At 47.2% G+C, this 60,948-nt stretch overlaps 1 protein-coding gene and 1 long non-coding RNA gene across 2 annotated transcripts; both read left to right on the top strand.

Moving 5' to 3' along the window:
* The first annotated feature begins 5,266 nt into the window (after positions 1-5,266).
* Positions 5,267-6,606, top strand: LOC139837503 (uncharacterized). Its single transcript, XR_011753988.1, has 4 exons — positions 5,267-5,690; positions 5,924-6,069; positions 6,171-6,311; positions 6,425-6,606. It is a non-coding gene; the product is annotated as an uncharacterized lncRNA (long non-coding RNA).
* A 738-nt stretch (positions 6,607-7,344) lies between these two features.
* On the top strand, positions 7,345-9,015 carry LOC139837842 (uncharacterized). Its single transcript, XM_071827142.1, has 7 exons — positions 7,345-7,375; positions 7,662-7,804; positions 7,901-8,041; positions 8,164-8,361; positions 8,472-8,620; positions 8,707-8,841; positions 8,958-9,015. The coding sequence occupies exons 1-7, from the start codon at positions 7,345-7,347 to the stop codon at positions 9,013-9,015; spliced, it is 855 nt and encodes a 284-aa protein (XP_071683243.1).
* Positions 9,016-60,948: the final 51,933 nt, after the last annotated feature.

Raw genomic sequence — 60,948 nt, 5'->3', positions numbered from 1 at the left:
ACGGCGGTGAGGAAGGTGGCTGCCAGGAAGACCCTGAAGCGCAAAGCTCCTGCCCAAGAAAGCTTGCACGTAAGTTGATTCGTGTCTTGACCGAACACATTTGCCTTCCCAACCTTTGTAACATGGTTGTACCTCTTCTTTCAGACTTCTACTGAAGAGAACTCCAGTGAGGGAGCACAGTCCAGTCCAAGGGACTCCTCCCCGGGCGATACCGAGAGATCCACCACACAGAGCCAGACGGACTCGCCAACGTCGGCTTCTAGGAAAAGGTCGACTCCCGAGCCTGCTGACCTTCAAGCTCCGATCAAAACGGGGTCACGCCTGAAGCGTCGATGCGTCAAAAGGGCTCGCAAAGGCCCACAAGTTTCCTCGCCGAGCCAGGAAGTTTCAAATGTAATTACCTCAACAGCTCGTATTCCACACCATCCCGTTACTAATTGGATTGCCTCACCATTTCCTTTGCAGACTAATGGGACCTCTAGCGGGGACGTTGAAGAGGTACCGATGCCATCTGCTACACTCGGCCTATCCAACTCGCCGAGCGTGGCTGACCAAGTGGCTACCCTGGCCCAGACTATCGCAAAGCCGATTGTCACAACATCGGCTGCCCTTCCTTTCTTGGGAGAGGTAAGTTCCACTCTCTCGGGCCTACCCTTTCCTCTTGCCCTGTGCTCATGTAGCTCTTGTTCGTCTGTCAGGGCTGTGATCCTTCAAGCTTGCTGACGTTCGATCCCGACTCCATCGAGCCAGCTACTTCCAAAGCAGGTGAAGAACCAAACCCTAGCGCGGTCCAAGGCCCGCTCCAGTGTCTCCAGGTTTTGCTCTCCTCCCCGGTCGAAACCCTGGTCGAGAACCCCGAGGCAATCAAAGGCATCCTCGAAGACGTTCAGCCACGTCTCCCAGTGGCGCTGCAGGTTAAGCTTTGGCCGGCTGTGACTTTGTCGGCTTTCAGGTCAAGGGTGCAGTCGGCTCGTCAAAGAATGACTCTCCGCCGCGCCCAGCTCCCGTTGAGATCCGATATTGCAGATAAATGTCAACGGCTCAACGAGAAGAAAGCAGCTTTAGACGCCAAGACCGCCACTTCTACCCATAGCGTCGAACTCGAGACCTTGCGCAAGGAACTAGAGGACCTTGAAAAGAGGGTCAAGGAGACCAAACAACTTATCCAAGACAAGGAAACCCTCATTGCTCGCTCTCAAGAGGAAGCAAAAGGTCTCACAGCCGATCTGAAGACCGATCTGGCTGAAATTCGTGCCCTGGGCAGTCAGCTGGTGATGGGGAGGGACGAGGACGACGAGGCCGAGATCGCCGAAGTGGATCGGATCCGTGTCGATGCTCTTCACGCCCTCAACGCTTTTCTTCAGTAGGGCCGTTGTGTAAACTGATGTATGCTTCACTGCACTTGTCTAAAGTTGATGGACGTGCATCGGCTTTCTTAACATTCGGAAGCCAATGCCTGAGCATCGGCTCTGGTTGCATGCTTTTTGTTTTTTTTTATTTTTATTTTTTACCGGCCGATTTCCCTATCGGCCACCAATATTTCTCCGCACATGGATCGATTGTCTCGCATGTTCATCTGACTAGGTGCCCCCCGAGCCGATTCTGCCAGGTAACTGCTGATATCGGCTCCATGGTTAGCCAAGGTACTACGATGTGAACGTCGGCTTTGTTAGGAACAATGTGGATTTCTTCCAGTGCATCAGTCGACGCAACCCATTGCCCATTAGATCGACGTTGAACCCAGGCCGAGTGCCTGGTGAGGATGATTTTGGCCGATTTCTGGAATCGGCCTCCGTGTTAGTTGGTCCATGAAGGTCTGGCGATGTTTCTTCATAGATCTTTGGGGCCAATCTCACGGATCGGCATTGCCGCGTTTGCCCATACATAGTGTCGGAGCCGGTCGCGTGGAACGGCTTCTTCCTTGTCTTTGCTGTGAGAGCAGCTGCCCTCGTCTTTGTCCTTACCAGGGTGGTGCTTGAGCCCTATCATGTTGATGTCGAACGAGGATCTTGGCTGGCACCCCCCAGGGTAAGTGCGTTCCACCATGTTAACGGCGGATGCCTGTGAAATCGGCACTCCTGGTGCCGCCAACGCGAACGGCAGCGGCGGACGGGACTGGAGTGGCATCTCTCCTTGGTAAGTCCCCAGAGCTGGTCCTGACGGAGAATACCGATGGCTCATGATTTCCTGGATCACGTGAAGAGCGACACGCTCCAAAGTGTTCACCAGGCTCTCAGAGTGGCGGTGCAGCGAATGAGCCACCATGAAGTTGATCTCCTAACGCAGCGACCTGGTGCGTTCTTCTGACGGGGAGGACAGGTCCACTCCATCGAGCGCGCCTTCAGGTGAGAACCCCTTCCACCTGATGCCATGGGAGCGGGTTCTGTGAAAAGATCCGATGAGGTCGGCTTCGAGGACTACTTTGATCTCGTCATGCTTCTTCTTGAGCTCGTCAGTCAGATCCTCGTACTTGACCGGAGTGCCTTCCGCCATCTCAGATGTAGATGGCGATGCGGTGGATGTCGAAGATGGTCCCACCGGGCGTGCCAGAATGTGTTGCGGTCAGAAATCCACCGGCGGGCAGCGACGGGCAACACCGTAGAGCCGGGAATCTCCCAGGACTGCGGCTGGCCCTGGTCCCTCCGAGCGACGGCCCGCAAACCCTTCTGCACGCACGCGTCCGATGCTGTCGCAAGGGCGTGCCACCTGACCTATACCTGGTCAGGAAGGTGTTGGATGATGCCTCGCTTAGTTTCCTGCATGGCATACACGTAAACGTTAAATACGAGCCTCGATCGGCTCTCAGGTTGTCCTGTGAATCGGCTCAAAGAGCCGATCCACCCATGATACGTACGAGGTGTACGATCGGATGGTGGTCCTGCTTGATCAAGATAAAGCTAAAGCGACCTACTACGACTTGGGGTTTTCACCGCACAATCGGAACATCCTACTCGTGATTGGGCCTCGCGCTCGCGCACGGTGATCGTAAGCCGATCCTAGACAGGGCCTAAAAACCAACACGAGGTTGATCCCCGGAACATCCTGTCTAGGACTAGCAAACGCCACCCTACACGCCGCTGGATCCTCCAACCCTTTGTAAGGCCTAACAATGCAGATATTAAACTAATCCTTGAAGAACAAGGAGCAATCATAACGGATCGGATCTACTAAATAATGATCAAGCGGGGTGCCGCCCTTACACCCGTGACAGGCGTAAGGGCGGCTAGATGCCTAAGGGTTGCACGACGATAGCATATGATATGAAGAACAATGCTAACCCTAAAACACCTATGATAACTACGTTGCTTGCCATCAAAAAGGCTTCAGTACGAGCAACGCATGGGGGACGAATAAACGCGTGTGCTGCCTAGATCGCAAGGCAGCATGGTGCTTACCCGGAAGAAACCCTCGAGACGGGGGAGTTGGCGATGCGCCGAGATTGGTTTGTGTTGAACGTTGGTTGTTGTTTATTTCATAAACCCTAGATACATATTTATAGTCCGGGGGACTTTCTAATTCAGGCGTGCACCTAACCGTGCACGGGTAAAACTCTAACTTCTAACCAATACGTATCCTACTATGGTACAGATACACGGGCAATTAGCCTAAACTTGGTACACAAGGCCGATTCATGTATTTCTTCTATGTATATTCTTCAAGCCCATCTTGATCGCGGCCCACCTCTGATCCGGTCAAATTCTGGTGATAACAATATCCCAGTGGTTACACCTTTGCTTGAATATGGGAAAGACATGAGTTCAAAGCACTATCTCCGCACAATCTGCATTTTTTTTAAACTGAAAACTTTAAATTGAAACAAATTTTGAATCTGAGCAAAAATTCAAGTTCCGTATCTGAGCGAGCAATTATTTTGATCAAATTTCGTATCTAAGCAAAATTTGATTTAAAAATTCGAATCTGAGCAAAATACAATTTGAGCAAATTTCGAATCTAAGCGAAAATAATTTTGAACAAATATCAAAAGTGAGCCAAAATTGCTCGAAATTGAAATTTGCTCGAATTTGAAATTTGCTAGTGTTTAAAATTTGCTCGAATTCAAGATTAAAAAAACAAAAAGAAAAGAAGGGGAAACGGAAAAAGGTAGAAAAACGAAAAACAGATAGAACCAGTGAATACCGAACGAAAAAAACTGACGAAATATTCTAGAAAGATAATAAAACCGGAAAAAGCCAGAACACATGTACATGGGCCGCATTGCAACTTGACCGCCATGCGTGCGCGCGTTAATAGGCTTCGCTGTTGGGCGATATATAGAATAGCCGAGGTAGGCATACCCGAAAACTGAAAGCTCGCAATGGGTGCACCTATACCACGCCCAGCAGCGTGCGGGAATAACTATCGCCTAAAGATGATCTTGAGTGGGCCGGCCCATTAGCTTGTTCGCTAGCTACACATAAGTAGTACCATATTGTTTTATAGATGCACATGATGTGAACTGTAGTCGGTTCATGTTTAATTCGTTAGAGATCAGAGTTCGAGCCATCACTTGTAAGAATTGTGAAACCATTTATCGTATTTTTTTGAATCTAAGTAAAATTTGAATTTGAACAAAATCCGAATGTGAGCAAAAATTTATTTTGAACAAATTTCGAATCTCAGTAAAATTTATAATTTATAATCTGAGCAGAATTTTATTTTAAAGAAATTTCAATCTTAGCCAATTTTGATTTCGAAAATATTTCGAATCTGAGCTAAAAATTAATTTTGAAAAAAAAATCGAATCAGAGCAAAAAATATTCCTAAACAAATTCCGAATCTAACCAAAATTTAATTTGAACAGTTTTTCAAAAATGAGCAATTTTTAAAACCGTCTGAAAACCGAACAGACCTCCAAAAACCGAACAGATTCGTCCTAGTTTTTTGAACCTTCTAGATTATTTATAAAACCCGAAATAATACACTACTTCTGTTTATAACGGGCCGCGGCCCAAATACTTTTGCTCCCAGGCAATGCCTATTAACCCGCGCCAACAGGCGATTAATACGTTTTCCCGCTCGCAATACTCTGCACCCTGCGCGTGCGCATGCGGCCCGCTCCAATCGCGGCCAAATTAATGCAGATTGAAGCAGCGTCCTTACCTATTATAAACCCTAGACTCTCTACACGTCCTACCGCCGCCTCCCGCACCTCAAACCACGTCGCATCTCCACCTGTTTGTTTGGAGGGATTAGAACATAGGGAATGGGAGTTTAAGGAGGGGAGACTTAACATCCATTGTTTGATTGGGGGACGTAGGAGTTCACGTGGGATGGGGAAAGGGAGTTAGCATATCAAATTCCCACACTTCTCTTCCCAGCGACCCCCCTGGTAGTGGTTGGTGGTAGTTGCCGGTGTTAGTGGGAATTGACATTGAAACTCCTATGCCCAAACCCACGATCCTAACTTGGGAAAACAACTTCCTGTCAAAATCTCACCGGTAATTCTCACCTTGTACCAGGGATTGGGAATAATAATCATCTTCCCAACCTAATCCCCTAATCAATTCCCTGCTCTAAACACCCATTCCGTTTCCCTAATTTTACCAAACACGCTGTTCCCAAGATGAATACGGAGACCTTCTCGATGTACAATCGTCAAATTATGACAACGTATCTTGAGAACATGAAAGCCCAAACGGAATTCGAACATGTCAAGGGGGTTCCGCCATTGGATATCATCCTCTATAGAGGTACGATTAATTTAGGCCATCTAATTTTGTTGTTAGGACTGAGGTTTTCAATCTATTCTTCGAATTTTGTACTCGATTTACGTTCCATCTCATGGTGGAAACATTCATCCCTGTAGAATTTGATAGTTGGCTTGCTCTGATCTGTGTGCATCCTATCATCGAATTATTTTCTTCTCCATGCTTACTATTTTTATTTGATTTGATCTGACTAGTCGTCTTTCTTCCGTATTAAGATATGATGGAAGCCGCATGGAGTTCGGATAGGCTGTTGCCCTGGACACCTGGCTATGTTATTTTCGAATTCTACTCGTGTTATCTCAACGAGTATTTCTACCGAAATACCCCTTCAATTTTCAGCATGCATGCTGCAGCCCGTAGTGTAAGTGCCCTCCTGCCTCTACCAAGCTCAACTATTATTTGATTGATTGCTTCGCTTTGCTCATTAACTTCTTTGCACCGTTGCAACATTATTTTTCCAAGTGTCTGGAGATGGAGGAAAAACTGAGTTGTGCAAGAGCTCTGACTGATGACTTGGATGCACTGAGCAAAAGGATCAAGGAGCAAGCTAATCTTATGATCAATTCAGAGTTTGAATCTCATGTTGCAGCTGCTGGCTTTATGGTGGCTCTTCTTGATACATATTAGATCAACTTGTGGCATTCCTACATAATTTAGTAATTTTTATTCTGCATTGTTATTAACATATTTGCACCATTTTGATTGATCATTTCTAGTGTATTGCGGAAGAAGCTGAGTTGATGTCTGAGTTATTGTCATGTGAAAGGAGGAACAGTGTGGAGAACGATGTGTTCATTACTGAGGTGCTGGATGATGACTCCTTTAACTTCAGCAATAAGGTCCGAAAGGCTGCGTTTGAAATTCTGACTACGTACAAAGGGCCTTGTTCTGACTCTGTTGCTGCTGCCTTGTTGGTATGTTCATGTCCTTTACAATAAATTTGTGTTCACCAAATTTGAAGTTTTTTATGCCTTAATGCATGCAAGCTTAATGCCACTGGTTTTAAATGATGTTTGAAGGGCATGATAAAGGAGGCTAATCTTGTACGTGAGTTGCTGAAGCTGAATCAGGACCACATGGACCGCTTCGCGAGGCTTAACATTTGCGAATGTCTACGGGGGCGTTTACTAAAATTTCTTATCAGCATTCATGATCGGAAGTTTGTTTCCTAAAATTTCTTATCAACATTCATGATTGCAAGTACGTTCTGAATTCCTTGTTGCATTTATAGTCTGATATGAAGTTCAAATTTATTTTGTGCTGTCAACAGATTGCTGTATGATACCGCTCCTGGTACTGCCATTTCAAGGTATGATCTCTATAATAAACATGATCTTGTTTTCTTGTTGCTTGTTTATACAGAATGATGGAGCTCCTGTTATTAATTAAACCCTAGCCTCTACCCATCTCCTCGCCAGATGTGTCCTGCCCCATCCATTTGTCCTTGTCTTCTATGTGTTGACCCCCACAGCATTTAATCTAGAAAAAAAATCCTAGATCGAAAAGATGAAAGCGGCTTATGCACTAATATCATGAGTTTTTGCGCAGGAAAAAATATCCGAGCAGCAGCCATCAAGATGTGGTGACTTGCCTTGAGATAATGAAAACCAGAACGGAATTTGAACATGTTAAGGAAATGCCGCCATTGAGTATCATCCTCTACAGAGGTATGGTGAATTTGCAGGATCTTCTATTGGTGTTAGGACTGATATTTACAATCTACTCTAGGAATTCTATACTTGATTTCTGGTGCATTTCATGGTTGAGACATTCTATCCTTCAAGAAGTTGATTTGTGAATTGCTCTGTTGTCTGTGCATCATTTGTTTGCATGCGTTGTTCAGTGTGCCGATGGTGCACTTCCCTCTGATCTATCACATCGCATTATTTTCCTTTTCTCTATGCTTAATATTACAGTTTGATTTGATCTGACTAGTGTTTCTTCCGTATTAAGATCTTATGGAAACCACATGGAGTTGTGACAGGCTATTGCCCTGGAAGTTTGGTGATGTTCCTTTTGAATTCTATTTGGTTTATCTCAATGAGTACTTCTACCGAAATACTCCTGCAATCAACGTGCGTGCTGCAGCCCGTACTGTAAGTCCCCTCCTTCCTCTACCGAGCTAAACTGTTATTTAATTGATTGTTTTGCTCATTAGCTTCTTTACACTGTTGCAACATTATGTTATCAAGTGTCTGGAGATGGAGGACAAGCTGAGTTGCGCAGGAGTTTTGACTGCTGATGTTGATGCACTGAGCAAAATTATCAAGGAACGAGCACTCCTTATGAGCGAATCAGAGGATGAATCTCCTGTTGCAGCTGCTGGCTTTATGGTACTTGTCTGCTCCACACAAAGTTGATCAAAATGTGGCACTGCCTTTATATTTTTCTAGTTCATATAGTGCTGCATTATTATTAACATAATTTTACCATTTTTGTGATCAATCGATTCCAGTGTATTGCGGAAGAGGCTGAGCTAATGTCTGAGTTATTGGCATGTGAAACTAAGAACAGCCTGGAGGAGGATGTGTTCATTACTGAGGTGCTGGACGATGACTCCTACAACTTCAGCAATACGATCCGAAACATTGTGTTTGATATTCTGATCACTTACGAAGGGCCTTGTTCTGACTCCATTGCTGCTTCGTTTTTGGTATGTCGTCTGTTACAAAAAAAAAATGGTTTACCTAATTTGAAATTTTAATGTTTTGATGCTTTTATGCCTATATGCTTATTTTCACCAAATTTAAATGATGTTTGAAGGGCATGAAAAAGGAGGCCAGTATTCTACGTGAGTTGCTGGAGCTGAATCAGAATCACATGGACCGCTTTGCCAGGCTTAACATTTGTGAAAGCCAACGGCAGCTATTACGGAAATTTCTTACCGGCATCCATACATTCAAATTTCCAATGTATGATCTGAATAACAAGTATTATTTTGCATTCTTACATTTATATTTAAGGCCTGGCTTTTAATTCTATTTTGTGCTGTCTACAGATTGAAGACATCTGTGCGAGCCAAGGAAAGTGGTCAAGCAGATGAGATGCTGTGTCCCTTGACCGATGATGGCATTGCTGTTGCTAGCACTCCCATTACAAGCAATGATACCACTCCTGATACTGCCATATCTTGGTATGGTCTCCATAATATGCCATATAACTGTATGAAATTAATTATTCTTGTGTTTTTATTGCATTATATTGTTGGGCAGAATTGTAACGTACTGTTACATGTGAAATAAATGCTAGGGCTCCCAATGATGGTGAATCTGGCCAGGAGAACAAGATCAGTCGTACAACTGAATGAAGAATGCTTTGATCATGTATTAGTTAATTATTTATGTTACTTTTGTGCAAATCCTCAGTAACAAGCGAGACACCTTACTCAAGTACACTAACTAATATCTTATGTTTCTTTGTCCTTTGTCTTGTGTTGAATTATATCATATCTACTTCTCACTCCGATTCATATTACTTGTTGCTAATACACACTAATATTGATCCAGGGAGTAGCTTTTATTTGATGCTGAGCTATTTGTATTTTTTAATGTACGTGTTCCTCAATGGATTAACACTAACCACTCACATATGATGCACAGTCGCATTATGGATCCCCTTTTTTGCAAGTGTTGATGCGTGCAGCTCTGTCATCCTTGCCGTTTCTTTTCTGTGGTACGTTGTGATTAGAGCCTCTTCAAGGCCCCGCGTCGCCCTCCTCTGGCGACACGGGGAAACCCTAGCGCCACCGGCCCTTCAGCCCTCCCTCCTCCTCCCCTGCTTCACCGCCGCCGGAGGGGGCACCGGCGAAGCCGCGCGCGCCTCAAGGACGGTGGCGGCGGGGCGGTCCCTCTCTGGCTCCTCGCGTTCCCGGCGCGTGGGACGCTGCTGACGGCAGCGAGGCTACGGGCGGCGCGCGGTGGCTCTCTTCCTGCGGTGTTTGCGTCGGGAGGCCGAGACGGAGGCGCAGGCGGTGGTCAGCGGCGCGGCGGTCGGCGCCATGGGAGGGCCCCGATCTGGGCCTGCTAGGGCCGTGCGGGCCACCGGCGCTGTGGTGGCGCGGTGCTGGCCTGGCCCTGGGCCGGGAGGGCTGCGCGGCGGCGGCCTTGGGTTGGCCACGAAGATGCTGCTAGAGGACTGCCATGGCGGCGAGGTTGCTGCGGGACGTGCGCAGCGGGTCTGCTCGGTGTTGCCACGGTGCGCCGTGGATGCAGGCCAGGGGCGATGGCGCTCGACGGTGGAGGTGTACCTGGAGGAGGAGCTGGGTGAGGGGCGCGACGGGGCGGTGGCCCTAGGTTCCTCGGCGGTGCGGCGGCTGCGGTGGCCGCGTGGGCGGCGCGGCGGCCGGATCTGGGAGCTCTTGTCTGCGGGCTTCAGAGTTCGTCATCGAGCCCCGCGTTGGTGTTGGTCGGCGTCCCCTCTATGTGGCGTTCCGGCGGCGCCCACGGTGCTCTTCGGCGGTGCTCCGTTGGTTACAGGCGCGTTGCTCCGGGGGTCGCGATCCGGCGGATGCAGGTGGTTGTCTGTGCCGGTCCTTATTAGGCGGGCGCGAGTTTTTGGGACTCTTCCTGGGCGAAAGCTTTGTCTTGGCGGCCGGCCAGGACCGACGACTGTGACGCCCGTGGGCGCCGCTTCCTTCTTGAAGGCGTCGTCGAAGTGGGTGTCTCATGATCTCCGCCCGGGCTCTCCGGGGGAAACCCTAGATCCCTCGCGGGATCGGGCGTGGGCGGCGCTCTTGTATCGCTTTGCCTCTTGGGGCCTCGCTTTGGACGTCCACCGGACAGAGGGCTTGTGCAGCGTTTAGGTGGTTCGGCGAAGGCGGGTTCGTCTTCGGCCAGGCGGGGCGCGCCCTTGGCGCCGGCGTGGTAGTTGGAGCGGTGGCTCCGGTCTTTCGCCTCCGCCTGTTGCGTTGAGGTGTGGTGTCGACCTGGTTGGTCGTCGACCCGTGTGGAACGCAGCCTCGGGGCTGGTGTGTGGTGTCGTGTTGTAATGGTTTTTCGGCCAGTTTTCCTCATAAACGGGCCAACTCTTTTCTCCTATATCAATAAAAGGCAATAAAAGGCAAAACTTTTGCCTCGTTTCAAAAAAAGAGATTGTAGATGTAAAATGACTACCGTTTCCTAGCTCTAGATGATGTAGATAGAGAAAACGGTTTACATTGTGATGGTGCCGGGCTCACCCTTGTCGGGGATGTGGAGTTGATGAGGAGTTTGGCTAATTTTAACTTTGTTAGCTGGTAAAGTAGATGTTATTAGAGGATTAGTAGATACGAGACAATACTACGCACACTAATAGTCTAATACACAACAAACAAACATCTGCTCAGATTTGCAGGTAACCAAACGAAATGGCATTTGAGTGCCTAGCGATGCAACCCATGCTATCAAACAAAGTGCGTTTTCACTCAAGCTACCAAACGCGCCCCTACTTCTTTAGACAAAGGAGACAAGAGTTGCCACACCTTGCCGTGCCATGTAGCAGCAGTGCAGCACAAATTGCGACGGAAATCGATCTGCACATATATAGGAATCATCTTTGGTAAAAGCAAGAAAAACTAAAGCAGCAATAGTTTGCTTGATGCTTTGGTAAAGAGGAAAGGAAAAGGGGCAGCGATAAGTAAAGAGCCCTGAAGCTACACTAGTGGAAAACAGGCCTTTTGATCCGGGTGGTTAGGGCCTTTTGTCGCGGGCGGCCAGCCGCGACAAGCAAGGCGCGATAAAAGGGTGGCCTTTTATCCCGGGTCACTTACGACCCGCGACATAAGGTCCACCACGTGGCAGCCGCGGGGCGCGCAGGGCACAGGCCCTTTTGTCGCGGGCGGTATTACCACCCGCGACAAAAGGCCTTCTACGTGGCGCGCGCACAACGCTTCTGCTTTAGGGTTTGAGGGGTGCAGCACCCCTCCCCCCCCCGCCACCGACCGCCTGTTATTTCATTTTTTTCGTTCGAAAATAAAAGTTGCATATATTTGTACGCTACTAGAAGTTGTACACATTCATTCATTATATATATATATAGATCGATCAAACAAATATTGGAAGCAGAAGTCGATTCCCCTTACACATATTCGTAGGTTCCCTACATATATACATGGAGCTCACGATCGACAAACGGTACTAACGACCGTCTATTTGGAGGTAGAACAACTATCTGGACTAAACAAGCCTTTGTTGTTTATTACTTCTCTAACCAAAAGTCCCGCCACTTCCTCCGCGATTCCTAGTGCGTGTTCCTTTGGTTGGAGTCTGTCCCGCATGAAGTCGACCTATATACGAAAATGAGATGAGTATGACTATATCAGTCTTGATAACGAAATATTGATGATAATAAATAAAGTTGTGAATGTTATTGCTTACGTCGAATTTATTTCTGTTCTGCTTCTCAGTGGTTAACATGCGAATGGACTCGCAAACGTAGTATCCACATAGATTCGTCCCTTGTGGCTGCTGGGGGCACGCTACAGGAGTAAATGTTAGCTTCTTTGCAAAGGTAATGTCCTTATGAACATTCTTCAAAGCTTGCCAAGCCCTGCCAGGCAAAAGAATGATTGAATGAGTGGATAATTAATTGATATCTCACGAAAGATAAAGCGCGGCGATGAAGGAAATTACACTTGGAGCAACTTCTGCAAGTCACGGAACCCGTCCAGGCCTCTACTCGATGGGTCTCTTACTTCAACTATTCCCTTATCAGGTTGAATGTCTAGTAGAATCCAGTGGAAGCTGCACATGTTATGCATATATACGTCGGTGAATTACACTTAACATCGAGTAAGAAAAATTGAATGTGCATAAAAGATCATTAAGACTCTCACTCGTAGTTGTAAGGAAACAATATTGAATCACAGAAATATTGCTGCCCCAAAAACCTTAGTAGGTTTCCCCCCGTTTCTTCGCGTTTATGCTTCACCGTTTCAACATGTATTTTATCTGGGTCAACAAACCCAACATTGATAATATTATTACTTTTGCACTCACTGATCTTCAGTCTGCAAAAGAGAACCCATAAGATATAATGAGTATATATATGCAATGAAAACGAACATGAACTGAATGAAAATGAACTTATATGTAGTTAACAACTTACAAGCAATAGCAACTCATGAGAGATTTGTCGAGGGCTTCTAGATTGAATAACTGCCAGAGTTCATTCATCTCAATATGGATCTCCTCGTTTCGGTAGTAATATTCCCATGGTATACTCGCCACGATGTACATTTTTTTCTCCTTGCATGCATCAAGGTACCACTGATGCAAATTCCGCATATGTGTTGGCAGTTTATGCAGCTGCTCTCTGCTGACCAAGTCTTCCCCGTAGACAAATGTAGGAGCTATATCAGCGATTGGGTAGTGCAGCATCTGCGGCACCAAACAATTCGTCCACGGTAACTCCACATTGAGCCGCTAGAGTTGCAGCTTCTTCCATATTGACAGCACCACCATGTTCCTCGTACACCTTGGGAACATTAAACACTTTGAGTGGTGGGATCGATTGTTTGGGCTGAGCACCGAGGAGGGGAACTTCCTTTCTCTTTTTGCCTTTTGTCGTTTGCTTGGCCTTGAGGGGTGCACTTGTTGAACTTGACCTTTTCTCATCTGCACTTCTAGCTGATGATTTGCTCGTGCCAGCAATGTCCTTCTCCTTAGCCTTTTCATCCTTCTTTTGGTCAATAACCTTCGCAAGAGTGCGTGTATAGTCATCCTTCTTCTCGTGTAACTCATACTGCGATGGTGTGTTCAGAAAACTAGTAGCATATTCTATTTGCTTCTCTGTGTATGGCTCTGCGCTGGAGGTTTTGGCTTATGGAAATGATCATAGTTGTGTTTCGCAACAGCGGCCGCATTTTCCTCGACAGTAAGATCCCAAGGACGGGGGGGAGGAACCTTTGGTACTTTTGGGAGGGGCGACCTCTTGGGGACATGACTCTTGAAACGCTTCCGGCTGGGTGCATTCCGAGTCTTAGTGGGCGGAGGCGGCGGCGCTGGAGATGGAGATGGAGTACCGATGTCGTGGTCGACGTCGTACCCACGGGGTGATGGTGTCGACATGTGATCAGTAGGAGGAGGTGATGGTGGCCTGCGATCACCTGGAGGAGGTGATGGTGACCTCTTTGGGACGACCGGTACTAGGTGCTACCCAGCCTGGCAGCCTGATGTTCTTCTTTTCCCGAGAGAATGATTTCTCCCAGCACCTCTCGAGTGTAAGCCCCCCATCACCTCCAGGGATATGGAGCTCCAATGTCTCCCAGCTGCGGGACAAGCTGAATCCACCCCGACACGAGCATAGCCAGCTGGAATCGGATTGCCATGCCATGTTGCCGGCTCACCTTCGGGTCCAAATGCCGGTAAGACATAGCCGACCGCCACCTTAACAGAAACCTTCCTGAACACCTCATGGAGATCACAAGGTGTTGTCTCCTTGATTCCATCCAAGGGGTCGCCAGGACCGGCATCTATCATCATCCGTGTAGGAGGGGCCTCCGAGTCGGCCACGCTGCTGTCTCGTCGCTGAGATATTTCAGCGGTATTATCTGGCGGGCGCTGTCCTTTTAGTTCATTTATCTCCCGCTGCTGCTGCTGAAGCTCCCGCTGCTGCTGGTCAAGTCGGCGTTGGAACTCGGCCATCCGGTCATTCTGCACCTCCAGCTGGCGTTGTTTAGCTCTCGCTCGGCTTCTATAAGTCTCCGCGTCGGCCGGAAACCCAAGCGACCACGGAACACTAGGGCCGAAGCCTCTTGTTCGTCCTCCTTCTCGGGATTACCGAGGACAAGCGTCGACAAGTCTTTCTCTCTATCGGGAGCAAACTTTAGTTTTCCCGCCTTTATATCTGTCGTCACTTCAATCCATTTTTGCCTGGGTACCCTAACCCTGGTGTCACTTTCAACAATGTTCCCTGTCTTCATGTCATACTCACAGCCATGCGCGAGGAACCAATTTCGAGCCCTTATGTCCCATCCTTCTCGCGTGGGTTCTGAGTGATCCCGTTCAGCTCCATCTCAGCCTCTTGTGCATCCCACTTAGGCATGGCTCTTCCGTAGCCCCCTCGCCCCGTATGATGGTGATATTTCTTCTCGCTTGCATTCTTCTTGTTTTTCGCTGACAGGTTCACAGCCTCCTCTGATTCTTTGTACCTCACAAATTCTTCCCAGTTATGCTCCTGCTTCGCTAGGTAGTTCTCGAATACTGGAGGCTTCTTGTCTTTCTTATAATTTTTCCATAACCGGTTCTTATACGCCCGGAAAAGTTCGCCCATCTTCTTAAGAGCCCATTTCTTCACTAGCTCTCGCTGCTTAGCATTCTCAGACTCCGATCCCAAATCTGGCAAAGTGAAATGTGCCATGAGGTCTCTGAAAAGTGTGTCCTTGTACCTATCGGCAACCTGATTTTCGGACACATTCTTCGTCTTGTTCCATTCTCTGACAGTGATCGGGACACGATCTCTAACCACAACTCCGCACTGATTTTTGAACTTCACTCCGACATTCTCGGGTGCCACCGGTTGGCCTTCCGGTGATATAACTTCAATTGTGAAGTGGTCTTTCTTGGTCAACTTCTTTGCCGGGCCTCGTTTCTCTATCTTATCTTCGGAGGCCTAAGAGAATACATATAGAATTGCATTAATGCCTCTATACTAATGCCTCAATACATATGTACATATAGAATTCCATTAATACCTCGTCACCGGAGCCGTCGTCGGCTTCTCCGTCACCGGAGCCGTCGGCTTCTCCGTCACCGGAGCCGTCGGCTTCTCCATGACCGGAGCCGTCGGGTTCTCCATGACCGGAGCCGTCGGCTTCTCCATCACCGGAGCCGGCTCGGTCGGCTTCTGTACCATCGCGGATCATGTCCTCGAATATGTCTTCCTGTTCCAAGTCCCGTTCGAATTGATCCATTGTTTCTGCAAAAGAATTAAATCGATAAGTAAATGTTCAAACACAAACCAAACCCTAACCCTAATCAAACACAAACCAAACCCTAACCCTAATCGGCGACACGTGTTTGCGAGAGGGAGAGGGTGTCGGCGACGCGTGTTTGCGAGTGGGAGAGGTGTGTCGCCGACGCGAGTTTTCGAGAGGGAGAGTGTCTCGTCGGCGCGTGTTTGCGAGATGGAGAGTGCGCGTGCTTGCGAGAGGGAGAGGGGTGTCGGCGCGTGTTTGCGAGCGGGAGAGGGCGCGTGTTTGCGAGAGGGAGGGTGTCGGCGACGGGTTTTTGCGAGGGGAGGGAGTCGACGTCGATTGTTTGCGAGAGGGGTCTCGGCGGGTGTTTGCGAGAGGGTGTGTTTGCGAGAGGGGTGTGTCGGCGGGTGTTTGCGAGAGGGGTGTGTCGGCGGCCGATCCGAATTTGAACTAACTAATCAAATTTAAACTACAAATTTGAACTAACTAATTACATTTAACAAAAATAAACTAACTAATTACAACAAAATACTTACAAAATTTAAACTACAAATTTGAACTAACTAATTACAACAAAAATAAACTAACTAATTACAACAAAATACTTACAAAAATGAACTAACTAATTACATACTAAAATGTCTATATACAAAAATGAACTAACTAATTACATACTAATTATCTAACTAATAACTAATTACTAAAATGTCTATATACAAAAATGAACTAACTAATTACATACTAATTATCTAACTAATAACTAATTACTAAAATGTCTATATACAAAAATAAACTAACTAATAACTAATTACAAAAATGAACTAACTAATTATACAAATTATCTAACTAAGAAAAAAAAAAATTTAAAAAAAAAAAGAGGGCCGTAGGCGCCAGCGCCGCTGCGCACATGGCCGGCGGCTTGTACCTGCGGAGGGGCGCGGCGGCGCGCGGCGGGGCCGGCACGGGCATTGTGGCGCGGCGGCGGGCGCGCGCGGCACGGCGGCAATCGACGGCGGCGCGGGCGGCGGCAATCGACGGCAGCGCAGAGGGCGCGGGCGGCGAGAGGGCACGCGCGGCAGAGGAGCTCGAGGAGGCCTACGGCGGCGACGGCGCGCGAGAGGAGATCGACGGCGGCGACGGCGCGGCAGATCGACGGCGGCACGGCAAAATCCGGCGACTGGCGGCGTGAATTTCGCTAAGTGTTGGCCTCCGTGTGTCGCGGGTGGGGGCTCCGCCCGCGGGGTTAGGTATTTATACCTAACCCCTTTTATCGCGGGTGGTGGCACGACCCGTGATAAAGGCCCCCTTTTATCACGGGTCGTGCCACCACCCGCGACAAAGGGGTCCTTTTATCGCGGGCCGTGGCTCGACCCGCGACAAAAGGGGGTGGGAGGGGAGGCGGCCGATCCGCGTGAAGCGCATCCAACGGCTCCGGGCCGTTGGATTCAAACGGCCTGGAGCCGTTGGATGCGCTTCACGCGGATCAGGCCTGCAACAGTTTTTGTTTTTCTGTATTTTTCTGAATTTTGTTTTTCTGTTTTTTTTTAATAAAAACTATTATTTCAATAACTTTTAAATGGTAACTCAAAAAGAAAAGTTTTATATATGAAAATTGATCAGAAAAATCCAATGAACATGAATATGATATCCATATAACTATTTGCATCTCGCATCATATCCACTCGTGTCGCGTCCCCGTGCCACGTGTCGCCACCTCTTCCACGTGCCTCGCCCCGCCGACGCCGGCGTGCGACGTGTAGCCACCGCTGCCACGTGCCTCACCCCGCCGACGCCGGCGTGCGACGTGTAGCCACCGCTAACACGTGCCATGCCCCGCGTGCGCTATATAGAGCGACGAGTGCGGGCGCAACCACACGTCGCCACCGCCTCCGCTCATTCATCTCCGGGATGCCTCCATGTCGTCGAGGGGCGTCCGGTTTCCGTGGCGTTCGAGTGCATCCGAGCGGTAGGTTCACCGCCGAGATACGCGCCGGTGGCTTCCGCCTCACCCTCGGCACGTACAACACGCCGGAGGAGGCGGCGCGCGCTTACGACGCGGCGGCGTGGCGCTCGGCGGCCAGGGCACGACATCAACTTTCCGGATGTTGAATCGCTAGAGGAGGCGGAGTTCCTCGCGCCACCGCCGTGCCTCGTCACCGACGAGGACCGTCGCCGGCATCGCCGTGTGCGGCGCAGGATCGCCATCGCCGAGCGCGACGAGCGGTTGATGCGCCGGTGGAGGGCGCGGTCCCCCGACGCGTTCTTTGCTAACCTTAGGGCACAACGCAGGTCCAACGAGGCGCAACCGTCGGGCCGTCGCCGCCTTCGAGCTCGAGAACTCGAATACAACTTGGACCGAACGACCCTCGGTGGGATGACCTTTGGACGGAGACAACCTCCGACGACGAGTAGAGACTAGACTAGTAATTTATCTATTTTATTGTAATTTCAATAAAGTCGTTGTCGGTTCTATTAGTTTAAATTTAGTTTATAAAGTCGTTGTCGGTTGTTTTTGTTCAATAAAGTGGTTGACACGAAATTTATTACGATTGAACTGAAATTAAAGTACAGAGCTCAACTGAAAAATAAGATACATGGCTAGATTCGAATGTTGGAGCCATTCAATCATAGTCGTGCCTAGTCCTATACACGTCGCCACTGTAGTCATCAAAGTCGCCGACGTCATCGTCGCTAGCATCGGGGTCGCGGTTGTCGAACCTCGGCGGATGACCACGCGTGGGCTGGGATTGAGGGTAGCGCAGGCGGGGGCCACGATAGGCCAGGACGCTCTGGAGAGTCCGGCCGCGCCACCACATCCGACGGCCGGCCTCGTTGAAGTTCGAAGGAGGCGGGCCGTCCTCCTCGTACCTGGCAACCGCCCTCTCACGCCGATTGATGAAGAAGCTGTCCCAAGTCGGGCTGTAGTCGGGATGCCACTGGGGATTCCTCCGCTGCTCAGGCGTGAGCTCGAAATAGTAGTGGTTCGTGATGGCCATCTCGCGTGGCACACCTACAGGGATAGGAGGGACCGGTGCGCCTCCGGCAGCTCGGCAACCAGCCGGTCGGGACGCGGTAGCCGGGCGGGCAGGGGTAGTTCGAGGCGCAAAGCGCCTCCGCCTCCCGGGGTGTTAGACATACGATGGAAGCCATGGGAGAGAGTGATGAGGTTTGCAGATATGAGAGTCCAAGCCTACATATATATAGTGGAAAATGGCGGGAATGCGGGAAGAAAATAGGCGGGAACGAAGTGGCGCGCGAAACTTTCATCCCGGGTGGAGGCTCAAACCGCGACAAAAGACTGGGGGAGGCTTATCTAGGAGGGCCTTTTGTCACGGTTGGTGGCTGCAACCGCGACTAAAGATGTCGGCAGGATACAGTCATTAATGCATGCATGTATCTTCTGCACATCTAATCCTAGAGGGCAGACAAGCTTCTTTGCTTCATATGTACTGACGGGCAATTCATTATTTCTTGGAAACAGCTTCTTTAATATTATCATCAATTTCTCAAATCCCGAGTCAGTCACACCGACCTCTGCCTTCCATTTCAGCAATTCCAATATGCTACCCAGCTTTCTATGCCCATCTTCACAACCTGGGTACAACAATTTGTGGTGGTCCTCTAACATCTTGTCGAACTGCAACCTCTCCTTATCCGTGTCACAGTCTCTTCTTGCATCAGAAATGGCCCGACGAAGATCATCATCAACAGGATCATCTGATGCCTGTTCTTCACCTCCTTCTTCTTCATTGTCGTCCATTGCGGTATCAAAGCATTCAGAGAACATAGATCGATAATACTTCTCATCATTATCTTCTTCCTCATCGCCGTCTTCCATCATAACCCCTTCTTCTCCGTGCTTGGTCCAAACATTATAACTGGACATGAACCCAAACCGAAGCAGGTGGCTCTTAATATCTCTTGAGCAAGAGTAATCCTTCTCGTTCTTACATTTTAGACATGGACAGCACATAAAACCTTGCTTCGACTTGTTGGCCTCGGCCACAAGCAAGAAAGAATTCACGCCCTCTCTGAAAGCGGGAGCACATCGGTTACCGTACATCCATGGATGACTCATCTGCATCATAAGCACAATTATATATGTATCAGATGCAATCACCTTGCTAAAATTAGTATTGTACGGACTATGCATATATATATAGTCAAGAAAATAGTTGCTAACCTTTTGGATCAAAAGAGGAGAAATCTTATCAAATAAACCAAGTGGCATCCCTCTCACAAGCATTCCATCAAACACCTCTTGTGCACATGTAGAAAAAATGAGCTAGCATACACCTCCACCTTCACCACCAAGGAAAAAATGAGGTGGGGGGGGTGGCTGGCTGCTTCTATATATAGGGCGGGGACATTTTGTCGCGGGCCGTATTACGACCCGCGACAAAAGGGGTGGCCACGTCGCTCCTACCCCTTTTGTCGCGGGTCGTAATACGGCCCGCGACAAAAGGCCGCGACAAAAGCCTCCGCGCGCTCCACATGGTTTCGGGGCGACGTGGCCAGGCCATTTGTCGCGGGTGCAGGCGCGCCCGCGACAAAAGGCTCCCACGGAAGCCCTGTTTTCCACTAGTGCTAGTACAAGGAGACAGCAAGCAAAGAATCAAATGCACTTCTCGGCTAGAGGGAGGAGCCAAGTAGGTGAGGCGCCCGTTCAGTTTTCAAGGGCTCCTCCTTGCTTGCATATCTTGCATCTCTGCTCTGATTTGGGGTCGCATTAGCAGTGCGAAGAGGCAGATCATCAGAGCACTTGCGGAATTTCACTCAAGACTTCTGTTTTCTCAAGCTGAATTTTCAAAAGAAAATAAAGGAAAATTGTCAAGCTTGCTATCAAGGTACGTGCTTACTTACCAGCTTGTAACAAATGGTAGCACTTCGTTTTTGTTTTCGTACCATGTCGCAGCTATTCTTGCAAATTAATCTTCGCATGTACCTTAGACGTACTACTGGTGGATTGTTTCAGCACTAAATTTAGAGGTCATATTCTTCTTTTGCTTATAACAATAGTTTATAGCTCTTTATATTCTCGATATCTCAACTAGCTCTTGAAATTATGTTGCTGCATAAATATGATATACTACCTAATTTCATCTTGATATTTATATTTGTCTTTAATATAAAAAAAACAAAGGGTGGAGCACTGCAGTACAAACAGAAACGAAACATGTTGTCACATTCCTTGTTTCGTGTACGAGGTGTACGCAGTTGGTGTGGCAAGCGATCTTCGAGTGATCGGTTAGACTGCTTTTCTAGTTGTCATTGCAGTTCTTCATTAAATGTCCTCGTCTACTGAAGCTCGATTAATGGCATCTCCAACGGGGCGACGCAATTTGGACGTTAAAATGTCCGCGCGCATCCATTTGTATTAGTCTAAATGGTCCAAATCGACGGAGCGTCTGTTTGCGTCGAGGGGTGCTCCCCAGGTGTACGACATATTTTTTCGATTCTGCATTTTTTTAACATAAAAACGTAATTTACATTGTAAAGAAAGGAAAATAAAAATATATAAGCTACCACCTGTGCCTGAGCGTCGTTGTCGTCGTTGATCACGACGAAATACGGTACCTGCCGTGGCCAGTTAGCAACCGGCGGAACATACGCTGGTGCCGTCGACCGTGGTGGAGGTGGAGCAGCCCACGCCGGTGGTGGAGGTTGAGCATCCCACACCGGTGGTGGAGGTGGAGCCGCCCACGGATTGTACGACGGAGGTGGAGGCGGCAGTTGTGGGGCCGAGTCCTCGAGCGCCCGTCGTAGGGAATCTTCCAACGTGAGGCCCGGCGGCATGATGCTGGTGGTGTACCGGTCGGTCCACCTCCGAGACGAGGATGCCGAGCCTCTCGATCTCGTCGTCCGTCATCGTCACCTGGAACTTGAACTTCCGGCCCTCCGCCATGGCCGCCTGCCATTTGTGGAAAATGCAGGCGACGAAGTCGTCGTTGTCGTCCGTGGCCTCCTCGTTGTGGTAGGCCAGCATGTCGCAGTCCTCGTCGGTGTCGTCGTCCCGTGGAGGCGCCAACGGTTGCCGTGTTCGACGACGAGGTGGCTGTCGTGTTCGTCGACGAGGCGGCGGTGGATGGTCATAAGGGAAGTCACTGTCGCCGAGGAAGCCGGCATGTCTCCTTGGATCCTCCTCGGTCATGCACCAGCTGTGCCAGCTATTGGAGTCGATGGCGAATGCGGGATCGATGCGGAGGTCCGCTGGAGCCTGCGCCGGATCTCGGCGCTCCTCCCTGGCTCGCGCAGAGGCATGTGCAGGACAGGCACCCGGGGGTGGCTGAGCCGCCAACCGCTGCCAGACATGTGCACGTCCCGCCAGCCGTCTCATGGCGTCTAGTTCTTGTGCATGAGCCGCCCCACCTCGATTGGCAATGGCACCCTGTTCGTCCGCTCTGCCTTCTTGGTGCCGTTGTCGGGTGCATCGGAGTCGTGCTTATTCTTTCCCATGGTTAATGCGGTGGCGCGCGGTGGCGCGCGGCGGTGAGGGGTGGGAGTGGAGGTGCCGGTGGTGTGGGAAATGTCAGGGACGATGCCGGTCAACTTTTAAGACCGGACACGCGTGGAACACGATGCCATTGATGGCGGTGCAAAAGCCCAGCCGACATTGATGGCGAAGAAGCGATGACCGCCGAAGCGGCTACCGCAGAAACGATGTGCTCGATACAGCCCTATGGCTCGCTGCTAGACAGGCCTGATGGAAAAATGAGTGGTCACTTGGTGCGTCCTCGCATCGTTCGCCGCATCGAATCCCAACACAAATATGTGTCGCGTTTGCGTCTTCTCAGATGGCCTGATCAATATGTGTCAGGCCGCTAGACCTGGTTCTGATGCATTTTAGGCCCACACGAACACAAACGGTTGCGTTTGCATCATCCCGTTGGAGATGCCCTAAATTCCCTACTGCGCGCCTTTCTCTCCTGGTCTTGGACAGCCTGAGTATTAACCATGAGATAGATCAGGTAATGCTCTCGTGCATTTTACGTTGGAGACTAGCTAGAGAGCGCTTGATCAGACTCGGGAATACTCCGTGTAATAGGGGAAATAATACTAGTATGGAGAATTATCATACCAGCCAGTCGCACCAAATTCTCTATTCGCAAGCCATACTATATATGCCAAGAAAGGCTTAGATCCCAACTACCATTTTTTTTCCCTTCTAGAATGCATGCACCTGTGATTGTTTTCTTTTTAAACAAGACCGAGAGGCCTAACTTATATTAAAAGCTCCAAGTTACAAAGTCCCCAAAAGGAAAGCAAAAACAACGTGCATCTGCTACAAGCAACAAACATAGACAGTCAATTTGTCAGCTCAAGCACATGCTGCTGGGCTTCTCGACGCTCGAGTGGACCATTGCGAGGCAAAAATTAGGATCTTGTAGCTGTCCGATATTTGTATTTATATTTTCCTTTTATTTTAAAATATATAGCACAAACAAACGTAACATGTTGTCATTCCTTGTTTCGTGTATATGCAGGCGGTGTGGCAAGTGATCGGTTTGATTATTGGAATGAATTTGCTACTGCTTTTCTAGTCGTCATCGGAGCTCTTCATTACGAGTCCTCGTCTGCTGAAGATCCATTAAGTTCGCTGCTGCTTTTCTCTCTCTTGGTCTTGGAGTTGGACAGCTCGTGTATTAACCATGAGTGGTCCTCGGAAAGAAACGGTAATTCTCGCCTGCACTTTATGTAGGAGACTAGCTAGAAACGTCGTGCGTGGCAGGAACCATCGGGTTCTCCTTTATCTTGAAACCCTTGTTGGCATCACCCTTCTTACTCTTCTTAGGAGGAGCTTCAGGGCCAGCCGCAGGGTCCTTGGGAATCGTTGAGTCGCGGTTTGCTCCCGCGGACTCATCGGTTTCATCGGCGTTGAGGCAGGAGCCTCTAAAGTTTTGGCTCTGCCGGTAGCATGAGACTTTGGAGACTCATCCTCGTCCCTATTTCAGGATTAGCAAAGTCAAGTCCAAGAAGTGCGCAAGTAGAATGATGGAAAATGTTCAAAGCAGCAGAAACTTACGAGCTAGTGTCTTCAACCAGAGTCCTGGTCAGCGTCGGCTCGTTTCCTTTTTCCCTTCGGCGCAGCTTCATCCTGCGAGTGCACGGAGGGGATCGAAGTCAGAGAATGGGAAGATTCGGTGGAGGAATCTTCCTCAATCATCTTCCCTTCAGTCGCCATAGTTTCTGCGTCACCACAGCAGCTTCGTGTACTTCACCCACCCCCCCAGGCAGTGAGGGCTAGCAGAAATGGTGGTCTTGGTCCTACAGCCATAGTAGTTCATAAGGAAAAGAACAAGAAGGCAAAGCAAAAAAGCAAGTTGACAAAATAATAGGAGGACATGACAACTTACTGCTGGTGGCTGATGTTTTTTGTCGAAAGGCTTCACTCGATAAGCAGATAGGATTTCATCTTTTTGTATGATCCTGGTGAAGAATCGGGCGGTCTTCTCGAGCTCGTTGGTGGAGTAATCCTCCTTGGAGATGCTTGTCGGGTCATCTTTCCTAGAGTAAGTCCAGATCGCAGAAATCCTCGCCTCAAGGGGATGGACTCGAAGGAGGACGAACAACAACATCAGCTGGAGACTTGAGACTTCCTTCGACTTTGTATGTTGCAAAGCACGAATCCGAGCAATCAGCGGCTCTATTTCTTCAAGCTCAGTCGAAGAAAGCTTTTGGTCCCAGGACTTCACGCCCCTCAACCTTTTTGTTCTTGATGTATAACCACTTCTTTGGCTAGTTCTGGATGGATTCGGCAGTTTTAAAGTCAAAGTAGTCGGCTTCAGGGCAAAGGGAGATAATGGCACCACCGACGTCGTGAACGCGGTGCTTGAAGTGTTCCACCACACAAAATGTCGGGGGATGACCCCCGGTAGGTCAAGACCATGGCAAATATGCCATGATAAGGTATTTGTATACCGGATTAAAGATTAATCCGGATTCTGGAAGTTCAGTTTAGCAGTGCTAAGTTAATACAAACCGGTATACCAATAGGGGTATACCGGAGTAAGGGCAACCGGTGGTATCTAAGCCGGGGCTACGCCTAAGAGATGATGATAAGGGGGATCCCAGCAGATCCACCTAGGTTGATACCCGATCTTTCACAGCGAGAACCTGGGGTAGTAAATCCTCCCAACAACGCGATGAACGCAGCCTGGAGAAGAGGGAACGAATCCAGCAAGCAACAAATCGATGAACGATACGCCTCAAACCTTGAGCTAGATAATCCTTGATGAACACAAGAACCTTCGCAGCGGATAATATAGATAAACGGCAGCGCCGTACCCCGGGAGGGATGATACACGTGAACACACGCAACTAGGTATAACCTAACTTTTAGACTAAACTTAAACTATCTAAACCCTAGCCGCCCCACCTCCTTATACGAGGGGGAGTGGTGGCCGGCCAGCCCTTGTGGGCCTCCCTAACTTGGTTTGGACAGGCCCAAACCAAACTGACTCAAATTATTAAAAACCCTAATTGGCCCACATATGACCATTACCTAAACTAAGATAATTAAGCTGGTGGAATCCTGAATCTGGGCTCCACATAGGCCTCCATGCCCGTATCAGATGAAACTTGGGAGATACCAAGGATAAGAAGCCGGTTCTCACAGGTGAAGATACCGGGGATCCGACATAGGCTCAACTGTAGCATGTCGCCACCCTGGTACAAGATTCCCTCAAGGACCAAAGGACAAGATGAACGAAGCAGTTCAGCTTTAATCGAAGCCCTGACGCCAAAGAGGAAGATGACGTAAAAGAGGTCGGACGAGGTCACCAGGCCTATGATTAAAGAAAGGGCGTCATCCTGGAGCCAAAGAAGCTTTATAAAGTAGCTTAGGGTTTCTTCTCTTGTAAGCCTCCTCTCCCCTATATAAGTAGAGGAGGGGTTCCCCTGTGCGGGACAACGGATAGATGGATGGTAGATAGAACTTCGGGTGGTTACGATAGGAGGTAGGCTAGCAGCCGTACTTCTTCAACCTCTGGCCAGAGGCCACGTTGTGTAGCTCCCTGTTCTTGAAGATCGAATACATACATCCTGTTTGAGCTTTCCTCTTGAGTTTTCCTTGGGTGTACACCTTCACCTTCCCCTCTCCTGGATCCCCTTGCGTACATCCGGCCCTATCTTAAGCCTACCCATTGCATCTGTTGTTAGACCACGATGACAGTTGGCGCTCACCGTGGGGCCAGCAGCTGCGCTTGTTGGGGTTCATATCCGGACGGGTTCCATCATCGCCTCTGGCGAGCGGGTTGTGTCTGGCCTCGTTCAGCGCCTCGGCTCGCTGGACTTCGTCAGCAACAACACCGGCTGCTTCACCAACGGCAGCCGCTTCCCCAAGAACGGCCGCATCATCACCTTCGGCGCGCACCACATCTACCTCGGCACCGTGCCGGTGAACCAGTACCCTTCCAAGGTGCTGGACGCACCGGATCCGCCGTTGTACGCCGCCGCCCGTGGGCTGCGTACTGATCATACCGCCGGCAGTGTCGAGGTGATGGTGACAGGAGCCGTAGACGCCGGCAAAGGGGCGGCCGGAGAAAGTGCCGAGCCCACCAAGTCCGAGCGGCAAGTGAAGCATCCGCTCGAACGGGAGCAGAACGGTGTCGGAACCTCTACCGTGCCACCGGCCGCAACTCCGCTTCAGGCAGCCATGAGCGTGCTTGCAACGCCCATCGCGCCCAACGCCGACGCCGCAGCAACACAAGCCGAACTGGAGGCCGGAAGACGCTCCTCAACGGCGCCGCCGACATCACCCGCGCTCAGCAAGAGCTCAACATCACCCTCCATGAGTACAATGTTGCACATGGATTTGCTTCTGTTAGCGCTAATCCTGCTAGAGTAGCTGATGCCCGGCTTAGAGGTCGTAACTTAGACAAGGATTTGCGCCGGGAAGTTCTTTCCGGAAAGTCTATGTCGGTATCTCTTTCACCGGCATAGAAGCTGAAATATAGTAGTCCGGATAAAACTCTTAGGGCTGCTAGAGCTGCGGTAGAGGCATGCGATTCTCTGTCGGGTGAGGCCCTAGCGAAACAACAAGCCCGGGTTAAAGAATTGCTGGACATGGCAGAAAAAGAAAATGCAGAAGCTGCTCGCAGCAGAAAATATGCCAGAGCCTCGCAAGCCGGTCATTTGGCTAGAACAGCTCCGAAAAAGTCGCATGGGCAGGCATCGTCCCCCCATCCCGACAGAAGAAAAGAAAAATGCTTAAATGGGCAACAGATGACAGTGTATGATCCGGCTTAAGCCGGGCAAAATAATGCCGGTAGAAAAAGCCAAGGGGCAGACCGCGGCTATGCCGGAAATGGTGAATCCGGCAAAAATTATCGCCAGCAAGAGCGGGATATGCCGCCCGAGAGGCACCTCCACTGAGATACCAAAGGGTTGCCGTTGCGGCACCGAGCCGGCATGATGAGGCCGATTCGGTCTTGGAAAGAACGGGTTATCACAGTGGGAGACCGTATGGGGGATAGATTCCTACCGGAACAAGATGCGCGACACAAACTGGATAGGGTTTACCTGTCCGAGATGATTGAAGCCGAGGGTCCTCCGGGTCCACCTTGCTTTGGGCCCCGGATCATGAAAGAAGAACCACCTGTGCGCAATTTCCAGTTGCCCCGGGATACAACGACGTATGATGGAAGCACTAAGCCGGAAGACTAGCTCGCAGATTACATCACAGCGGTATATGTCGCAGGTGGCGGCGGTTCCGTACCTGGGGGAGGAAACCGGCGCTGGGCGATAAGATTCATACCGTCAGTGCTGGTAGGACCTGCCCGCATCTGGATGAACAACTTACCAAGAGGGAGCATAAACGGTTGGTTGGACTTTGAAGAGGCATTGGTGAGCAATTTCAGCAGCACTTACAGAAGGCCAAACTGCCCGCAGCAGCTAGCCATGTGCCAGCAGCGCGACGACGAAACTGATCGGGAATACCTAACCCGGTGGAGTGCAACAAGAAACTCATGCGAATGTGTGATAGAAGCACAGGCAATCGTTTGGTTCTGCAATGGATGCCGAAGAGGCTCACCGCTATGGCAAAGGTTGCAGCAGAACATGCGAACCACTTTGGCAGAAATGATCAAGGTGGCCGATAGCTATGCATTGGGAGATCCATTGCAATCGAAAATTGCGGCTGATACAGTACAAAAGTATCAGCCACGACCGGATTACCGGAATAACAACCACAATAAGAGAAGGGAAGATTTTCCGGATAGAAGATACGGTGCGCAACAAGTTGCCGCAGTATAGGATAACTCAGAAGGTGGCGGAAGCCAGAGGCAAAAAAACCGGCAACCAACCGTGGGGCGGCCCAAAGAAGCAGTGTGGAGAAAAGAAACCGTGGCATGACCAGCCAAAGTATACCATGGAATCCGCCATGGATCAACTGTGCCACTGTCACACGCTAAACCCCACTAAACCAGCATATCACACAACCAGGGATTGTTCCTGGAAAAAAAGATTAATGAAATAAGGATCGGAGGTGTTGCCTCCACCACCTCCGCTTACAGGAGAAAATGCTCAACCGGTACAAAATCAGCAAAACCGGCAGCAGCAACCGGAGGGAGTTCACCAGGTGGCTAACAACAATGTTACGCTACCACCGCCGCAAGGCCGGAATATATATCATGATCCAGACATGTGCTGCGTAGTTTTCGTGACTGAGCCTAGAGACCGGAAAAGTATGCACCAACGTTCTATGGAGGTGAATGTTGTTATACCGGTAGTGCCGAGATACATGGAGTGGTCAGAACAAGAGATCACGAGGTCCTTGAAAGATTATCCCAAAGTGATGTTGAATCCGGGTGGATATGCTCTGGCCGTGGATCCCATAATGCATGGGCCGTCAGCGCGTGTCCGGTTTAGCAAGATGCTAATCGATAACGGCAGTAGCATCAACATCATGTACCAGCACACCATGCATACGTTTGGTATCACGGAAAACATGCTGGAGCCGAGTCACACGACTTTCCACGGCATAGTTCCGGGATTGTCCTGCTCCCCGATGGGCAAAGTCTGGGTTGATGTCCTGTTTGGTGGCCGAGATAATTGTCGAGTGGAAAATATCTTGTTTGAGGTGGTTGATCTGGATAGCCCCTACCATGCACTGCTGGGAAGGCCAACATAGGCGAAGTTCATGGCCTCAACCCATATGGCTTACGTGAAAATGAAGATACCAGCGCCCAGCGGTTCAATAAGCGTGGTGGGAAATTACAAGGTTTCGCTGGACACAACATCAGCCGGATCGAACTTAGCCGAATCGCTGGTCATAGCGGAAGAAAAGAAAATAATCCAAACTGTTGTGGCACTCACACAATCGTCGCAGCTGAACATGGAGGCACTGAGCAATCAACTCGGTGGAACGGCGTTTAAACCGCCAAACGAGACAAAGAACATGGTGCTGGACCCGGCATATCAGGAGCGCGCCGTCCGCATCGGTGCCGGATTAAGTGAAGCACAGGAAAGCGCGCTCGTTAACTTCCTCCGTGAGAATCGGAACATCTTCGCCTGGTCCACTGGTGACTTGATGGGTGTACCGAGGGAGTTGGCTGAGCACTCTTTAAATGTCCGGAAGGACGCTAAGCCAGTGAAGCAACCTTTGTGCCGGTTTGCTGAAGATCGAAGGAAGATTATCGGAGAGGAAGTTACCAAGCTACTGGTGTCCGGTTTCATCGTGGAAGTGCTACATACTGAATGGCTTGCCAATCCGGTGCTGGTCGAGAAGAAGAAAGAAGAAGACCCGAAGGCTCCAATGGCGTGGTGGATGTGTATCGACTACACCCACCTAAACAAGGTGTGCCCCAAAGATCCATTCCCATTACCTCGAATTGATTAGGTGATCGATTCTAGTGATGGATGTGAATTGTTATCTTTTCTGGATGCTTATTCCAGTTTCCACCAGATTCCCCTGAAAAAGGAAGATCAAATAAAGACTGCTTTCATTATCCCACATGGGGCTTATTGCTATGTCACTATGCCTTTTGGTTTGAGAAATATCGGCGCAACATACCAACGATGCATGCAAAAATGTTTGCATAACCAAATCGGTAAAAATGTGCAAGTTTATGTTGATGGTGTCGTGATAAAAACCAAGGTAAAAGATACGATGATCGACGATCTGCGAGAAACATTCGACAACTTGTGAAGGTTCCGGATGAAACTTAACCCGGAAAAATGTACCTTTGGTGTACTGGCCGGAAAGTTACTCGGTTTTTTGGTGTCAAGCCGCGGCATAGAGGTTAATCCAATGAAAATCCGGGCGATCGAAAAAATGCAATTACCGCAATGCCTAAACGATGTGCAAAAGTTTACCGGATGCTTAGCATCTTTAAGCCAGTTAGGAGAAAAGGCCTTTCCCTTGTATGCACTAATGAAAAAATCAGATACTTTCGTCTGAACCTCACAGTCAGACGCGGCATTCAAGGAGGTAAAGAAAATGTTGGCAACAACTCTAAGTCTTGGCATCACCCTTGAAGAAAGAACCAATGTTGCTTTAGATAGCAGCAACAAACCGGGTGGTAAGTGCTGTTGTGGTAGTAGAACATGAAGAAGCAGAAGGGAAAATCGTGCAGAGGCCGGTATACTATTTGAGTGGGGTGCTCTCCCTCTCAAAGCAAAACTACCCGCACTACTAGAAAATGACTTATGGCGTGTTCATGGCCGCCACTAAGCTCAAGCATTACTTCGAAGAACATCCGATGAAGGTGGTGTGCGAGGCCCCTATCTCGGAAATCATTGGCAATAAAGATGCCAGCGGGCGGATCGCCAAATGGGCTATTCAGCTATCGCCTTACGTACCCACCCACGAAAGAAGAGATGCTATAAAATCACAAGCTTTGGCGGATTTCCTGGTTGATTGGGCTGAAATGCAGTATAAGCCGCATAAACCGGAAATTGATTACTGGAGGATGCACTTTGACGGATCAAAACTCAAAGAGGGTCTCAGTGCAGGAGTGGTTCTCACCTCACCAAAAGGAGATAACCTGAGATACTTGCTGCAAATACACTTCAGGGTGATGACCCACAAGTATAGGGGGTGTATCGTAGTATCTTCGATAAGTAAGAATGTCGATCCCAACGAGGAGCAGAAGGTGTTGACAAGCAGTTTCGATGAAGGATTCACTGTAAATGCTCACAGACAAGTATTCAGGGGGTTTTGATGTAACAGTTGAATAAAGTACGAGTATGTAAAGTGCGAGAGTAATAATTGCAGCGAGTGGCCCAATCCTTTTTAGCACAAAGGACAAGCCGGTTTGTTTACTTATAATGACCAAACGTTCTCGAGGACACACGGGATTTTAGTCTAGTGCTTTCGCTACATACGGCTAAATAATCTTCATTGTTATGATAAGTGTTGTGTGGGTGAACCTATGCTAATGTACCGCCCTTCCTAGGACTAATACATACTTGTGATTATACCCCTTGCAAGCATCCGCAACTACAAGAAAGTAATTAAGAAATAAATCTAACCACAGCCTTAAACTCTGAGATCCTGCGATCCCTCCTGCATCGATATACCAACGGGGGTTTAGGTTTCTGTCACTCCGGCAACCCCGCAATTAGCAAACGAATACAAGATGCATTCCCCTAGGCCCATAAATGGTGAAGTGTCATGTAGTCGACGTTCACATGACACCACTAGAAGAATAACACCACAACTTAAATATCACACCATTGAATATTACTCAACCATAGTTCACTACTAACATTTAGACTTCACCCATGTCCTCAAGAACTAAACGAACTACTCACGAGACATCATACGGAACATGATCAGAGGTGATATGATGATGAATAACAATCTGAACATAAACTTGGTTCAATGGTTTCACTCAATAGCATCAACAACAAGTAGAAATCGATACCGGGAGAGTTTCCCCTATCAAACAATCAAGATCAAACCCAAATTGCTACGGCGGTGACGGTGTCCAGCGGTGATGACGGCGGTGATGATGGTGGAGATGATGATGATGGTGATGGCGATGATGTCCAGCTCGATGACGGTGACGATGGCGTCGATTTCCCCTCCCGGAGGGAATTTCCCGGCGGATTCCTGCCCGCCGGAGAGCTCTTTTCTCTCTGGTGTTCTCCGCCCCGCAGAGGCGGGCTGTAACTCTTCGCGAGGTACCCTCTGTGGCTTAGGTCTTCGGGACGAAGGGTTTGGCGAAGAAAAGGAGGCGAAAGGGTCGTGGGCCCCCAGACCATAGGCGGCGCGGCCAGGGCCTCGGGCCGCGCCGCCCTAGGGTGTGGGCCCACCCTGGCTGCTCCTGGCTCCCCCTTCTGGCTTCCTTCGTCATCTTGAAAAATAGGATTTTTGGTATAATTTCCTTCCAGAGTTGATCTTCCGAAATATTGCGTTCTGACGGTGCTTTTTCCAGCAGAATCCTGGCTCCGGTGTTCGATCCTCCAATAATGATGAAACATGCAAAATAGATGAAATAACATAAGTATTGTGTCCCAATATGAAATATATCAATGAATAACAGCAAATTATGATATAAAATAGTGATGCAAATTGGACGTATCAACTCCCCCCAAGCTTAGACTTCGCTTGTCCCCAAGCGAAACTGAGCTCGATAGACATGACCACATGTTTATGGAGTGAAGAGTCGATAAATAAAATACGGACAAGAAGCATCATATTCATTCACACAGGACATTATAGTAAACAACCTCTTATAACTCATATTGAAACAAGTATAAGGTAATCACAAGTAAAGGTGCATGAGAAATCATGATTGGTGATGGCAAACTCCGTTCTTGGTCAGAGAACAATTAACAGATTATATTTATCTCATTGAGCAGCGCTCTCATGTTAAAGTTTATAAGGCACAACTTGCATACTCAATCGTAATGGTCTTCTCATAATCATTGATAACTTGCAAAGCTATATTCATTCAGATAAAACTTGTACTAAACAAAGAAGAATAAAAGACATGATGTAGCAAATCACAATATAATGGTTTGATCACAACTACTCAAATGCTTGCTTGAGATGGAGGGAAATAGGTTTACTGACTCAACATAAAGTAAAAGACAGGCCCTTCGCAGAGGGAAGCAGGGATTAAATCATGTGCTAGAGCTTTTTCAGTTTTGCAATCACATAAAGAGAATAAAAGTAACATTTTAAGAGGTGTCTGTTGTTGTCAACGACTGGTAGCGGGTACTCCAACCCCCTTGCCAGGCAACCTCCTAAGAGCGGCTCCCATATTATTTTCATTTTGTGTGGCACTCCTTCCAACCTTTCTTTCACAAACCATGGCTAACCGAATCCTCGGGTGCCTGCCAACAATCTCATGCCATGAAGGAGTGCCTTTTTATTTAAGTTTTATTATGATGATGACACTCCCCCCAACCTTTGCTTACACAAGCCATGGCTAACCGAATCCTTCGGGTGCCGTCCATCAATCACATACCATGGAGGAGTGTCTATTTAAGTTAATTAATTCGGGACTGGGAATCCCATTGCCAGCTCTTTTTGCAAAGTTATTGGATAAGCGGATGAAGCCACTAGTCCATTGGTGGAAGTTGCCCAACAAGATTGAAAGATAAAACACCACATACTTCCTCATGAGCTATGAAACATTAACACAAATAAGAGATACTAAGTTTTGAATTGTTTAAAGGTAGCACATGAAGTATTTACTTGGAATGACAGAAAATACCATGTAGTAGGTAGGTATGGTGGACACAAATGACATAGGTTTGGATTAAGGTTTGGATGCACGAGAAGTGTTCCCTCTCAGTACAGGGCTTTGGCTAGCAAGGTTAATTAGCAAGCATAAGAGTCGAGGGAAACAAACAAATATACATATGATAGAAACAATCATGCATCTTCCTTGTAAGCACAAACAATTTTAACTTCAGAATAGTAAGCTATGAGCTAACAAGAAAGACAATGAAACATCTACATGTATTTCTCTTTTCTATTTAAACCTCAAAGTGTTGTTGCTATTGACCAATGCTAAGTTTGCCAAAACCAAATAGATTTATTCAATGCTCCCAAAGTGATACCAATACTAACAACAAGGTGAATCATATAGTAGAGATTGCAAACTAAAATAAGATGTGCAATATGTAAATGATAAGACTTCTCATTAATATTCCATAACGATAACTCACACCAAGGGATACATAGACAACCAACTAAAGGAGAGATACTTCCAAACGCAACCCATCTTATATGATAACCTCCCTACTCATGATATGACACTACTTGACAATAAAAGTAAAAGGTAGTGATAATGTGATACCGCGGCACTCCCCCAAGCTTGGAACAAACCAAGGGGATGCCAATACCGATGATGAATTACTCCTTCGGCGATGGTGGTGATGAATTCCTCCCGAGCTTCTTAATAAGCTCCTTCGTCTTCAGTTTCTCAGCTTGACAATTCTGCACTAAGATTCGAAGAGATTCATTGTTATCCGAAGTTGGCGATGACGACCTTGTGACGCGAATCGAGTGGTATTCAATCATTCTTCGGAGACGGCAATTCTCCTCCTGGAGTATCTCCACTTCTCTTCTTAGAGCCCGATATTGATCACAAAACTCATCGGTAATCCGTAGAACTTCTTCCATCATGGGGAAGGAGTCGAGGCTAAGAGTGGGTGGCAAAGGTCCCTGCAGGTTATGAGAAAAAGAACGTCGAGTGTCAACAGATCCCACCAAGATTTGCTTGCTCCCTCCGGCTTGCTGATCTTGTCTTGATAGCACCTCCTTCACTTCTTCCTCCGAAAGCCCCTTGCCCTTGTTGTTGGAGGCCATGGTGCTTCTAAACCGAAAACAGATCCTGGCAGAAACAGCTCGAAACAAAACACATCGAAAACACGATATACGGACCTCCAGGGGTCCAGGGGATTATATAGCAAATATTTTCGCGACATAAGGAAAGCACCAGATCGAACCAGAGTCGGAAAGGGGCGACGGGGCGGCCAAACCATAGGCCGGCGCGGGCCCAGGCTTGGCCGCGCCGCCCTATGGTGGCACCCCCTCGTGCGTCCTTTCCACTCCGTTTCGAACTCGTAATTTCGCATATTTTCCAAAAACAGCAAAAATATAGTTCGGAAAGTAAATTGCGTATTTTTCATTACCAGTACTGTTACCTATTCAAAGTCGAGTTCTGGCGGACTGTCAATTTGCCCTTTGATGAAATCTTCCGGTGTCTCCACTTGAATAATATCAACATCAACATTATAGGAATCACCTGAGATATAATGCTTGAGTCTTTGTCCATTCACCACTTGCGTAGCATTGCCCTGGAGAGAGCTAATTTTGATCGCTCCTGAACGATACACCTCCTCGACAACATATGGTCCTTCCCATTTCGAGAGTAATTTCCCTGCAAAGAATCTGAGACGAGACCGATACAATAGGACTTTATCCCCAATATTAAATTATCTTTTGATAATCCTCCTATCATGCCATTTTTTAACTTTCTCTTTAAAGAGTTTAGCATTTTCATAAGCTTCACTTCTCCATTCATCTAGAGAACTCAATTGCAACAACCTCTTATTACCGGCAAGTTTAGGATCTTTATTTAATTCTCTAACAGCCCAATAAGCTTTGTGCTCTAGTTCTAAAGGTAAATGGCAAGCTTTCCCATAAACCATTTTATAAGGTGACATTCCCATGGGATTTTTATAAGCAGTTCTATAAGCCCAAAGTGCATCCTTCAATTTACTAGCCCAATTCTTTCTAGTTTTATTAACGGTCTTTCCCAAAATAGATTTAATCTCTCTATTTGATAATTCTACTTGACCACTAGTTTGAGGATGATAAGCAGAAGCAATTCTATGATTAATACCATACCTAGCAAGAGTTTTTCTAAAACCTCCATGAATAAAATGAGAACCTCCATCAGTCATAATATATCTAGGTACTCCAAATCTAGGAAAAATAATATCTAAGAGCATTCTTAAAGAGGTCTCACCATCAGCACTTTTTGTAGGTATAGCTTCCACCCATTTAGTAACATAATCAACAGCAACGAGTATATGAGTGTTACCTTCTGAAGACGGAAAAGGTCCCATAAAGTCAAATCCCCAACAATCAAACGGTTCAATAACAAGAGTATAATTCATCGGCATTTCATTGCGTCTGGAGATATTACCAACCCTTTGGCATTCATCACAAGATAAAATAAACTTTCTCGCGTCCTTGAAGAGAGTTGGCCAATAAAAACCTGATTGTAGAACCTTTTGCGCGGTTCTTTCTCCGGCGTGATGTCCTCCATAAGCACTACCATGACATTTACTCAATATTTCTTGTTGTTCATACTCGGGAACACATCTTCGCATAATACCATCCACTCCTTCTTTATATAAGTGTGGGTCATCCCAGAAATAATGCCTCAAATCATAAAAGAATTTCCTCCTTTGCTGAGCTGAAAAGGTTGGAGGCAAGTACTTGGAAACAATAAAGTTAGCATAATCAGCATACCAAGGACTGTCTCGCGAGCTCACCTTTATTACAGCCAATTGTTCATTTGGAAAACTATCATTAACGAGAACAGGATCATAAGCAATATTTTCCAATCTAGACAAATTATCAAGAACAGGATTATCAGCACCTTTCCTATCTACAATATGTAGATCAAATTCTTGCAAAAGAAGTACCCATCTAATAAGCCTCGGCTTAGCATCTTTCTTTGTCATTAGGTATCTAATTGCAGCATGATCAGTATGAATAGTAACTTTTGAATCAACAATATAAGATCTAAATTTATCACAAGCAAAGACTACAGCTAATAATTCTTTTTCAGTTGTAGCGTAATTTCTTTGAGCAGCATCAAGAGTTTTACTAGCATAATGAATAACATTCAGTTTTTTATCTACTCGCTGTCCAAGAACAGCGCCTACAAAGAAAATCACTAGCATCACACATAATTTCAAAGGGTAAGTTCCAATCAGGAGGTTCAACTATAGGAGCAGTTGTTAAGGCTTTCTTAAGAGTTTCAAACGCTTCCTTACAATCATCATCAAAAACAAATGGTACATCTTTTTGAAGAAGATTAGTAAGAGGCTTTGAAATCTGAGAGAAATCTTTAATAAATCTCCTATAAAACCCAAAGATGACCGAGAACACTACGAATACCTTTAACGTCCCTCGGATAGGGCATCTTCTCAATTGCTTCAACTTTAGCTCTATCAACTTCAATACCTCTCTCAGAAATTTTATGTCCCAATACAATTCCTTCATTAACCATAAAGTGGCATTTCTCCCAATTAAGAACAAGGTTAGTTTCTTCACATCTCTGCAAAACTTTATCAAGGTTTCGCAAGCAACTATCAAAAGAATTCCCATAGACGGAAAAATCATCCATGAATACCTCTACAATACTTTCACAAAAACCAAGAAAAATAGCAGACATGCATCTTTGAAAAGTAGCAGGAGCATTACATAAACCAAAAGGCATGCGTCTATAAGCATAAGTTCCATAAGGACAAGTAAAAGTGGTTTTCTCTTGATCTTTAGCTTTAACAGCAATTTGTGAAAACCCAGAATAACCATCAAGAAAGCAAAAATGAGTATTTTTAGACAATCTTTCTAGCATTTGATCAATAAATGGTAAAGGGTAATGATCTTTCTTAGTAACTTTATTAACTTTTCGAAAATCAATGCACATTCTATACCCTACAACTACTCTTTGAGGAATGAGCTCATCATTATCATTAGGCACAAATCATACCTCCTTTCTTGGGAACACAGTGCACAGGACTAACCCATCTACTATCAGCAATAGGATATATAATACCAGCTTCAAGAAGTCGTAATACCTCATTCCTTACCACTTCCTTCATCTTCGGAATTAGACGACGCTGAGGTTCAACAACAGGCTTTGCATCATCTTCCATATTAATAGCATGTTGGCAAATAGAAGGAGAAATCCCTTTCAAATCATCAAGAGTGTAGCCAATAGCTCCTCGGTGCTTCTTCAATATTTCCAATAACCTTTCTTCCTCAATCTCTGAAAGCTTAGAACTAATAATAACAGGATATATTTTCTTATCATCAATATGAGCATATTTAAGATTATCAGGTAAAGGCTTTAAATCAAAAACAGGATCTTCCTTTGGTGGCGGTGTTGTACCCAAATCTTCCACCGGTAAATCATGCTTGAGAATAGGTTGGCGAAGAAAAATTTCCTCAAGTTCATCTCTTTCTTTCCTAAAAATTTCACTCTCGCTATCCTCCAAATGTTGCTGCAAAGGATTATTAGGAACAAGAACAATAGATGCACATTGCTCCATTTTAATATCATTACTAGGCAAATCAGCTTTATAAGGAGTTTTAGTAAATTTAGAGAAGTTAAACTCATAAGATTCACCAGCAAATTTAGTCAAAATTTTCTCTTTCTTGCAATCTATAATAGCTCCACAAGTATTTAGAAAAGGTCTACCAAAGATAATAGGACAATAATCACTAGCAGCAGAACCAAGTACCAAAAAGTCAGCAGGATATTTAGTCTTACCGCATAAAACTTCCACATCTCGAACAATACCAATTGGAGAAACAGTTTCTCTATTAGCCAGCTGAATCACCACATCAATATCTTCAAGTTCACAAGAATCAATTTCGTGCATAATCTCCGTGTAAAGCTCATACGGAATAGCACTAACACTTGCACCAATATCACATAATCCATAATAGCAATGATCACCAATTTTAACAGATATCATAGGAACACTAGCTTGTTTGGGTTTATTAGGATGTGAAACAATATTAGAAGCATCTTCACAGAAAATAATATGACCATCCTCCACATTTTCAGTCACAAGATCTTTAACTATTGCAATAGCAGGTTCAACTTTTATTTATTCTTCAGGTTCTACAGGTTTATTTTCACTTTTATGAACCGCACTATTTATAACAGAGTACTCCTTCATTTTAACAGGGAAAGGAGTTTTTTCAATATAAGCTTCAGGAATAACATGATCAGCAGTTTCAATTACAACGCATTTATTAATAGATGAATCAATTTTATCTTTATACGGTTCATGATACTTATCAAAATTCTTCTTTGGCAATTCATAATGAGAGGCAAAAGCTTTATAAAGATTTACAGCAACTTGAGAATCAAGACCATATGTAGCACTCATATTACGAAATTTATCAGTATCCACAAAAGCTTCAATGCATTTATAATCATAAATTATACCTGATTCTCGATCTTTGTCGTTCTCCCATCCTTCAGTATTTTCTTGGATCCGATCAAGAAGGTCCCTTTTAAACTCTTCTTTGTTGCGTGTAAATGATCCAGAACAAGAAGTATCTAGCAAGGTCTTGTCTTGAAAAGAAAGTCTTGCATAGAAATTATCAATAATAACATTACCAGGAAGCTCATGAATGGGGCATTTGAGCATTAAAGACTTCAATCTCCCCCAAGCTTGGGCAATACTCTCTCCATCATGAGGCCAAAAATTATATATGCGGTTCCGATCCTTATGAATTTCACTTGGAGGATAGAACTTAGAATAAAACCGGGGCACAATATCATTCCATTCAAGAGAATCCCCATTATCCAGTAATTTATACCAATGCGCCGCCTTACCAGACAGCGATAAAGAGAATAATTTCTTCCTCACTTCATCCATAGCAATACCTGCACATTTGAATAACCCGCATAATTCATGCAAAAACAGTAAATGATCACCGGGGTGGACGGTTCCATCCCCTTCATAGCGGTTATCCATAACACGTTCAATAATTTTCATAGGTATTTTATATGGTATTACTTCCTCACCTGGCGCCTCATCCACTACCGTTGCAGTAGTAGTAGATTTCCCAAATAGAAATTGAAGAGAAGATCTCTCCATAATGACTTATAGCAAGAAAGCAGAAATAAAATCAGCACACCAAGAAGGTTTTCCTTACCAATTCCACTTACCAATAGCGCTTCACTCCCCGGCAACGGCGCCCAGAAAATAGTCTTGATGACCCACAAGTATAGGGGGTGTATCGTAGTATCTTCGATAAGTAAGAATGTCGATCCCAACGAGGAGCAGAAGGTGTTGACAAGCAGTTTCGATGAAGGATTCACTGTAAATGCTCACAGACAAGTATTCAGGGGGTTTTGATGTAACAGTTGAATAAAGTACGAGTATGTAAAGTGCGAGAGTAATAATTGCAGCGAGTGGCCCAATCCTTTTTAGCACAAAGGACAAGCCGGTTTGTTTACTTATAATGACCAAACGTTCTCGAGGACACACGGGATTTTAGTCTAGTGCTTTCGCTACATACGGCTAAATAATCTTCATTGTTATGATAAGTGTTGTGTGGGTGAACCTATGCTAATGTACCGCCCTTCCTAGGACTAATACATACTTGTGATTATACCCCTTGCAAGCATCCGCAACTACAAGAAAGTAATTAAGAAATAAATCTAACCACAGCCTTAAACTCGAGATCCTGCGATCCCTCCCCGCATCGATATACCAACGGGGGTTTAGGTTTCTGTCACTCCGGCAACCCCGCAATTAGCAAACGAATACAAGATGCATTCCCCTAGGCCCATAAATGGTGAAGTGTCATGTAGTCGACGTTCACATGACACCACTAGAAGAATAACACCACAACTTAAATATCACACCATTGAATATTACTCAACCATAGTTCACTACTAACATTTAGACTTCACCCATGTCCTCAAGAACTAAACGAACTACTCACGAGACATCATACGGAACATGATCAGAGGTGATATGATGATGAATAACAATCTGAACATAAACTTGGTTCAATGGTTTCACTCAATAGCATCAACAACAAGTAGAAATCGATACCGGGAGAGTTTCCCCTATCAAACAATCAAGATCAAACCCAAATTGCTACGGCGGTGACGGTGTCCAGCGGTGATGACGGCGGTGATGATGGTGGAGATGATGATGATGGTGATGGCGATGATGTCCAGCTCGATGACGGTGACGATGGCGTCGATTTCCCCCTCCCGGAGGGAATTTCCCCGGCGGATTCCTGCCCGCCGGAGAGCTCTTTTCTCTCTGGTGTTCTCCGCCCCACAGAGGCGGCTGTAACTCTTCGCGAGGTACCCTCTGTGGCTTAGGTCTTCGGGACGAAGGGTTTGGCGAAGAAAAGGAGGCGAAAAGGGTCGTGGGCCCCCCAGACCATAGGCCGGCGCGGCCAGGGCCTGGGCCGCGCCGCCCTAGGGTGTGGGCCCACCCTGGCTGCTCCTGGCTCCTCCTTCTGGCTTCCTTCGTCATCTTGAAAAATAGGATTTTTGGTATAATTTCCTTCCAGAGTTGATCTTCCGAAATATTGCGTTCTGACGGTGCTTTTTCCAGCGAATCCCGCTCCGGTGTTCGATCCTCCAATAATGATGAAACATGCAAAATAGATGAAATAACATAAGTATTGTGTCCCAATATGAAATATATCAATGAATAACAGCAAATTATGATATAAAATAGTGATGCAAATTGGACGTATCACAGGGCATCAAACAATGTCGTTGAGTATGAGGCACTGGTCCACAGGCTTAAGGTTGCAAAATAAGTGGGAGTGCGCTGGGTCATTTGTTACAGTGATTCGAATTTGGTGGTACAACAGTGTTCCGGAGACTGGGATACAAAAGACGCCAACATGGCCGCATACCAATTTTACGTGCAGCAAATTGCCGGATTCTTTGAAGGATGCGAGTTTCAACATGTGGTGTAGGCAGAAAAGGAAGCGGGAGACACCTTGTCCAAGCTAGTCTCATCCAGGCAGGAAATTCCTTCCGGAATAGCCTTGGCTCACCTTAGAAAGCCGTCCATTAAGCCAAGTCCTGAATCGGAGTCAATCTATGTTCCGGATCACATGTTGTTCCGATGGATATTGATGGAGGGAACCGGGGACTGCAATGTCTAACCCGGGGACTACATCGTCTAACCCGGGGACTGCAGAATCGAAACCGGAAGAAATTATGCCGGTGGATTGCATGGAGATTGACGCGCCGGTCTTTGTCGTCCGGGAAGCACCGTCATGGGGAAAACCGATCATGGAATTCCTGGTTAGCGGTAGTTTACCGACGGAAGAAACCGAATCAAGAAGGATTCAGAGAAGATCCAAAGCTTACACCATCATCAGTGGGAGCTGTACAAGAGGAGTGTCATCGGAGTCTTGCAACGGTGTGTGGAACCGGAAGAAGGAAGGGAGATGCTCCAAGAGATTCACCAAGGGGAATGTGGGCATCATGCCTCGTCGAGAGCTTTGGTCGCAAAAGTATTCTGGCATGGGTTTTACTGGCCCACTTTTGGAAGAAGCTGAGGACATGGTCCGGAAGTGCAATGGATGCCAGAGATACAGTAAGCAAAACCATACCCCACCATCCGGTTTGATAACTATTCCGATAACGTGGCCATTTGCGGTTTGGTGCCTGGACATGGTTGGACCATTCAAAATGGCGAGAGGAAGCATGACTCACATCTTGGTCATGGTCGATAAATTTACCAAGTAGGTGGAAGTCAAACCAATCCGGAAGTGTGATGGGCACACAGCCGCGAAATTTCTGAAAGATATCATCCTTCGGTATGGTTATCCGCACAGCATAATCACGGATAACGGTACAAACTTTGCTCAGGGAGAATTCTCATGGTTCTGTGAGGATAACAAAATCCAGTTGGGTATAGCCTCAGTGGCACATCCGCAAGCGAACGGGCAAGTGGAAATGATCAATGCACTGGTGATGTCCAGTATAAAACCGCGGCTTATCGAACCACTCGAAAAAATGCCAGGATGTTGGCTTGATGAATTACCATCTGTATTGTGGAGTCTAAGGACCACACCAAACCGATCAACCGGTTATACACCATTTTTCATGGTATATGGAGCAGAAGCGGTCATACCAACCGACATTATCCATGACTCACGACGAGTCCAACTCTATTCAAAGGAAGAGGTCAAAGAGGCCAGAGAAAATGATGTCGATTTGCTTGAAGAGCAAAGAGAATTGGCACTCGCCAGAACAACTGTATACCAGGAAAATCTCAGACGCTATCATAGCCAGAAGGTAAATCTAAGGGTTTTCCAAGAAGGACACCTAGTGCTACGTCTGGTGCAGCACACTGAAGGACGGCACAAGATCTCACCCCCATGGGAGGGACCTTTCATTGTGAGCAAAGCTCTGCAAAATGATGCTTAGTATCTCATAGACGCACAGGATGCCAAGGAGAGAAAAAAGGACAGGTCGGGAGAAGAAACCAAGCGTCCGTGGAATGTAGCTCTACTTCGCCCTTTCTATTCCTAAGGATGTAATGTAAGAAGTTCATGTACTTTTTTCAATATTTTGCTATGGATATTTTGCTGACACCTCGAATGTATCTCGGGGACTGCCTTTACCGAAATCGCATGTAATATGTTTATTTTTTCCTATTCGCCAGTTGGTTTGTTCGACATTTTCTTTTCTGGTTTAGTAGTGTGTTTAACCTCCCGGAAAATCTTCAACTCTGCTGTTGTCCGCAACCTGGCTTCATGGCAAGCAAGAAAACCGAAAGGATTTGAACACCCGAAAAACAAAAAGGAAAACAAGGATAGACGATCCGGAATAAAACTAAGCTAACCCCGGTTATACCGGTTTTTTGTGAAACTTTTTTGAGTTTTTTCTCTAAGTTCGAGAAATTGTCTGCTTGGCAAAAGAACTTTGGACCTCGTACGTCAAAACACCCATAAGAGGTAGACAGAGCCAAATTAAAAGAACTAAGCATGCATTGGATTGAACTCAGGAATGAATTCGGAGTATTCACCACATAAGTTGAAAAGAGAATAAACCGGAGGGTTTCCAGCAAACCAAACTTAACAAGGTTTAATATGCCGAACATAAAGAGGTTTAAACATACCGGACCTAGTTAACTAAGCAGTTCAAGGCACCAAACGGACTTATTTATTTCATACATCATCCAACCTGGCATACCGGGCGTCTCACCAATTTTCATTCTTAAGATAGGAGCAAAGTTTTTCATGCATATTCTAGAGAAGAACTCTCCGGAGGTTGGCCAGATGCAGCAGATTAAACGTTGACTGGGTCGGTTTCCTAAGGGACACTCTCCTCGGCTTCTTCGTCTTCTTCGGCTTCCTCCTCAGCTTCGCTAAGCTCATCTTCGAGATCAGCAGGGGCTGGAATGAAGATGCTGGTGGGGGCATAGTGAACCACGTGATAAGCTCGGTCGCGGCGCTTGGCAGTCAAGGTCGGATTGGTGTCAGTGGGGGCATCGCCACGCATGGTGGTGAGCGTATCCAAATCCAACCCTTCGTACCAGGAGCAGACGAAACACAAAGCAGTATCAGCGCCGGTCCGCGCAGCAGAGCGCCGCCACTCGCTTAGCCGCTTGTCGGAATCCATAAGCCGGGAGGCAATGGTACCGACGTGGTTCGGAATAGCTTCTTCAGGCCAGAGGCACTTGAAGGCTTTGATGGCAGCATCCGGCAGCTGGGCAAGTTTCTTCATGTGCGTCACGCGAACGGAAAGAGCCAGGATGTACTCTTCTGTGGTCCAGGGAGCGGCATCAGAAGCCGAACTCTTGACCCTGATTTTGGCAACGGCCGCTTCGGCACGTTCCTGTGACTCGGGGAAGATAGCTGAGGAAAAATCAAAGAAAGCTAGTGTAAGAACAAGCCGGCAAGAAAAGAAAGCTTACGAGGAAGGAGAAAAATACTTACCCCGGACTTTGTCATCCAAGTCCTTGATGATATCACCATGAGAGATCTGGACCTGCTCAAGCTCGTTGTTACGCTGCCTTTCCAGCCCCCGTAGCTTCTTCTCCTCCTGGAGCTCCTGGTGCAGTCGATCCTGGACTTCCTTCACCTCCTTCTCGTGAAGCTCGATCAAAGCGGCTTTGGCTTCCTCAACCTCAGCCTTGCCGGCCTTGGTGGCTTCTTTCAGCGCATTATCATGCCGCAACCCGGCCTAGATCAGCTCCTCCTTAAGATTAGTAGTCTCATCCCTTTGAGCCTGCAGTTCCTTCTGGTGCTGGAGGGACAGTTTTTCCTTCTCGGCTAGGATCCGGAATGAAAGAAGTTAGCAAAATGAAAAAATAACAAGGGAAAAGAAACCGACAGATGCGACAGACCATGGAGGGCGGCAATTCGGCTGACGAGCTCATCGTGAGGGGAAGTTTCCGGAATTGCGGCTACACAAAAGAAACTGATTAGTCAAGTTCTTCAAAGGCAAAACCGGTACAAAAGAAGCCGATCAAGCCAAAGGAACCTCTGCATTGGATGTGTGTAAGCTGAAGGGACGATGAGCCTCGGTGAGGTCGCGGTGCTCCCACAGCTGCTGCTCGAACAGCTTCTTGCGCGAGTCCAGCACGCCCTGCAAGAATTAAAAGAAATTGTAATGTATGCCGGTTTTTTGGCAAGTTTCGTGCTAAGAACTGCATGCTTAACCCAAAACTCGGGGACTATGTATGCCGGTTTTTTGGCAAGTTCCGCGCTAATAACTGCGTGCTTAACCCGAAACTCGGGGACTGTGTATGCCGATTTTTTGAGCAGTTTCACGCTAAGTACTACGTGCTTAACCCAAAACTCGGGGACTATGTATGCCGGTTTTTCAGCAGTTTCGGGCTAAGTACTACGTGCTTAACCCGAAACTCGGGGACTATGAGGATATATCTATAAGATCTAAGTTGAAAACAGATTGGAATAAGGATAAATTCAAATCCGAAAGAGTAACTTACCAGCACGTTCTTATCGACATCGTACCAGGCGTTGTCGAAGTCGCGCATGCAGTGCTTGAGCCGTTGCATGTGTTACACCGTGTTACGGGGGCCGCGGGTGTCCACCACGGGCTGCCCATCCTTGCCCAGGCCGAGGGTAGCCTCAGTCATGTCCGAGACATTCCACTCATTGGCGTACCTTTGAAGCGAGCCCAGGTTGGCCTCCCCACGGTTCAGCTCGATGATACGACCTGTTTGCGCCAAGATCTTCTAGCTGATGGAAGCCGCAGCTCGGCCGGTATGCAGCGTGAGGGCTCGAGAGCTGGTGGGCTGAGCCACCGCGGCCTGGACGGCGCCGGAAAGTTGCTCCGCACTGACGGTTGTGCCCCTCCGTGAGGAGGTCTTCTTGGCAGGAGGAGCAGTTGGCGGCTTCTTCGAAGAGGCCGGCGGCGGTACAGCTGGGCCCTTGGCAGGAGAAGCCGACGTAGAACCTGCCGGTGGTGTGGAGGAGGAAGTCTTCTTCGCTGAGGCAGTTGGACCTTCAACAGTTTTCTCGAGGACAGACGGAACCACTAAAGGTTCCGACCGCCCGGCTTCATCTGAATCGGCGCCCGTGTTGCTGGCGCCAGGGTTTTCTAATACGGGAGGCGAGGTAAAATCCCCCTTGTCGTGGTGATCTATGTTGTCTGGGGCCGCGTTCCTTTCACTTGATGCAGGCTCCCGCAGGGGAGAAGGAGTCTTGCCGACACCAGAGTGTGCCGGACTTTCGCGAGGGGCATGGCGCTTGTCCTTGGAGGGACTGGGCACCACGATGGGATCTTCTTCGTCACTGCTATCTTGGGATTTTCTGGTATCTTTGGGGGCCTTCCGGGCCATGCCAGAGGCGCTCCGGTTGAGTTCGAGAGGGGCTCTGAAATATGAAAAAAAGATGATGTTAGCTGCAAAAGATATCAGAAGAACAAGCCTAAACCGGAAAAGAACAATAAAGGAACTTACCCGGAGGAGGTCGGGATAGCTTTCCGCTTCTTCTCCCGCAAGGGACGGCGCTAGGAACCTTCCGGCGCTTGGGGGTTGGCGCACAACTAGGGCCAGCACCGGATGCAGGAGCCTTCTGGACTCGAGAGGCCGAAGGCACTCCAGGCTCAGCAGCGAGTGGCTCGGTATGATCCAACACCTAGCGATACAGATCAGCTGAAACCGGCATCGCGGGGAACGCGTAAGATAGGGGAAGCGGGTCAAGTACCTCAAGGATAATGCAATCGTCTTCCTCGCTGCGGAATCATCAGCCCGAGTTCTTGGTGGACGAAATGCAGAAGAATTACCGGAACCCGTGTTGCGGGTGGAGTCCATCTCGTGCACATGAGTGGTTTTGAAAGGATCTGGATCCTCGTCGTCGTCTTCTTGAGTGCGGTTCGGGGTAAACGAAGCCGGTTGCTCGGCGCTTATACGGACAAAGTTCTGCAACATACAAGATGGAACAAGTCAGAAGATGAATTTCGACATTCCGGAAAAAGTATTTTGGAGTCCCCAAAACCTTACTTGGGGAGTTGGCGGATATCTGCGGCTGTGAGGCTCCAAGCCCCAATCCCAATTAACTGGCATCTTCGTTTTAGAAATTTTTTTGGCCTTGGCAGCCACGTCGGCTTTAGTGAGCCGGAAGGTAGTGATCCGGGTGGGATCAAACCGTCCGCTCATCTGGCAGATCTTGTGAGCGCGACGCTGAAGGGGAAGAACCCGGCGTGCGATGAACATGCGCACGATGTCGTTGGCTGAGAGCTCGGTTTTCTTTTTAAGCTTCTTGATAAATAGGATAATGCGGTTTATTTCTGCATGGTTATCCTTCGGGTTGAACTGCTAGTTGGTTCTAACAGGCTCGACGGGGACGTATGCCGGTAGATTGATAAGGTCTGTGGGTCCAGAGTTCTTAACATAAAAGAAGGTCCATTGCCACTTCCGGCAAGATTCCAAGCCGGAGAGCTTATAATACGGGCTCTTCTGACGGGGTGTGATTATGCACGCACCGCACTGGACTATTGGATTGGGAAGTGGTAACTTCGGATCCTGGATGGAATTGATCCGAAGATTGTAGAATTGAGCAAAGGTCTCGACGGTAGGCCAGAGGCCGACGTATACTTCCATGAAACAAACAAAGGAGGATATGTAAAAAAACGGCGTTGCCGGGAAGATGGTGGGGTTGAAGTTTATAGAAATTAAGGAAGCGCCGGAAGAAGTCCGACGCCGGCAGGCCAAAGCCGCGCTCGAAGTGAGCAGTAAAAACCACTACTTCTCCTGAATTCAACACGGGCTCACGCTCATCACCTAGAATCCGGCAAGATACCCCTTCTGGTAGCCTCCGAGACCGGTACAACCAATCTATTTTGGCCTGGGTCACATCGGAGCCCCTCCAGCAGCCTCGCGAGTAAGCCGCAAGATTTGGGCCGGCCTCTTGATCCTACCCATCGGCCACTTGCTCATACTCGCCGGTTTCTTGATCCGCGACATCTTCATGCCCCCCCCCCCAGATATCTCGGGCCATTCGGCCTCTTCATCCTCTCCGATCATTCAGGAGGAACCGGAGAGCTCTAAATCAGACTCTTCGGAAGCCATAAGTATAACGGTACCGGTGCTACCTAAAAACAACTTTCACAGATCATACTCGCTCGCGGAGATCTAAAGACAAGAAAAAAGAAGAGAAAAATTACATAAGTAAATCTACCGGACCCAAGGATGAACACGAAGAAGGCTAAAAACAAAAGGAGATGGGAACGGTGCGCACTGACCGCAAATGGGCGGCAGAGACCCTCCTCGGTGGCGCAGCAACGTTCGCCGGTGGAAAAGGTGCTCCGGCGGAGGACGACGGCGGAGGAGCACGAGGAGCAGTTCACGGAGGTTTCGAGGCGAAAATGGCGAAAGGAGAGGGAGACGATGGGAGTGACGGTGAACCGTCGCCCCTTAAATAGGCGTGGGCACTTAGTGGGCCGGAAGCGGTTCGGCCCGCGATGGTTCGGCGGTTGGGCCGCCATGTGGCACCGTGATACACGCGAAGTTGGAACGGCCACACGGGGGGTCACACGGATCAGGTGCCGCATCCTAAATGCGCGCGGGAGACGAGGTATTTGACCCTCGCTGACACTACATTGTCAGGAACAGTGCACATGTCACTGACAGGCACTGGTCTCGATATATTCTCGACTTCGCCGAGGAAAACTTAGACTAAGAAACCGCCGGAAAGAGGCCGGAAGGGTTCCAAGGAGTTTGGTTTACCTGGATGGGTCCGGCAAGATGTCGGCATGAATTAGGTTGAAACCGGAATGATAAATCAGGTGCGTTCGGAATAGGAACCTGGCGCGGTCCGTCGGATGACTCAGCCGGGCCACACCAGCTTCGGGAACTAATGTCGGGGGGGATGACCCCGGTAGGTCAAGACCATGGCAAATATGCCATGATAAGGTATTTGTATACCGGATTAAAGATTAATCCGGATTCAGGAAGTTCAGTTTAGCAGTGCTAAGTTAATACAAACCAGTATACCAACAGGGGTATGCCGGAGTAAGGGCAACCGGTGGTATGTAAGCCGGGGCTACGCCTAAGAGATAAAACTTGAGAGATACCAAGGATAAGAAGCCGGTTCTCACGGGTGAAGATACCGGGGATCCGGCATAGGCTCAACTGTAGCATGTCGGCACCCTGGTCCAAGATTCCCTCAATGACCAAAGGACAAGATGAACGAAGCAGTTCACCTTTAATCGAAGCCCTGGCGCCAAGGAGGAAGATGACGTAAAAGAGTCCGGACGAGGTCACCAGGCCTATGATTAAAGAAGGCACCGTCATCCTGGAGCCAAAGAAGCTTTATAAAGTAGCTTAGGTCAGCTAAGATGCCCCTAGGGTTTCTTCTCTTATAAGCCTCCTCTCCCCTATATAAGGAGAGGAGGGGTTCCCCTGTGCGGGACAACGGGCAGACGGATGGTAGATAGAACTTCGGGCGGTTACGATAAGAGGTAGGCTAGCAGCCGTACTTCTTCAACCTCTGGCCAGAGGCCATGTTGTGTAGCTCCCTGTTCTTGAAGATCGAATACATACATCCTGTTTGAGCTTGCCTCTTGAGTTTTCCCTGGGTTTTCACCTTCACCTTCCCCTCTCCCGAATCCTCTTGCGTACATCCGGCCCCTATCTTAAGCCTACCCATGGCATCTGTTGTTACACCACGATGACACAAAGTATAGGTGCCTCGCCCCAATGCGGGTGGATGCCAAGGAAGCACTCTCAGAGGGTAATTAAGCATGAATGTCCAGAATCCCAGTGGGCGTGAGCTGATGTAGCTGCACACCATAAACGAACAGAAGCCCGCAAAGAAATTCATGAGCGGGGAGAGAGAGGCTGCGGAAGAGGAAGGTAGGAAACATTACCCGCCATCCTTCTATGGGTTGCGGCGTCATTTCATCACTAGCAAGCTTGGCATGGTCGTCCGAGGTGAGCCTTACCTTCTTGAGCTTGCGGAGATCAGTCTCTGTGCACTTAGATTTTGACCACCCAATGGCTCTCTTCTTCGCCGCTGTCGGGTCGGTGGCGGTGTGTGAGGGCTTGCCCTTCCCCATTTTGGAGATGGAGGTTTTTACTTGCGTGAGGATTGGAGAAAGAGAGAAGAGAGCTCCGGCGAGAATGGTTGCGGCCCGAGGAGAAAGACAATGGCAAGGGGAAAGTGACCGCATTGGGATATGTTTCCTAGTTTATAACAAATGGAATGATGGATTAGAACTGTTGGATGATGGCGACGTTTCACATGGAGCAAATACGTGTTAAGACATGGATGGGTAAATTCCAACCGTCGCCGCATTTACCCCACTACGTGGATTTCGTGGCATTTAACCGCACGCCACATAGCCAGACGCCTCGTTTTTTGTGCAATCGTGTGGTTAAAACAACTTCCAGTTCATCTTGCAAATGAATGAGTCATGATTTGGAGATTCGACCCGAGTTTGCGACTCGAAGAATCTCGAGGGCTACTGACATGTGTACACCTTACTAGTCCTATGACTTCAGTATCCCTAGTATATATTCGGGAAGAAGCCCACACAATCAGTAGCCTGGAAGCATCCGAAGCCCAGAAACTAAGCGTGTCGAATAAGGAAAGGTCCATCTAAGAATCGGCGTAAACATAGCCTTGTATGATTATTTGTAAACCGACCCGAACTAGACTATGATACCTAGACTCCTATATAAAGACTAGGAGGAGCCATCGGGAGGAGAGAACACAATAGATGATGTAACCGTAGATATGTTCTAGTATTATGGCGACTTAGCCTCATAATCAACATATCGTCGGACCACCTTGTTTTTTTGACCAGCCGACGAAATCACCCGCACATCTCTTTCTCTAAAACCCTAAGTCCATATCCACGGACATTGCTGGGTAAACCCTCATCACCTTACGCTTGACCTTAATTAGGTACCAAGACAGTCATGGCTCGGCTACCGAACCGCTGCGACCCTTCGCGCCACATGCATGGCTGCTACATACAGTAGTTTTTAGAGCAATTCTAATAGTATAGCCAACTGCTGGCTATAACAAGATGTCATATCATTTGTAGTCATCATATAGCTAATATGTATAATAGTTGGCTATAAGAATGAAGTACTTTACTAACATATGGCCCACCTTTCACTCTCACAAAGTTTCTAGGAGCACGTGTAAGAGCTGGCTATTGCATAGTAGCCCACCTCCTTCTCTCTCCTCTTCTCTCTCCTCCAACTCATCTAAAATATATTATTTAATGTCTTATAGTCAGCTGACTGGACTCTATTGTACTTGCTCTTATTAACTTCCAACTACGCATTTAGCCTCGTGGTTACCAAGGTAGCGGTAACCGCCCCGCTTTAGATGCTCGCAAGCCATGAAGTGGTAAGGCCCATCCACAGTCAGTACATCGGGGATGTGTGCCTGACAGGTCTGTCCTGCGGACAAGACCGAGCCTAGCAGGATGATTCCTGACAAAGCCTAGGCTGCAAGCTTCGCTAAAACTGCGCCGGCCTCCAAAGCCTATCATGTCCTAATTTTCCGATATGGCAGATGCCGTGAAGGCATTCACCTCGCACCAAGTCCAAAGGAGGCCGGCTAGGTGAAGCCGGTCCTCACATCGCCACCAAGAAGGCCGGCTAGGAGAAGCCGCCCCCAAGAATATCGGAAAGAACCGCCGAAGACCGTACCCAACTCTTTTTTGACCGTCGGCTGAGGCCATACCTCCATAGGCCGTGGCCGTGGCCGTGGCTATAAAAGGTAAACATACCCAAGGAGAGGGGACAAGCAATCCAAAAGCAACTCAAGCTACAAGCCACAAGACATCGACATCCACACTCACCAGTTTATAGGATGACTTGAGAGACTTTTCTCTCGGTTCATCCACTAGCTCTTAGATCCCATATCAACACAATTTATACCACCCTCATTAGCTACTTCCCCTCTAAGAGAAGAAGTCTAGCCAGCTGGCTTCATCGATCTAGCCGGCCACATCATTGTTACAAACTTTAAGAACCTTACACGACAATATATTTGCACTAGGACGTAGGGCTTTTATCAGGGATCATCCTGGGGCCTAAACATGTATACATCGTGTATGTCTAAGGTTGTTAAACCATCAGATCGTGATCACGAGCCCCACCTACATATAAATCTACTGTCGGGAATTGAAACCCTGACAGGGAGTGATCGAGGCCGCCGATGCTGATCCCGATCTGCTAGGGGGCTACGCATAGACATACTAGCTGGAGCTGGCTCTGACAGCGGCATGTTGCAGATCTGCAAGGGACGGTGGCGCCGTGACGGTGGTCTTTCGGGTGCCCACTACAGCATGTGGTGTTTCTGTGGTTTTACCTTTGGAGGCGGGCGACGAGTTTGGTGCTATGTGTGGAGTGCAAGGCAATTGCCTTCGGTGTCAGCAATCAACATACTTTCATCTGGTTTTGGTTGGCGCGTTGGTGTTGGTGGCCGGTGTAATGAAGCTTGAGGAGAAATCCTTTGGGTGACCTCGGTCGCCCTTGGCAACGATGACGGCTTCGGCTGCCATTTCTCTTCTTGAAGACATCACTGCGGATATTTCTTTCTACCCCGCTTTCGGGTGTTTTGGGAGAAAATCCAAGCTCTGGTTGTGCCGGAGCGGCGAGGCGGTGTTTTCCGTCTCTCCCCCTTGGGGGTATCGCCTTTGGAACCACAAACATGTGCTTGATGGGTGAGATTTTTACCTTCACGCATGGTCTTCTTGCTAGCGAGCATGTAGGAAGCCAGGGCGGTGGCCCTGAACAGTGGATGTGCACCAACGCGGCGACCCTGGGTAGCGTTGCGATGATGGACCTACTTTGCGGGGTTGTCATGTGGCATCGCGCAGTGTTGACGAGCCTTGTGACGAGGGTGGCTGGTTCGCCGCCATGAGTTTTTTTCTTTTCTCTGTCTTATTATGTTAGTTTCCCGACGTAATTCACTTCGGGCAGCATCTGTTGTACAATTTCTCTCTGCTAATACATCAAAAGCAGCATTTGCTGGATCTTTCAAAAAAAACCTCATGTCACTATTGTGTTTGAGGAAAAGTTCACAAAACTCTTCTCTCGATCTGGGTATCACTGGCGCACCCAAGCAATCTCTGATAGCACACAAGATGAACCTAGATATGGAGCAATTAAAAACGATATGATCTAGAATCTCAATTGTCCCATAGTTCACATAAAATTGGAATACCTACCATCCTCTGATGACTAGTCGACTAGCGCATTGGATTTGCCCTCTGAAACAAAGCCACCTAAAATTTCTCTGTTTTAAAGGATAGTTTGAGCTCCACATATCTTGCATTTTCAAATCTCGCACGCTAGGATTGAGAATAAAGGGGTATAAGGATTTCGTATAAAATTTGTCATTCTTCTCCAATTCTCATTGAGCTACATCCTCCTCATCCCTCCCCCCAATTCTTTTTTCCTCAAGACGACCAAAAGTCTTAAAAACTGAAATGTGGATCTTTTCATTAGCAGAGGCCACAGAAAGCATCTGTTGCTCACAATACATACATATGGCTGCAAACAGGGTTTTCGGAGAGAGAAACTAACAAGCCAAACATCTACCTAGAAAAGGATTTTCCTACCATTACACCCTAATAAGATCTCAACTTGAACATTTTTTAGCAACATGCACTAGTAGAAAATAGCGCATTCGTCCAGCACTCCTGAGACCTTTAGTCCCAGTTTAAAAATAAACCGGGACTAATGGGAGGCATTGATCCCGGTTTATCCTAAAAAGCCTTTAGTCCCGGTTTCTTTGGAACCTTTAGTCCGGTTGGTATTATGAACCGGGACTAAAGGGGTGGCGGTAGCCTGTCTCCGGGGCAAAAGCCTTTAGTCCCGGTTCGCTTTACCAACCGGAATTAAAGGGTTTTCTAGGTTTTTTTTTGCTCTCCACGCACCTCCACCCCCCCCCCCCCCCTCCATCGCCTTTTTTAGCTTTGTAAAATATAAAAGAAAATGATAGAAATTTTTAAAATAAAATATTTTGAGATTCCTGTATGTTATGCAACATACTATTAGGATACATTAATAAATTTCAGTTTCATTTTTTTTGCAAAAAACGTTTAGAAAAAGGTAAAACGACATTAACTTTTGCATACGACATCGGAAAAAAATATATAATATATCAAAATGATCGTGGGAAAAAGTTACATCCGAACTCACAAGGGTTTACCCGGTTAGATAATTTTTAGATTCTCAAAATTCCAAATGGAAATATTAAAGCAGAAAGATTTTAGATTTTACCAGAAATTCAAGATTTTACATTTTTTAAAAAATTAAATTAATAATTACATTCTGCATAAATTTAATGTTACTTAACCATAAAGTTAGCCAATTTTTAGATTTTCATATTTTCAGGTTTTAGGTTTGGCAAAAAAAATTAAGAAATTAAACTTTTGAAAAATAATTATAATACAAATTAAAAATTTAGTGTTTATTTATTTATTCAAGATTATTATTACATCATTACTTTTTTTATTAATATAATTTTTTGAAATTCAAACAATAAAGAAGTGTGACATCGACCAACATGTTGATAGAATTGATATGATACTACTATCACATACATGCGCGCGAAGCACTTGGAAGTGAGATGGGAAGGAACTCGAAAGTTAAGCGTGCTAGTGAGTGGGAGTGACAAGGTATCAACTTGTCAATGCCTATGGATTGTAGGCTAGGGTTTAGTTGGAAGTAGAGGGTAAGTAGATCTCGAAGGTTTCAGCCGGAAAGTACTCGACGAATATGAAAACTAGTGTTTGCAGACAATGATTCGATTCCCTTTTCGTCCCTCGCCTCCCCCTTTATATAGGAGGTGGAGCCGAGGGATTCGTGCTATACAAGTTTACAGAGTCCGGGACGGTTTCTAACTCATCCCGCCAGATTACAAATAACACTTCCTATTACAACTCTTGACTTTCCTTGATATATCTTGGGCTCCCGAATCTTCTTATTCTTCGGGTAGTGGGCCTTCAGTAAACCCCGGGTACTATCTTCGGCAGGCCCATTTGGGATGCCTATGTCAGTAGCCCCCGAGATTTTGCTTGAATCGTAGAATCAGGGAAAATCTCCACTGTTTATTTTTATTCGAAAGCTTTAACTTTTTTATATTTCTTCACATAAGATTCTATATTGTACAGGGATAATGGTAGTTGGGGCTAGTTCATCTGACGGATCAGGTACTAGTTAACTGCTCTAGTGGCAATCCGCAAAAACCTACTTCAAAATCACGTCCCTGGACATGATCTCGGGATACTGGTGTAAACTTCGACAGGTGCCGCTTAAGGTCTTACCATTCTGTCGAGTCCCAGTCAAATTTATCGGGTACCTAACGCGTCCGTTAGGATTTTTCTTCGTATCTGTTGATACGGATAAAAGTAGCAGAGCGCAGTCTTCGGCGATGCCACGCCCAGCAGAACGGATCTGGGGTCTTACCTTCGCAAATTTGCGGCATTCAGAAATTGATCGCAACCGGCGTTACGAGAATATATTGTCGAGTGCTTTTCCGGCTGTTGGAATGGCACATTTTATCGAGTCAAATATGACTTATACTGCTCTCCCGATGGGAGTATATGTAGAGTTAACTACAACTCGAAATATACTCTCTTGCTTTTCTATTTTTCCTTTGTTAATTTCATCGGGCACGCGAACAGCGTTCCCGATGGGAGTAGCCCCCGAGGCTACAGCCAAGAACTTGTGCTTGGTTGTAGGCTCAACATTTTAGTCCACCTTGTCGCTATATTGTCATTATTTCTCAATATGATCTTTTTCTTCTTCTTCTTTTTTTTTACCCCTCGGGTGCGCGAACAGCGCTCCCGATGGGAGTAGCCCCCGAGGCTACAGCCAAGAACTTGTACTTGGTTGTAGGCTCCGCAATTTCTATATTGTCATAGTCGAATTTTTACTTTTTGTCGAAGTAGCCCCCGAGCATTTGGGGAAAAACTTGTTTTTGATCAAAGGCTCCCGAAGTATTGAATAATTCTTCCTGTCGCCAATCTTCTTTAACTTTTCTTATCGACATGCTTCCCTTAACCAAATTTACTTCGTCCCTCTCGAATAGTCGTGATCTTTCTGCCCTGTGGGTCCATTGCTTCCACCATGTTAACACGTCGTGCAAGTGGGGGACACACGTCCTCCGCTTTTTCTGGCGCACGTACAGTAACGCCTATCTCAGTAAAAATACCTTTTTACCCTTGTATCTAGAAGATCTATTCTCACCATACGATTTCTTCATCCAACGGCACACTGCTTCACCCGATTCTTATATAAACCTTTCTTCAACCTCCGTTCATCCCCTCGCTTGCGCCGCTCACCTGTTCCTCTTCGCAAAACTTCTCCTGCGCCCAATCTCTCTCTGATTTTCCGTACTCACACACATTGCTCTGTCATTGCCATTGATGCCACCGCGCGCGCGTCTGACTCGCCACAGCACTCCGGAATCCAAGATGGCCGCCGAGGATCTTGAGTGGGAGAGATCCAAAATCTCCAACCAAGACACCAACATGCTGAAGAGGCTTGGCCTCATGAAGAAGGAGGACGCCATCCGCTTCCCTAGCGAAGAAAGCTACCCCAATCCTCCAATGGAGTATCGGGTTAGTTTTGTTGATCATCTCATCCGCGGCCTCTCGACCCCAATCCACGATTTCCTCCGCGGTCTTCTTTTTGTTTATGGGATTCAATTGCACCAATTGACTCCCAATTCCATCCTTCACATTTCTATTTTCATCACACTTTGCGAATGCTTCCTCGGAATCCCTCCCAATTGGGCTCTGTGGAAACGCATCTTCTGCCTCCGCCGCAATGGCTCCCACAACGTCACTTATAACATAGGTGGCGTTGTTATCTGTGTTCGCACTGATGTCGACTATTTTGACGTCAAATTTCCTGATTCTGTCCAAGGATGGCGCAAAAAGTGGCTCTACATTCACGAAGAAAGCGCCAACTCCGTTGAGCACAACATAGTTCCTTTCGACGGAAGTGCCAAAATTCAGCGCCGCCGCTCCTGGGATGCCGAAGCTTCAGAGGAAGAGAAAAAGGCGACAGAGGCGCTCATGTCTCGTATTCGCCAGCTTCAAAATACTCGAGGCAAAGAGCTTTCTGGTGTTCAAATCACTGCCTATTTCCTTAGGATTAGAGTGCAGCCTCTCCAGGCTCGCAAAAATCCCCTTTGGACATATTCTGGTAAAAATGACGCCAACAGAATCTCCGGTGATCTTTCCACCAAGGACTTGGAGAAGTTGATTCGAAGACTTTCTCGCCTGGGTAAAGACCCAATTCCTTCCTCTTGTCGCGTGGAACCGTACAGCGCCGCCAATCCACTTCCCGAGGTATTTTGTCTTGCCGAGTTTTTACCTTATTTTGCACTTTCTCTGCACCTCATTATATTGTCATCTCTTTTAATTTTCCTTCTGGTCACTATTTTTTACAGAACCATCCTACCATGACTTCCCTTCCTCCTCTTCCGGAGGGTGGAGAAGTCGAAGAACAGGCCATCGTTGCCGAAGATACTCAAGGTTCTGCTATTCGTGAAAGTGAAGTCGCGGGTTCTCACAAATCTGCGGCTTCTCATGAAAAAGAAGTTGAGTCTGAAGCCAGTGAATCGACGCAATCCCTTCCTCCTGCTGTTTCTCCCAAGAACAAAAGGAAAAGGACTGATGTTGAAGATTCTGGCACCTCTAAGGCTGAAGAAGTTGTTCCTTCTCATCCGAAGACAACTTACGATCTTTATGCTGAATCCCTCATCAGCTCGTAAGTCGTCTTTATTTCTCTCTATTTTTGTACTCGAAATATTTAGCTTGTCTTGCTTTTTATGCTGCCGATTTTTTGATTATTAGCGATGACGAGGAAGAAGTTCCAACTACTGACGTGGCTCCTCGGACAAGCACGTCACGTGCGTACTTGCCTCAGACACGCTAGTTGAAGGAGAAGAAACCTCGCCTCCTCAACAAAACGTCGTCACCACTACTCCGCCATCAAGCCCCCTTGCTCCTTCACCAAAAAGGGCAAGGGTTGAAAAGATTATTGAACCTGCCCTCAGTTGGGCAGTTCGTCAACTCTGCTCCTAGATGATGTAAGCTTGTCGACATCTATATTTTCCTTATTTTGTTTTTTCACACCTTTTCTCTTTTTCATGCCGATGTTTTTCTTTCTGTGTTCACGTTGAACAGCCTATGATCAAGGATCTTCTCCGCATCGGTTCCCAATTTGTTGGGTACCGTGAATATGCTAATAGAGCCGAAGGTAACGACTTTTGTACTTGCTGTTTTTCCTTGATTTTTTACTCTTGGTGCTTGTCGCGATTTTTGATCTTTCTCCTCTCTTTTTTCATATCTCGACAGAGAAACTTGCAGAGGCTAACGAACGCGCCGACGCACTTTCTCGAAAACTTGAGCAAAGTGAGGCGGCTCGCAAGAAAGCGGACCTCGCTGCTAGCAAAGCCAAGACCGAAGCTGATGAAGCCAAGGCGAAAGCTGCTGGTGTCGAGGAACTGAAAAAGCTTAAGGATGCTACGGCTGCTTTAGATGAGCACAAAGCTGCGCAAGCTTCTCGTGAAGAAGGAATCCTCAAGCGCTGAAGACTCGAGTCGCCGTACTTTCGGTAATTTCTTGCTCCCTTCTATTTTAGGAGAATCTTTGTTTCTTGTCTTTTCACTAATACTTTGTTTCCTTGACGGTCCAAACAAACCAGGATTTTGACACGACGAATCTGTCGATGATCCGGTCCTTGACGCACTTTCCTATCCGGAGCTTCATGGGTCCGAGATTCGTGAAGGTGTATCGAATGCTAATGCGATATTGTCGGCATTGTTCCCCTACTTCTTCCCGAAGAAGGAGGAGCTGCGACTTTCCTCAACCTTGCCCCGATGTTCAATACACCGGAAGACGTTGGACTGAAGATGCGCCAAGAGAATATGAAGGGTGCCGTTGAAAACACTTGTCGCCTTGGTTCTTTGACAGTCGACAAACTATCGATGGATGAAAGTTGGCGACACCGAGCAAATAGAACAATCAAGGTGGAAGTCGCTGATCAAGGCGGCCAAGCCCAACACGAAGAAGATCTTGGCCTATCTCGGGATTAAGCCAGCGTCGACTCCTAGCTCGTCAAGGCCGGAGGTCTAGTTGCATGCCTCTGTTTTTCTTTGTTTCTTTTGCTTTTGTCGCCAAAGTAGTCGTTTAGCGACACGTATTTCCTTAGCTCCACTGTAATGCCCTTGTAATTATTCCAAGAGATTAATGAAAAATTCTATCTTTGCTTGTCGTTTGATTTTATCCTGTTTATATTTCAGTTGATATTTGATAACTATACTCCAACTTCCGCTCCTTCCAATGTGTCGCCTTCTTCTTCTCACGCGAGGAGAACTTTTCCGATCCGCACTGTCGACGATACCTTGTCGCAAGAAGCTGGACGAACTTCGACAGCAGCTTCGGTATGCAAAGAAGCAAACACTTGTGATGATGGAACAATCTCGCAAGTCATCCGAAGCGAAAAAGTTGCTCTCCAGCAAGCTCGCGAGGCCGTGGCTGCCAAGGAGTTTGCTGCTTCCGAGGCTGAAAAGGCGACTACTCGAGAAAATTTCATGCTCGAATTAATGAATGAAGCTTGGTGCAGATATGTCGGGTATGCCTGTTTCATCCTCTCGATATCTTTCATCTTCATGCTATTGTCTCTTAAAGGTTTCCACTTCTTTGTTTTGATAGGTGCCTTTACTGATGCTGCTGCCGAGGAAGAGAGAGTAAGTGCTAGGACAAACCTCCTTGTTAATCTTTCCCTGGATCATGGTTCTTTGTTTTGGGCTACCCCGGAGAGGACCCGCCAAATTGTCATATTTCAAGATCGCACCTCTCAAACTCGCGATTTCCTTGACTTCTGTACCAAGACCTTGTCCATGGTTTACAACTCCATGTTTCCTCGGAACGTCCAACCAAAAACTCTTCCTGAATTGATGGAAAGGTTTAAGGATGCTCGCAGTATCCATGATTTTGTCAGAGCTCAACTAGTAGCTGGCGCCAGATTTGCTCTTATCATGCTCCAGATCTGCCACTCGAAACTTGACCTTACCCAGGTTGTCGAGAAGGTTCACCAAAAGGTAAAACGTCGGAGAGTTGGTGTTGACAGGATTAACACGAAGGTTACGCCCATAGCCGAAGAAATGATTGAGGACCTGCTTCGGATGGATGCCGACTTTTGCCGATGGCCATTATGCCGATTTTCTTGGTGCTGCTCCGAGGAAAACAGAGTTACTCTTGATGACATACTGAATCAAGACTAGTTATTTTCTTCTTGTAGATATTTCTTCTTTGTAATCCATGACTATATTGTAAAGCAATCATTATATTTCTCTGTTTGTCTAGCCCCCGAGTGTTTCGGTGACTCTTTATTATATTTGTATATTTGCGAGGTTTTAAACCAAGGCATATATATACTTAAGGTGAATATGAGCCCCCGAGCTTTTTACTGAGTACTATTTTGTATTTTTATTGACTCACGAGGTATTTGAATACCAAGGCAAGGTTTTTCTTTTGTCGATGAACTATATTGAAATTCGTCGGAGCAAAGATTTTGGTCATGTCGATAAAGAAGAAAAGTTATATTGTCACTATCTTTATTATATTGCAGCACCGCGAGCCCGCCTCATTAAAAACCTTCTCCGGCCCCACTCGGTGCCCCGAAAAAGGAAAAGAGTGCGTCTGAAAACTCGCGGGCGTTTCAGTACATTGAAGTTTTACAAGGACTATATTTCGACTCTAGGCGTAGAACCGCCGAAGTTGCGCCACGTTCCAGGGGTTTGGCTCCTCCACCCCTGTCTTCTTGTCCTTTATCCTATATGCTCCTCCTCCGATTACTTCCGTGACGATGTAAGGGCCAAGCCATGGTGACTCGAGTTTTTCATGACTTTTTAGCGTGAGCCGAAGAACTAGGTCGCCCACCTGAAAAGATCTTGGCCGCAAACGTCGACTGTGGTAATTCTTCAAATCCTGTTGATATTTAGTTACCCGAGATAATACTTCATCTCGAGCTTCATCAAGTGCGTCGACGTCGTCCTCTAGCGCTCTTCTCGATGTTTCTTCATCATATTCAGCGACACGTGGAGAGTTGTGCTCTATCTCGATTGGTAGTACTGCTTCTGCTCCATGAACCGAAAAAACGGAGTTTCTGCGTTCT

This window comes from Lolium perenne, chromosome 3, assembly GCF_019359855.2.
Source record: "Lolium perenne isolate Kyuss_39 chromosome 3, Kyuss_2.0, whole genome shotgun sequence".
In the NCBI taxonomy this organism is placed as follows: Eukaryota; Viridiplantae; Streptophyta; class Magnoliopsida; order Poales; family Poaceae; genus Lolium; species Lolium perenne.
This window is presented reverse-complemented; position numbering and strand designations above follow the sequence as displayed.

Bases quoted from the DNA above. Each gene is read 5' to 3' on its own strand.
- LOC139837842 (XM_071827142.1), top strand. From the start codon at position 7,345: ATGCCGCCATTGAGTATCATCCTCTACAGAG. The intron at 8,362-8,471 runs GTATGTCGTCTG...TGATGTTTGAAG, and splicing joins CCATTGCTGCTTCGTTTTTG to GGCATGAAAAAGGAGGCCAG. The intron at 8,842-8,957 runs GTATGGTCTCCA...AATAAATGCTAG, and splicing joins CCTGATACTGCCATATCTTG to GGCTCCCAATGATGGTGAAT.